Genomic DNA, 66,303 nt, shown 5'->3' on the forward strand with positions numbered 1-66,303 from the left:
TTAATGAGACAACACTTAAAGTGTATTATGAGATGCGTGTACTCTTTTTCCGTCACTAGACTTTTTACCATTGGATTTTTCCTAGTAAGATTTTAACGAAGCACATTATATATATATTTTTTTTTACCCCCCATTTTGGAGGATTTATAGTGTTTCCACACTTCTCCTCTAGTGTGACTCGAACCCAGGACCTATCGGAGGCACATTATATATTGACATCCAAGGGAGAGTGTTATAAATACATTGAATGTATGAATTGTCCATTTAATTAATACATTAACCTCATATATTCATGTATACATATTCCCTAGGTTCTATGAGCCATTTTGGATAAGAATGTATCCATTAATCAACATTTAATATAATGACTTTTGGAGTGATTTCTCAATCTATAAATATGATTGTCATTCACTATTTTATGATACTTGAATAGAAGAAAAATTCTCTCCTTCATCTCCTTAGAGCCCGTTTGGGTGGGCTTAAAAAAAGTAACATTTATGTATGAAGTGCTTTTAGAATTTTAAAGTGTTGAAAGTTATTTTTATAAATAAGCAGTTGAGTGTTTGGATAAAAGTGCTTAAATGAGGAAAATTATGTGAATTTTAGGGTTAAAAGAATAAAAAGGGTAGTTTGGGAATTTAGTTAAAATATAAGGGATATAAAAGTAATTTTCATGGTCAAAGAAAATGACTTTAAGCACTTAGAAAAAAAAAGTTAGGAATCCTAACTTTTCATTTTTGACTGACTTTAAGAACTTTCTATCTTAAAGTTAGCATTAGACAAACACGTCCAAAAGCTAAAAAGGGGATCGGGCTCTTAATCTTGTGTTATACCTTTTATAATTATATTGTTCTAAACTTGATTTACAATATAAAAATAATTTTAACATAAAAGCACTCAAAATAAGCCAATATGAACAGGTTACAAATAAAAAATCATCAATAAAAACAATTGTTAAAAGAAAACGTAATCATAATTTTTTAAAAATCAAACATACCAAAAAAAGAAAAAGTAGTTATCCAATCAAATAATCAAACAATATTATTCCCATTTAATAAATGCACAAATATAAAAATGTTCAAATAACAATAGTAGAACAATTGATCAAATTCTAGGGTTCCAAACTTCCAATTAGGTCTCATAATCTCAAAATTCACTGAGAGTCTGAGACCGAGAGATAGTTCTGAGTCGGTGCCTTCGCCTGCTCGTGTCGCGTCTTCAGGTAAGTTCCGTCTTCCTCGTCTAGTTGTCGTCACATGCTAGAAAATTACTAATAACCTTCTCTGTTCGGCTGTTATGTGATGTATTTAAAGAGCTGTCATTAGCTGTTGAAGTTCCATTTTCATGAGGAGAGAGATTTTGTGTTCCTAGCTGTAAGTTTGTTGAAATCCTTTCAGTTATCGATTTTTCCTCAAGAATAATAGATTACTCGAATCTGAATGTATTTCTGTGTTGAAGCTGGTTTGTTTTCATTATTAAGTTCTCTTTTCATTCATTTTTTCATGATGGCTGAAAATCAAACTATAGCAAGTGAGGTGGATGTGTATATATTTCTTCACCTAGATCAGGAGCTTCGGGAAATTTTGAAAAGTTTAAAGATGTTAATGGAAATGATATAGCGAGGTGCAATTAGTGTAATCATGATTATAAGGCTGATACAAAAAAGAATGGTACAACGTCATTGAAGACTAATTTAAAAAATTATCCAAAAATGCCATGGAACATCGATGTTGATACCACTCAAACAAAGTTGGGACTTTCTAAAGGATGGAAAAACAAATTGTGTGTGTGTGTGGGGGGGGGGGGGGGGCGCTTTGGCAATTTAATCATGAGACAGGTAAGAGGGCTTTAGTGAATTATAGTTATTGAAGAACCGCCTTTTAGCTTTGTACAAGAGGAGGGCTTTAGGAAATTTATGTGTAAAGCCCAACCTCTATTTTGATCTCCTTCCCTTTAGGACAATAACAAGGGATTATTATCAAGTTTACAATGAAGAGAGACTAAAGCTAAATCAATATTTCAGAGAAGTACAACCTAAAGGTTGCCTTACCACATGCACATGGACTTTTTTGTGAAGAGTTATTATATGTGTTTGACTCATTTTATTTATAGAGATTGGTTGTTGCATAAAAGAATACTAAGTTTTGTATCATCTCTAGTCATAAGGGTAGCGAGATGGCGGATGCTATTGGTAAGTACTTGCTTGATTGAAATTTGGATAGGATATTCACCGTTATTGTTGATAACGCTTCTTCAAATGATGTCATGGTTAAAGATTTGTCTAAACAATTAGATATGTGGTAAATTAATATGATAGGTGGTATACATCTTCATGTGAGACGTTTGGGTCACATGATTAATCTTAGAAGGCGTTTGACCATAGGATTTGGGTCAATTTTTGATTTGTAATTAGTATTTGTTTATGAAATTTGCATAAAATTTCAATTCAATTTCAAATTCCAAATTCTTCAAAAAGCAAAATTTCAAATTCCATTTTTTTTCAAATTGTGGCATTTCTATTTTTGTCTTTTGGTGCATTAAGGTTAAGTTGTTTTTGTTCGCCCTACACAGTTTTGAGAAGTTCCTATGAGTAAGGAAAATCGTAGTTCTTTTTAGATCCATTATTTGTTGTTCAAGTGTTTTCTTTAATGAGTCTGAATTAGTTTAAAAGAAGAGATGTCTCATTATCTCCCTTTTGTTGAAGAGATATGAATAAACAATTAAGGTGTGAGAATAGCTTTAGTTTATCCTATTACCGCCTAGTCTTATCCGATGCCCTCTTAAATGCAGACATTCAACTTGGATTTCGTAAAGACTCTATTCTTTAGTGCCTCAGGCCTTCAAACTTTTGAAGGTTTCAATTATTCCTGATTAAACACAAATTATTCTTCCATTAGCAAGTAATCCTTGATTCTCCTTAGTCCTTATTGACCAATGTGTTGGTATTCTATTTCGGAGCAAGCACATGAGCATATTGTTGCTCCCAAAGTGCACAAGTAAGTGTATGCACACAGTGGTCAAGTAATAAAGTGATTGCAAGCAATTAGATGTTGAACCCATGTGGACTTATGACCAACTATTTACTAAATTAAACTGGTTCTAATTATTTATTCAAGCTATCAAATCTCTAGGTGTGGTTGGTTGTTGATTTATACTAATTATACTAAAACAAGAAGGTAATAGAAAGTAAATATGTAGAGATAGATCGTTCACATAAGATAAAATCTAGGGCTATGGTGCTTGTATAATTCTATGATTCTATCGTATCTAATTACTTTTTTTAAGCATGATTAAGAAACTTATTGAATTGATAATATGGTGATGGTCTCTCGAGCCTGTAACCTTCTTTCCAAATTAGTCTCACACCTATATCGTTGAGTGGAGATGTGGTAAACCAATCCGAATCCATTTGTATATCTTCATGTATTTGAGCCAAGTAGGGGAAATTTGATACATCTCTCTCTTAGCCTTTTATCCGTTCGCAGACAAACCCTACTCCCCTTAACCCACGTTCTATCCCTAGATTCTGTCTCTCGAGTTCCTCTAGAAATTATCCATTTATCCTATTGGTAGTTAAGCAACCAAAAAAAAAGCATAAGATTAAGACAACAAAACATGAATGGTAGAATCCGCAATAACAATCTATAATTAAAATAAGATGTTGATACTCTGACCATAACCCTAGAAAGAGGACTTTTAGTCACTCAAGATCTTATTACAAAACTATAATTCATGTACAAGCAAGAAATAAAGCTATGTAAAGAGATAAAAAAGTGAACCCTAGAGAGTTTGGTCTTCATTCTTGCTCTGTGCCTCCACAATCTTCAATAATCATTAAAAACGACTAAGGATGGATATTTATAAATTTAAAACACCTAAAAGGGCCCTCCAAGTTGGACTAGGAAAAGGCTAGAATTCGGCTAGGTCCGTGTCACCTTGTCTTGGGAGGTCTTTTTCCTTGTTCTGAGCTTCGCCTCGCGAGGTCCTCTACTTCTCTTTGGGCTTCGCTTTGCGAGGTCCTCTGCTGCGCTTTGAGATTTTGCCTGCAGGGTCAACTTCTGTGGGCTTGATATTTAGGCCTTCTTTTCTCCATACTTGGGCCATTTTTGAGTCGTTTTCCTAAAATGCACAAAACACGTCACATAAATGCCAAAACATGGAAATATAAATCAAGAGTATTAAGCTAGATTATAACAAAGCATAAACATGGGAAAAACACACTAAAAAGAGTGTAATTCACCAGTCATCACATATACGAGAAAAAAAAATCAGAAATACAACCATCTTTGTGGCCTTGGTTTTTGACCCATTACAAACATTTTGTTTCTATGAACTTCCTTTTGTTGTACTCTAATTAGTTTTGGGTTAAGCATTCATAGGAAAACCATCAAGGACAAATTAATCAAAGAAAACTCAATCAAAAAGCTTTATATTTGCTTGCTTTGCTTGATTGAAAAAAAAATGAAGATTTGACTTTTAAGCATATCTATTGGTTTGGCTTACCTGAATAGAATGAAATTATGAAACATTTTTTGGGGTTTTCTTGCTTAAATGAAAGTTAAAATGTAAGTGATTACTTGAATGGTATGGAACTGTGAACACATTATTTTTGGGTTTTTTCTTGCTTAAACGATTTTAAAAAAAAGTAATTTGTGGTTTTGCTAGCTTGAGTGAAATGAATCTATGAGCTTACGCATTTGGCTGCTCAGCCAAAAATGTTTACCTCCGCTAGCCAATATACATATATTATACACTAATTATACACATATTATACATCTATCGGCTATTTAAGTTAGTTTCCCTTTTCTTTCCGTTTGAAATGAAATGACACTATCAACATATTGTTGATTTTCTTGCTTGAATAAGTTAAGGTATAAGTATTTTTCTGGGTTTCGATTACTTGAATGGCAACTGAAGTGGGGAGCATGTTCATGGGGTTTACCCGAAAGAAAAATAATGAAGATAGAAGCTTTTCTTTGGGGTTCTTTGTTTTCCTTCAATTATTCGTTCTCAATGCTATGTGCCACAAATGAATGAAAAGGATTTCACTGCAACTTGCAGGAATAGAAATGTTTGGCACCACAGCGATATTACCCCTTCCGGCGCCCCCGTTGGATGGGAATCTGGGACCAACACCTCCAGCTCAGGTGGTAGAGGAACCAAAGGATGATACAATGGAAGAGAATGAAGAGGACAACAACAAAGCCAACAAGATTCCAGCATCTGTTGCAACACATACGAGAACTATTGGTATCATTTATCCCCCTCCAGATATTAGGAGTATTGTTGACAAAACTTCACAGTTTGTTGCCAAGAATGGTCCGGAATTTGAGAAGAGGATTGTTCTAAATAATGCTGGCAATGCAAAATTTAACTTCCTTAATGCCTCTGATCCTTACCATGCCTATTATCAGCACCGTTTGGCTGACGCTCGCGCACAGAATCAGGCTTCTGGAGAGCAGCCTACTCAGCCAGAAGACAAAGAAGCAGCCCCTGCTCCTCCTACCGCTGATGGTGCTGAGGCAATTTCTAAACCTGATCCGTCATCTCAGTTTAGACCTGTCAGAAAGGTTCTTGAGCCACCTGAGGCAGAACAATATACTGTTAGGCTCCCTGAAGGGATCACAGGTGAAGAACTGGATATTATTAAGCTTACAGCACAATTTGTGGCGAGAAATGGGAAGTCTTTCTTAACAGGGTTAACAAGCAGGGAGATTAATAATCCCCAATTTCATTTTCTAAAGCCCACTCACAGCATGTTCATGTTTTTCACTTCACTTGCGGATGCGTATTCAAAAGTTCTGATGCCTCCTAAAGGCTTGACAGATAAGCTGCAGAAGAGTGCTGCTGACATGACAACAGTCCTAGAGCGATGTCTGCATCGGTTGGAATGGGAAAGGTCACAGGAGCAGGCTAGACAAAAAGCTGAAGATGAGATAGAACAGGAGAGGGTGCAGATGGCTATGATTGATTGGCATGATTTTGTTGTTGTTGAGACTATAGATTTTGCTGATGACGAGGATCAGGATTTACCTCCACCTATGACCCTCGAGGAGGTTATAAGGAGGAGCAAGATGCCTACATTGGAGGAAGACGAGTATGTTGAGCCTGGAAAAGAGGTGGAAATGGAGATGGATGAAGAAGAGGTGCAGCTAGTTGAAGAAGGTATGCGAGCTGCGACTCTTGAAGAGAGTGGTGGTGTCAAGAGTGCTGAAACCATGGCAATTCCAGAGGAACAGGACCCACCAATGCGAATTGTGAAGAACTGGAAGAGGCCTGAAGAGAGGATCCTGGCAGAAAGGGACCCAACTAAGTATGTTGTCTCTCCTATAACCGGTGAGCTAATTCCTATTAATGAGATGTCTGAACATATGAGGATCTCTCTCATTGATCCGAAGTACAAGGAACAGAAGGACAGGATGTTTGCGAAGATTAAAGAGACGACTCTTGCGCAGGATGATGAGATTTCTAGGAACATTGTTGGACTTGCACGAACCCGTCCGGATATATTTGGTACTACGGAAGAAGAAGTTTCAAATGCGGTCAAGGCTGAGATTGAGAAAAAGAAAGAAGAGCCGAAGCAAGTCATATGGGATGGTCACACGGGTAGCATTGGTCGCACTGCAAACCAGGCAATGTCTCAGAACAGTGCAGATGATCAGAATGATGCTGCAAATGATGCAAGAAACCTTCCTGGACCGCAGGCTCCTCCACCTCCCAAGCCCGGTTTTCCATCTATTAGGCCACTACCTCCACCTCCTGGGCTTGCACTGAATATTCCCAGGCCTCCTAATACAGTCCAGTATTCTACTCCTGGGGTTGCTGCTCCGCCTCCACCTCGACCACCTATGGTTAACATGATTCCTCAGGTTCGGCCCCCACCTCCTCCCATGCCACAGATTCCAGGTCAGCAAAATCACATGGTGAATCGTCCGCCAATGCCTCCATCGATGGCTATGAATTCTCATAGCCTTCCTATTCCACCACCTCCTGGATCACAGTTTACACCTTTGGGAGCACCTCGACCCTTTGTTCCCCACCCGATGTCCCAGCCCGGTATGTCTATGGTCCCACCACCTCCTATGCCCCAAGGAATGCCGCCTCCTCCTCCACCGGAGGAAGTCCCTCCTCTCCCTGAAGAGCCAGAACCGAAGAGGCAAAAGCTTGATGAGTCTGTTCTCATTCCTGAAGACCAGTTTTTGGCTCAGCATTTGGTATGGATAGCTCTTTTTTGTCCTTTTTCCCCCAACTTTTATATAATTGTCTGGGTCTTTTTGATTATTTTATGTAATGCCTGATGTTTTCTTACATCCATGGAAATTTGTTGCCTGCTGGGTTGTATTGCAGGGACCTGCAAGGATCAATGTATCTGTGCCAAATACTGACGAAGGGAATCTCAAAGGACAAGTTTTGGAAATCGCAGTGCAATCTCTGTCCGAAACCATTGCCAGTCTAAAAGAGAAGATTTCCGGGGAGATCCAGCTTCCTGCGAACAAACAAAAGCTGAGTGGAAAGGCTGGTTTTCTCAAGGACAACTTGTCTCTGGCATACTATAATGTTGCATCTGGAGAAACACTCGGTCTATCACTAAGAGAACGTGGTGGGAGAAAGAGATGAATGGGGAGTTATTTGGCATGGCCTTCAAAGGTTTATTTTGCAACTGTTTGGCATATTTAATCCTTGTTATAAATTTTAAGAATTCTCCATACTTCTTTCATGTTATTTTGGAGATTATACTGGTCTTGTACTTCTAGTTTTTCTTTCTTTAATTTAATCAACTTTATCTTTCAAGCTGATGGTTGTGAGTATCTACTACAGATTTTGGCATGTTGGCGATCATCCATGAGGACAACAGGAAGTTTACTAGTTCTATGTCTATAAGATGCCATGACTGTGGGTTGTGTTTATATTACTAATTTGTGTTTGTCTTACCACGTGCAGTTGCTCCACCCTAACTAGAGCTCAGTTATTTTGTTGTATCTTCCGAGTCCAAGGCCCATTCTGGGATTAGAACTTTTCTGATGTCTTCTCGGCAAAACATTCCATATCATTTTAGAGGTTTTTCTTAGCAATTAATATCTCAAATTCTTCTGTGGACTTAAGGACCTATTTCTGTAGAAGATGTGCTTGTTGTGGTGAGAGATGCTTGTCCCAAGCACACCTGCCTCTTTTGTGGTGCGTTTTTGGGGCACTTGAGTCCCTTTGTTCAAGTTACATGTAGCTTTATTCTTTTTGTTTGTTTCGGTGGAGTCTGCTGCATGGGGGAAGTGACTTAAGATTTCTCTGATGTGCCTTCTATTTTATCAACACAGCTTTTTTACCCCTGTTAGTTGATGTGATGTATGCTGAATTTGTTGGTTGTGTTGCGAGGTCCTATCTCGATAGCAAAAGCAGGTAGAGTTATTGCTCTTTTCATTGGTGTATTCATTTTATTGTTTGACGAGATCCTGTTGGAAGATATCAAATTTCAACACTTCACTTTTGCAGGCTTTCGGAGGAAGTTGCAGATGATTGATACGTGTTTCTTATGTAATCTTTAGGAATTCCTTATTTTCTGGCAGATAATGTGCCATCTTAGTATTCATCTGCTATGATTCTTGAAGGAATTGGTTGATCAGTTTATATCTGTTTATTGTAGCTTGCACCACTCCATTTTTATGGGGTCCATGATATTAGTACTAGTGAGATTTGGCAGCCAGCTAGGACAGTGGTGGACATATTTTAGGGAAGCTGCTTTCTATGAGAAATCATTCTCTGGCCATGTGTTCCTCTAACTATACAAGCTTTCTGCACATCCCACAGAAGTGATGGGATGCAGCTTAGTGAGAGGAGTTTGCTTGGGTTTACTTGAATTAGTTATCACAACAAAATGCATAATATCTTAAATATACTGGCCTTTAGAAATACAATCATAGAAGGTGATTGACATAACCAATATATTCATAAAAAACAACATTATTTATTTCACGTGCTAGCTAGAACTAGTCAATTATTCATCACCCAAACAAACATACTTTTAATGCACGCGTATATAAAACCAAAACAACATTATTTATTATTTCACATGCTAGCTAGAACTAGCAAATTATTCATCACACAAACACATATTTTTCGTGTGTGTATTTCTTGAGAAGGTGACCCTCTATATCCTTGGTCATGTCAAGGATAACACCCAAGTGAATGAGAGGCTCTTGGGGGTCTTCAGTTTTCTTTTCGTATTCAATTGTCCAAGTAGTCCATTGGTGTTCACAAGATGTAAAATTACAGTATTTATACAACTCTAATAAATCTCCTTCAATCACTTTCCATCTGATTAATTTCTTGTGAGGATCGATGGCTTCAATTAATTGCTTCATATACATTTCTTGTCCAGCTATGATCATTAAAAACAGAAAATACAAGAGATGTTATTACTAATTCAACTGTTCAATTCCTCATGAAAGATTTAAACATTTAGAAGATATTATTTTTATATAATTTAGTTTTTCCTCAATTTCATTTACACGAGAATTATCTAATGCTCATGAATATTGGATTGTCTTCCTTTTCTAACTGGAGTTATCTTTCAAAATCTCAAAAGAGAGCTAAACATTGTGGAGAATATGAGAACTATTAAGGAAAACTATAATTTTGATTATATTATATTTTGTATGACAAAAGTATTTTTATATGCAATAAGTTCTTTTTGCGAAATCATTGGATTTTTTTTTGAATTTGATTGATGGAAAGATATATTACCAAAAGCATACGCTATTAAAGATTAATAATAATATTACTAATAAATTATAAATATTTTACTCTGATGAACTCTTTTATTACTAAAGATTAGTATATAATGTTTCAAGTGATAGTTGGAGGCAAAAAAATGTAAAAGTCAAAATAATTTTAATTAAGAATTACCTTCACCCACAAGTGAAAGAAGTTACCTTCCGTTGTTGAAGCAAAAAGATTTACTTGGACTATATTTATGATAATTAAACACCATCAAATGATTTTTCATGATGATAGTTTTCTTAAAAATTAACTTTCTTATTAGTTATTATCAAATACTCCTAAATTAAAAAAATTGATGCAAGTAAATCATATTGAGAAAGAGAAAGATAGAGTATGAAAAATGTGTGCTACCTTCATTATATTTTCAACTAACAATTGAATCAATTTTTACGATTTCACCTTCATGAAATTCAAAATGGGTGATATTTCTAGGACTTATATTGGGTATGTGATGAGTATTGGTGTGAAAAATATCAAAAAACGAGTGTACTCCACACTTCACCTCCATTGAAACAATCAACTTACCTTTCACGCCCATATTTTCTACCTCTAAAGAATAGCAATAAGTTGTGTAAAGAAAGTGGTGAGAAAATGTTTAGAAATTGTTGTCTTTATATAGATTTTAATTAAATGTGAAATGCTAGCTAGTAATAAATATGACCCCCATATATCTACGAATTAAAAACATTTAGCCCCCTCAATGTATTACCATTTTAGCAATTCACACCTTAACATATTTTTTAAAAATATTTTACTACCTCACCTTTTACTTTTATGGCAAAATTACCTTCCAAAAGAACCTACGAGCTATCATACTTATTCCTCAAAAGTGTCGAATGTAAAATTTTCAGTCCTGTATGAAAATTGAAACACATGATTCCTTATGCATACAAGTATACATATTAATTTATTTTTACATCAAAATATAAATTTAAGACTCAACTGAGTTCCTTTTACTTCAACTATTCATTTATTAAAAATGAATTCTTTGATTGATGTGTATAGTTCTCTCATAATTTTATTTTTCTTCTAATTAATTTATACCGAGTAAATCTCCCCAAAATATTATCAGTAATTTCTTAAAGGTTATTTGTCCTTATCTTTTTCCTCTTCTCTTGTATTCATTATCTATTTATTGGATTCAAATTGATACAATCTTCTCTCTCTTTTGTAATCGATGAAGATGATAGAATAAACAAATATTTTTATAAGGACAAATAATTATTAATGGTGAAATCGGGATTTTTATTAAGAATAATCAAAGAATGATAAAAAAAATATCAAGGTATTATTGTCTCCTACTTCAATTGATAAATTCAATCAAAATTATTATATCACCAATTCAAAGGAGAAAAATTTGTTTTGATACAATGCTGATTTAGGCAAATTTAACTCTTAAAGACTTGACGAAGAAGGAGGTATTGATTATCGAATCTATTCGGCTGTCTGTAAAAAATAATGGACAGTTTATTATGTATCAAAACAATAATATTTCATTGGTTTATAAAAGTAAACACCAAACTAATCAAAGATACTGAAAACAAAATATGTTGATAAAATGAATTTTGACGAATTCATTCTGCAACCTCTTGACTTCTTTGCTATGATCTTCCCAGTAGTTTATATAGGAGCTATAACCGTTTCATTTCTATTCGTTATTTTGATGTTCCATATTTAATAATAACGGAGATTCACGAAGAAGTATTGCACTATTTAATATATATATATATATATATATATATATATACGTGATTTTTAACTTATATACATAATATAATTTTCTGTAAATGCAATATAATTTTTTAATAAAGGGTATGTAACTGACCACTCTTCAATCTATATAGCTACGCCACTACAAACAACTGACCTTTGCAAAAAAATAAAGGCAGGCGAAAAAACGGATTATGGCTAGAAAAATTAAAGTACAATATAGTCCTTTATTTTATTTACCTTAAATTCAAAATCATCCATATTATTTCACATATATGATACATTAATAGTCCTTCATATTTGCAATATTGGAGCACTTCGGCCCTTCCTTGAATATTTATCGCTTTTAGCGTTGTAATAAGGACAACAACACAAATTTTCCTTTTCCATTTCCAAAGCAAAATCCCCGCAACATTATTTGTCTACAATGAATTAGTATAGAATTTAAAAGCAATAAATAAATCATAAACCTCTTTTTTCACATAAAAAATTATAACAATTTAGGAGTCAACAACTTGGCCCAGCTGCCAACTGGAATATAAACCTCTTCTTTTAACTTAGTAAATTATAAGAAATATGTGTTGATAATACTTTTGTATGCAAAAAATGATTTTAATCTCATTCTGATCCTCAGTTCATAGTTATTTTGAAAATAAATTTAGTGTAATTAATGATAATATTATTTATGAAAAAGGGCTAAAAATACCTCTCAGTCTACCTTTGTGGTCTACTACTACTCTTATAACTAACAGAATTTTATTTTATAATTATTATTGGCCAATTTCAACTTGTAATATATAATATGTAATATAAACTTAAACTAAAATTTTCGTCTTTTAAAATGGAGAGGCCTCGAAAACCGACGGAGAGATTTTTTCATTGGCTAATTTCGACTTGTAATATATAATATATAATGTAAACTTAACTTGTAATATATAATATATAATGTAAACTTAAATTACAATTTCCGTCTTTTAAAATAGAGAGGTCTCGAAAACCAACGGAGAGATTTTTTCATTGGTCATGGGACCTGCAAACAGTTTTAAAAGGAAACAAACAAAATTGAGGTAAAAGAATAACATTACAGACGTCTTAATTAACTAAAAAATGTCGAACAAAATGAACTAAACAAAAATAGTAAACACAACTTAACAGAGAATCATTAATAATGACCGAGAACATGAAAACACAGAAAATAAATGGCTGGAGTTTGAACCCCTCCGTTCAGATCTGAAATGAAACAAAATATACGTGAAAATGCAACAAAACATAGCAACAAGAACAACAAAATCATAAAACAAAGTAAAGCAACATTTATGTCTAGTTAGATTTGGGAGAGAAATCTCAAACTTCACAAAAAATGAAGTGTGTTTGGCTGGAAAAGAAGAGGATTTTGGTGGGTTTGGTGGTTATTGGTTGGTTTTAATGGAGAAATGTGAAGGAGAGGGATAAATTAGTGAAGAAAAGTTAAAATTGGTGTTATTTGTAGTGAGGGTGAGGAAGAGAGTGGAGAAGAAGAATAAATATTATGGATGTGTTTTTTTTAGGAAGAATTAGAAATGAGAGAGAAAGAGTTTGAAAATGGTTGTATAGGTGTAAGAAATTGTAGTGTATAGGTGTTGGACTTTTGTTGTAGTTGTTGATGAGTGTTTTTTTAGGAAGAATAAGAGATGAGAGAGAGATAGTTTGAAAATGGTTATATAGGTGTAGAAAATTATAGTGTATAAGTGTTGGACTGTAGTTGTTGATGGGTGATGCTTGTTTTAGGAAGAATAGTAGAGGAGAGAGAGAGAGTTTGAAAATAGTGATTTGTGTGAAAATTTTTGTGTGATTAGTGGGGTAGGTAAAATTTGTGTGGAAAATTTGCGTGATTAATGGGGTAAGTATAATTGTGAAAAATTTATGTGAATAGTGGGGTAGGTATAATTGTGGAAAATTTGTGTGATTAGTGGGTAGGTATAATTGTGGAGAAAATTTAATATTTATCTATATTTTAATGTATTCTCAAACTGTGCTAAAAAAATAAAATGAATATGAACAAATATAACAGATGACAGGTAAAAAACAAATTAATGAACTGTTATAAAAAATAGCTATAATTAAAACTAAATAAAAATAAACTGATAAAAATCTTAATCTAAGGATAATTATAGATAAAATTAATTTAAAATTATAAAAATGCACTTTTGAACTATTTAATAAATAAAACACTTAAAAGTATGAATTTTGAAAATATCAGGCCAAAATTGGTGTCAACTGTTTTGATTTTCTATATCTGCGGACTGTGCTAAAAATATAATTAATGTAAAAATAATATGTATCGATACAAAAACAACAACCCAGTGAAATTCCACAATGTGGGGTCTAGGGAGGGTAAAGTGTACGTAGACCTTACTCCTACCAAGGTAGGACGGCTATTTCCGAGAGACCCCCGGCTCAATAGAAGTATAAAAAGAGGTCAAATAAGGCTAAGAAGTACAAGAAGTTCAAAGCATTATGTGAAAACAAATAAAGCAAAGCAAATAACAAAAGCGTAACAGATAAAATAGAGTAATCAAAGTACAGAGAGTAGTAGATAGTAACAGAAATCAGTGTACAAGAAATTATAGTGCGCTAATGTGCCTACTAATAAGGAAGAATAACAGAACATTGTACTAGCCTTCTACCCTAATATAAGTCCTCCACACCCTCCTATCTAAGGTCATGTCCTCGGTAAGCTGTAACTGTGCCATGTCCTGTCTAATCACCTCTCCCCAATATTTCTTTGGCCTACCCCTACCTCTTCTGAAACCATCCATGGCCAACCTCTCACATCTCTACACTGGAGCATCTGTGTCTCTTTTTTTCACATGCCCAAACCATCTCAGTCGCACTTCCCGCATCTTGTCTTCCATCGAGGCCACTCCTACCTTGTCCCAAATAACCTTAATTCTAATCTTGTCGCTCCTGGTATGTCCACACATCCATCTCAATATTCTTATCTCGGTAACTTTCATCTTTTGAACGTGAGAGACCTTAATTGGCCAACACTCCGCTCCATATAACATAGTCGGTCTAACCACCACTTTGTAGAACTTGACCTTAAGTTGTGGTGACACCTTCTTGTCACATAACACACTGGAAGCGAGCCTTCATTTTATCCACCCTGCTCCAATACGATGTGTGACATCATCGTCAATCTCTCCGCTGCCTTGCATGATAGACCAAGGTACTTGACACTATTTTTCTTTTGAATGACCTGGTTACCAAGCCTAACTTCCGCGCCAAACTCCTGAGGTGTCTCACTGAACTTGCACTCTAAGTACTCTATTTTGGTCCTAATCAGCTTAAACCTTTTAGACTCCAAGGTATGTCTCCAATCCTCCAGCTTAGCATTAACTCCACTATGAGTCTCATCGATCAGGACTATGTCGTTCGTGAAAAACATACACCATGGCACCTCACCTTGAATTTATCGCGTCAATTCATCCATCACCAAGACAAATAAAAATAGACTAAGAGCTGATCCTTGATGCAACCCCAGCACAACTGAAAAGTGCTCTGAGTCCACTCATACTGTCCTTACCCTGGTTTTGACACCTTCATACATGTCCTTGATCACCCTAATGTACGCCACAGGTACACCTTTAGCCTCCAAACATCTTCATAGTATCTCTCATGGAACTTTATCGTAAGCCTTTTCTAGGTCAATGAATACCATATGCAAGTCCCTCTTCCTTTCCCTATACTGCTCCACCAGTCTCCTCATAAGATGGATGACTTCTTTAGTTGAGCGTCCCGGCATAAATCCAAATTGGTTCTCTGAAATAGACACACCTCTCCTCACCCTCATCTCCACCACTCTTTCCCACACTTTCATAGTATGACTTAGAAGCTTGATACCTCTATAGTTGTTGCAGCTCTGGATATCCCCTTTGTTTTTGGATAGAGGGATCATTATGCTCGACCTCCATTCTTCGGGCATCTTTGCTGTCTGAAAGATGACATTAAATAACCTAGTTAGCCACTCTAAACCTACCGAGCTTGTGCTCTTCCAAAATTCCCCAGGAATCTCGTCAGGTCCGGTCGCTCTTTCCCGACGCATCCTACGCACAGAAGCCTTAACCTCTTCAAACGTAATACTCCTGCAACACCCAAAATTGTGACACCTCCCTGTATGTTCCAAATCTCCCAATACAATCTCTCTGTCCCCTTCTTCATTCAAGAGTTTATGAAAGTATGACTGTCATCTCTGTTTAATGAAGGTCTCCTATACCAATACTTTTCCATGCTCCTCCTTAATGCACTTCACTTTATTCACATCACGTTCCCTTCTCTCCCGCGCCCTGGCTAGCCTGAATAATTTCCTATCCCCGCCTTTCTCTTCTAGTTCAGCATAAAGGCGTTCAAAAGCTGCCATTTTTGCCGTCAAAATCGCTGACTTCGCCTCCTTCCTTGCTATCTTATAAAGTTCCGTATTCGTCCACTTCTCCACCTCATCCTTGCTTTCTATCAACTTCGCATATGCCATCTTCTTTGCTTCCACCTTCCCTTGTACTTCTCCATTCCACCACCAGTCCCCTCGATGCCGACTACGACTACCTGCTGAGACTCCCAACACTTCCCTTGCTACAACCCTAATACAACTAGCTGTCCTATCCCACATATTGTTCGCATCCCCACTACTATCCTAGGCCCCTATATCCTTCAATTTCTCTCCCATCTCCAGGACATTAGCAGTGGTCAAACTCTCCCATCTAATCCTAGGTCGGTCATCCCTGATCCTTTTCTTCCTCATCATCTTGATCCCTAAATCCATCACCAAGAGCTTATGTAGGGTCGTAAGGTTGATGATCAAAATGACCTTATAGTCTTTGCACATACCTTTATCATCCTTCCTAAGGAGTAAAAAATCTATCTGAGTCTTAGCCACCGAACTACGGAAGGTTACCAAGTGGTTCTCCTTCTTTGGGAAACTCGAATTGGCTATCACCAACCCAAAAGCTCTTGCGAAATCTAAAAGTGAAACTCCTTCTCCATTTTTATCCCCGTAGCCAAAGCCTCCATGCACATCATTATACCCTCCCGAAATAGACCCGATGTGCCCATTGAAATCCCCTCCCACAAAAATCTTCTCAGTAGGCAGTATGCCTCCCACTAACTCATTCAAATCCTCCCAAAAACGTCTCTTATCCTCCTCGCCTAAGCCCTCTTGTAGCGCATAAGCACTAATAATGTTCAATGTGATCCCTTCAATGACCACCTTAATCGACATCATCTTATCATTGACACTTCTAACCTCCACCACCTGATCCCTTAAATCACTGTCTACTAAAATGCCTACCCCATTCCTACACTTCAATCTACCAGAGAACCAAAGCTTATACCCGTCTACCTCCTTAGTTTTAGAACCTACCCATTTGATCTCTTAGACACAAGCTATATTAATCTTTCTCTTCTTTAGAATCTTAACTAGCTCTATGTATTTTTCCGTTAACATTCCAATGTTTCAAGAACTTACTCTCAGTCGATGCTTTCGGCTACTAGACTTTCGCCATCTAGGGCACTTACCCCTCCTTACCCTCGTCCCTATTATAACACCCCTCAAAATTTTCCCTAAGATTCGGACCCTTCTTGTATTTGGGTAGGGTCGAACTCGAATATTGTGGAGCATTTGCATGAGTTAAGATGAGTCTTTGAGAAATTGAGAAGTGTTAGAGGTGATGTGGGGTCACAAAGGACCCCTAGGACCAAATCAAATCCAAAAGATTCGTCGTGGCTAAGTTTGAGGAGGAGTTCGCATAAGGGGTTGACTTCTAACGACCCTATCTTTTGAAGGACGATAATCTGGGTGGCCCACGACCTATTAAATTAAAGGTCGTCGAGTCTTGTTTCCAATGCCACCAAGAATGTAAATTTTGGAGTTCGGAGTCAAAAGATACGACGATCCTAAGATGAACTAGCACGACAGGAATTTTATTTTTTTGGGCCTGAGTTGCAACTGCTGGGGAAATAGCCTTGGCGCTGTAAGGGAGCGACGCGCCACTATCGCGCCAGAAATATGCCTCAGTAGTTTGGTCCTTGGCGCGACGCGCCACTAAAAGTTGTGCAGGGTTTTTCAAGCCTAATTTCCAGAACCCAAGAACAATGGCCTTGGCGCTGTAAGGGCGCGACGCGCCACTATCGCGCCAGAAATATGCCTCCGTAGTTTGGTCTCAAGTGCGGTGCTCCACTATGAGGTGTGCAGGGTTTAGGCGTAATCGGCCTGGAGCTGCAATGGCGCGACGCGCCACTATGGCGCCAGGAGCATTTTTAGCCTATTTTCAGAACTTTTGAGAAGGGGCAATTTGGGAATTCACCCAAATTATATATGTATCAACCTTGGGCATTTTGGGATCACAATTTGTAGCCCCACTCTCTCTCTAGAAAAGCCCTAGAAAACTCTCTCTTTTCATCATCATCATCTTCTTCTTCCTCTCCCTTTCCAACAAATATTTATTCCAAGAGCTTCAGGATTTGAGTTCTCCATTGAAGACCCAACCACAAGGTTTCTTCAAGTCTCCACTAAGGTATGTAAGTCTATCCAAAATATGGGTTGAGTCCACCCATGTGCCCTACTCTTGCTTTGAGGTTAGAGGTCCATGAGAATGGAGTTTCTTAGTATGGTTTATGTTTGAGTGAGTTTTGTCTCCTATTAATTTGACTTTATTGGTGTTGATGTTGTTGAGCTAAGAAGTTCCTAAAATCTTCATGTTAGTATGAGTAGATGGAGATGACTTGTTATTATGTTTTGTTGATCTCTTTAACCATGTGATTGTGTTGCATAAGCCAATTTTCTTGAATGTGCTATTCTACTTGAATTGTTGAGTTAAAGCCTTAGAGTTATGATGAGTCCTAAAGAGAGGTTATAATTGCTTATCTAAATGAGGCTTGATTGAGTTGATTGGAGGATAGAATTGACGAGTGGACGAGGTCCTCAATGGGACTTGCCATTATGACTTAATTGAGTTAAAATGAGAATAGAGTTAATGAGTTGGTAATGTTCCACATGAAACTAGCCATGAGGGCTTGTTTGACATGATTGGAGGGACTTTTATTAGCATAGTGTTACATTCCGTATTTTTGCATTTTGGATTATAAATTCAAGGACTTTTAATTTTGAATTTTAAAAGGACATGATTTGTTGTAGATGCCAAGTTATATGAATAATTTATGTGTAGTAAAATATATCTCAAGAAGGACCCTTAAGCCAAATCAAAATAGAAGCCATCAAATATGTTTTTCTTAAAGTCACGTTTCGGGTAAGCTGACTTCGGGAGGCCATAACCTCTTTATAATTTGAGAATTTGGGAAAACTCTCAACATGAAAGTTGTAGATAATTGAAATATCTTTCCAACCATAGGTCGTGGGACGAAATGTGATATCGGAGTAATAAGATATAGACATTTTAAGTCTGACAGGCCAAATTAAATAGTGAATTCGGCCCAACCCAATTCTAATTCGGGTCAGGCCCAATACCCACGAAATTAATCTAATTTCTATGTCTTCCTTCATAGTTTAGACTAAGAAAATATCCAAAAAAATTTCCAGAGAGAGAGAGAGGGGAAGTTCTTGAGAGAAAAACCAAATCCGACCAAAATTCGAGTCCCGAAATCCGAATCTCATGAAGAGAAAATTGTTGTACGTCGCGTTGACTTCAATTTGAGCTAGAAATCAGCCAATAAGGAGAAGATTTTATGTGGTGCTGCAAATTTAAGGTAATATTAAAGTCTCCTTTTCATTGTTAACAAGTTTAGTTAGAGTTTTAATGGATTAGAACGGAGAAAATAGTGTTATAAACTAGTTTGGTGATTTATTGAGAGTTATGGGTTAAAGGGTTGTTTTATGTAGATTAAATAGATGGAATTATCTTAGTGATGATGTATAATAATGGTTGATATTGTTTTGATATTGTTGATGAGTTGTTGTTCTTGAATTTGGAGGAAAAAGGTGTATGAAGATTGTGAATGTTCAAACCCGTTTTTGGAATTGAGTAGCTGGTAGGAATTCTGGAATATCTCATTGTGTAGACCTTCGATTTTAGATATTAAACATGTTTTGGAAAGATAATACACGTACCTACAACTCTTATGTTTATGTCTTAGTCTATATATGCTGTTATTATATCGAAAACGGAGCATGAATAATAAGACAAATTCTGTCCAGATTCTGGATTGAAAAATCCTTCATGTATAGCTGTTCGTATTTTGGTGATATCTCTTTGTCGAAAATGAATTTTGAGTTAATTTCTTTTGAATTGGAAACTTAAGACATAGATCTAAATGTTTCATGAAGGTCATAAAGTCCAGTTTTGCCGTTTTCATTTTCAAAATTTAGATACAACGTGAGGTACTTGACTTTCCGAATTTACTGCTTTGGTAACATGAGTCGGGTGAAAATATTCTAGGCTTATTGTCAATAATAAATCTTATTTTGTGTCAATATTTTGGATTGTTGATGTTGATTGACGATTATATGGCTGGTTTGAAAGTGGGAAAAGTGAGCGGTATAGGGGAGGTGCTGTCCAATGTTTTCTTAGAAATAACTTACTAACGATAGACTACATTTTATTCTTGTCCATAGCTCAACCATAGTACTTAACGTTTTAATATAGGTTGAGACAATATTGGACAACATATACGTATAAACGCTAAAGGTATGTAAAGTTAACATTTTTTTCTTTTGGCATGATCCATATGAAACGAACGAATGACGTATGCTTAAATTCCAAAGAAACTCTTATTCGTAGATATACTCGGATGGCTACCGTTCTTGATTTTCAAAATTTATATTGTTATGTCTTGACTCATGTGTATGATTCCAGCCATCCTAGTTGGTATAACTCATGTTGTGGTATAATTCATATTTTAGTATAATCCATAATTGGTGTGATTCATAATAACTATTGTCTTGGTTTTTAAATGATGGACTGTTTTGCTTATTCTATTAAGTCTCCGATAATGATCAAATTTCACAAGGTTGCTAATGATACCTTATTCGTGCATATTGTTATGGTATTATTCACCGAGTCATATGATAGGCCGGGTATGTTATCATGTATGGATTCCACTACATTATTCACCGAATCCCTTACTAGAGGGCCGGGTACGTCATATGATAATATGATATTATGATGATATGACGATATGATTATGGCACCGAGTCCCATAATGGGCCGGGTACGGTATCAGTGTACACTACTCTATTCACCGAATCCCTTGCTAGAGGGCCGGGTATGGTATATATATACATATGACGATATATTGATATAATTGTGACACTGAGTTCCATAACGGGCCAAGTACGATATATGATGATGATATGCATGTCTTCATTTTATAAGACACAGGTGCAGTGATTTATTGATTATGATACTTGACTCCTGAATCTTTATTTCAGATGTGATCTCCTTTACGATATTTTATGCTTTATATACTCGGTACATATTTCGTACTAACCCCCTTCTTCGGGGGGCTGCGTTTCGTGCCCACAGGTACAGATACTCATTTTGGAGAGCCGCCACCTTAGGATTCTACTTAACGGGTTGAAGTGCTCCATTGTCTCGAAGCCTAAACTTTTGGTACTAATCCTTATAATGTATATATTTGTGTATTTAGGGGTACGGCGGGGCCCTGTCCCGTCATATGCTATTGTTAATCCTCTTAGAGGTCTATAGACACATGAGTGGGTTGTATGTAGATGTTGTCTGGTGTACTAGTATGGCTTATGTTTTTGGACGTTTACATTCGGAGTGGAAGCCTTGTCGGCTTACATATTCTGTTATCTTATTTTTGATAATTAAGACTCCCCAAGAAATAGTTGATTTTGGTATATATATAAGTGACCGTTTGAGACGACGTGCTACCCATAGAAATTCTATATCGTGTTTAATTGTCTGTTGACAATAGATAATATGTGTGTATACGAGTGTCCAATTCGGACATTATTCACGGCCCACGGGGCTAGGTCGTGACAAAAGTGGTATCAGAGCAGTTCATCCTCGGAGTGTCTACAGACCGTGTCTAGTAGAGTCTTGTTTATCGGTGTGTTGTGCACCACATCTATAAACAGGAGGCTACAGGACATTTAGGATGTTATCATTTCTTTTACTTTAAATCGTGCGATAGAGCTGTATTATCAGGATAATTTCTCCCTAACATACTATTATATTTACAGCGATGCCTCCAAGAAAAGCGACAGCTGCCCAAAAGGGAAAGTCAGTAGCAGGAGAGACTAGCCGGACCCCGAGGATTACTAGGGCCCGTGACCAGTCTATGCCTGAGGTTGTGCTCCAGTCGGCGAGCTCTACTACGCTGCCATATGAGGAAAGAGCAGCAGCAACTGCAACTATGGATCGGGGGATTGCTTCACCGCCAACTCCAGAGGCTCCAGTACCTGAGCCTACAGCTCCTCAGCCAGGGGCAGAGGATAGGGCTATGAGAGATGCAGTTCAGTTGCTGACCAGAATAGCGACAGGGCAGGCTCGCAGGCATGTGTTAGGGGTTGACTATGCTGATAGACATGATAGTTTAAGGGCTCGTGATTTCTTGACTTGTGATCCCCCAGAGTTCTATGGGTCAAGGCTCGGGGATGACCCGCAGGAGTTTATCCGACAGGTGCAGCGTACGTTGAGGATAATTAAGGCTTCTGAGACAGAGTCTGTTGAGTTAGCTTCCTATCGGCTGCGTGATATAGCTGTTAATTGGTATGAGTCATGGGAGTTATCTAAGGGCGAGGGTGCTCCTCCAGCGGTGTGGGGTGAATTTGTGGAGGCCTTCCTTGGCCACTTTCTACCTCCAGAGATGAGACGAGCCAGAGTAGACAGGTTTTTACAATTGAGGCAGAATGGCAGGAGCATCAGAGATTATAGCCTTGAGTTTGACTCATTGGCGAGACATGCGCCAGCTATTGTAGCTGACATGGCTGATAGAGTGCATCAGTATGTGATGGGGCTGGATTGTTATTTGATTGATAGCTATATGGTAATGGCTTCTCAGCCAGGTATGGATATTGCTCGGGTACAGGTATATGCACAGGGGGTAGAAGATCGGCACAGAGGGCGTCAGCCCGATAGAGATCATGATAGAGGCCAGCGTAAAAGAGCTAGATCGGCTAGTTATTCTAGGGAATTTCAAGGCGGGCAGCCTCAGCAGTACAGTAGATATCCTTCTCAGCCAGCCCGGAGTGCACCCCCACAATTCAAAGGTAGTAGATTCGATAGCACAGGGTATTCAGGATCCGGTCAGAGCTCCAGGGTTTCAAGTTCACAGATAAACAGGGGTTCGCGTCAGTCGAGACCACCTTTGCCTCGGTGTCCTCGTTGTGGTAGGTTACATTTTGGAGAATGTCATTTTGCTACAGGTGCATGCTTTACTTGCGGCCGTCAAGGCCATATTATGAGGGAGTGTCCATTTAGGGGTAATTTAAGTGGTGCAGCTCAGCCTACTGGGTCAGTTGTTGGCTCATCTTCTTCTATAGCTATGCGCCCTGTGGGGCAGGGTATTCAGATAACAGCAGGCCGTGGTAGAGGCCGTGGTGGATCTTTCAGTTCTAGCGGTCCTTCGAACCGCATATATGCCTTGGCTAGTAGACAGGACCAGGAGGCGTCGCCAAATGTGGTTACATGTATATTATCGATTTTCTCGCAGGATGTATATGCATTGATAGATCCATGTTCCACCTTATCATATATATCTCCCTTTGTTGCTAGTAGAATCAGAATAAAATTTGAATCAATAGAACTATTTGAGGTAGCTACACCGGTAGGAGATTCTGTTATAGCCAACCAAGTATATAGAGATTGTTCGGTGATTATATATAGTCGACACACCAAGGCAGATTTGGTAGAGTTAGCTATGACAGAATTTGATGTTATTATGGGCATGGATTGGCTAGCTTCTTATTATGCTAATGTTGATTGTAGAGAAAAAGTAGTTCGATTCCAATTCTCAGGAGAACCAGTCATAGAATGGATGGGCAATACAGCATCACCGAGGGGTAAGTTTATTTCATACCTCAAGGCAAGGAAAATGGTTAGAAAGGGTTATATTTATCATCTGGTTCGTGTCCATAACTTGGAAGCAGAGGAATCGACTCTTCAGTCAGTTCCGGTAGTTAACGAATTTACAGATGTATTCCCAGATGAACTTCTAGGTCTTCCTCCTGAGCGGGAGATAGAGTTCAATATAGATATATTGCCAGATACCCAGCCTATATCTATTCCTCCCTATAGAATGGCACCCGCAGAACTGAAGGAGTTGAAGGAGCAACTGCGAGACCTATTAGAAAAAGGCTTCATTAGGCCCAGTATATCACCTTGGGAAGCACCGGTATTATTCGTGAGAAAGAAAGATGGGTCACTACGAATGTGTATTGATTATAGGCAGTTGAACAAGGTGACAATAAAGAATAGATATCCTCTCCCCAGGATTGATGATTTATTTGACCAATTGCAGGGTGCTAAGTGTTTTTCAAAAATAGACTTGCGGTCAGGCTATCACCAGGTACGGGTAAAGGAGGCAGATATTCCAAAGACTGCGTTTAGGACCCGATACGGGCATTATGAGTTTCGGGTGATGTCTTTTGGGCTGACCAATGCCCCAGCAGTGTTTATGGATCTTATGAACCGAGTGTTCAAGCCATTCCTAGACCTGTTCGTGATTGTATTTATTGATGATATTCTGGTCTACTCACGATCGGAAGGGGAGCACGTAGATCATTTGAGGAAGGTACTTGGGGTGCTCCAGCACTAGAAGTTGTATGCTAAGTTTTCTAAATGTGAATTCTGGTTGACTTCAGTAGCATTCTTGGGGCACATTATTGGAGCTGATGGTATTCGAGTAGATACACAGAAAATCGAGGCCGTAAAGACTTGGCCTAGACCTACGACACCTACTGAGGTACGTAGTTTTCTTGGGCTAGCAGGATATTACAGGAGATTCGTTGAGAAATTTGCTTCAATTTCAGCACCTTTAACAAGGCTAACTCAGAAGGCCGTTAAGTTCTAGTGGACCGATGCCTGTGAACAAAGCTTTTAGTTGCTGAAAGACAAGTTGACTACGGCCTCAGTTCTAACCCTTCCCGAAGGACCAGATGGCTATGTTATTTATTGTGATGCTTCTGGTGTTGGGTTAGGTTGTGTATTGATGCAACATGGTAGAGTCATAGCTTATGCCTCCCGACAGTTAAGGAAGCACGAAAGAAATTATCCAACTCATGATCTGGAATTAGCAGTAGTAATTCATGCTTTGAAACTATGGAGGCATTATTTATATGATGTACATATTGATATCTATACGGACCACAAAAGTCTCCAATACATCTTTAAACAGAAGGACCTGAATTTGCGACAGAGAAGGTGGCTAGAGTTGCTGAAAGATTATGATATTGATATTCTATACCACCTAGGGAAAGCAAATGTTGTAGCAGATGCACTTAGCCGTAAATCCATGGGTAGCCTGGCAGATGTACAACCAGAACGAGAAAAGATAGTCCGTGATATTTGCCAGTTAGCTAACCTTGGAGTTCGTTTGGCTGATTCTAGTGATGGTGGAGTTTCTATTCGAGGAGTTGCTGAATCATGGAAGCGGTAAAGCAACGCCAGTATGAAGACCCTATTCTGGCACAGTACCGGGATGAAACCCTTCAAAAGGAAAGGACCCCATTCGAGGTCACACCTGACGGAGTGCTAAGATATAGAGGCAGATTATGCGTACCTGAGATTATAGGGCTACGACAACAGGTTTTGGGAGAGGCACACTATGCCCGGTATTCTGTGCATCCAGGGTCGACAAAGATGTATCATGACCTTAGATGTTTATACTGGTGGAATGGCATGAAGAAGGATATAGCAAAGTTTGTAGCTCAGTGCCTAAACTGCCAACAAGTTAAAATTGAGCATCAGAAGCCTGACGGACTATTACAAGAGATGGAAATCCCGACTTGGAAGTGGGAAGCAATCAATATGGATTTTATTACAGGCTTACCTCGCACTCCACGGAAGTATGCTTCCATATGGGTGATTGTAGATAGGCTGACAAAATCAGCCCACTTTCTTCCGGTTAGAACTACATATTCAGCGGAGGACTATGCAAGGTTATATATCAAAGAGATAGTAAGAATTCATGGGATTCCCATATCTATTATCTCAGACAGAGGGGCTCAGTTTACAGCTAGCTTCTGGAGATCATTTCAGAAGGGATTGGGAACACAAATAAATCTTAGTACAGCATTTCACCCTCAGACTGATGGGCAGGCTGAACGCACTATTCAGACGCTAGAAGATATGTTACGGGCCTGTATTATTGACTTTAGAGGTAGTTGGGATGACCATCTGCCACTTATTGAGTTTGCCTATAATAACAGCTACCATTCTAGCATTCAGATGGCACCGTATGAGGCTTTATATGGCAGGAAGTGCAGGTCACCTATTGGTTGGTTTGATGTTGGTGAGGCTAAGTTAATCGAACCCGATATGATTCAACAAGCTGTTGATAAGGTCAAGCTTATTCGGGAAAGGTTATTAGCAGCCCAGAGTCGACAGAAATCATATGCAGATAATCGACGTCGACCCTTAGAGTTTCAGGTTAGTGATTGGGTGTTTTTGAAGGTGTCACCCATGAAGGGGGTAATGAGATTCGGTAAGAAAGGAAAGCTTAGCCCGCGCTACATTGGTCCTTATCAGGTTACTCGTAGAATAGGCAAGGTTGCATATGAGTTGGACCTACCATCTGATTTGGAAGCAGTGCACCCTGTTTTTCACGTGTCGATGCTTCGCAAATGCATTGGTGATCCTTCTAAAGTATTCCCCATGGATGATATCCAGGTGACGGAGGAGATTTCTTACGAGGAAAACCCTATAGCTATACTTGATCGCCAAGTCAGAAGGTTACGTACTAAGGATGTGGCTTCCGTCAAAGTATTATGGCGAAATAACAATAGAGAAGAGATGACCTGGGAAGCCGAGGAAGAGATGAAGGATAAGTATCCTCACTTGTTTTCTACGCCTACAGGTAATCTAAACCTCTCGATTAATTATATTGATTGACATATGAAACTATTTGTTGTTGCAAAAAAAAAAGACTATTCCCCCAAATCTCTTATAAGACTTTATGAGGCGGGTTTAACAATCGAGGATGAATGTTCTAAAGGGGGGAAGAATGTTACATTCCGTATTTTTGCATTTTGGATTATTCGTAAGCTAACGATTATAAATTCAAGGACTTTTAATTTTGAATTTTAAAAGGACATGATTTGTTGTAGATGCCAAGTTATATGAATAATTTATGTGTAGTAAAATACATCTCAAGAAGGACCCTTAAGCCAAATCAAAATAGAAGCCATCAAATATGTTTTTCTTAAAGTCACTTTTCGGGTAAGCTGACTTCGGGAGGCCATAACCTCTTTATAATTTGAGAATTTGGGAAAACTCTCAACATGAAAGTTGTAGATAATTGAAATATCTTTCCAACCATAGGTCGTGGGATGAAATATGATATCGGAGTAATAAGATATAGACGTTTTAAGTCTGACAGGCCAAATTAAATAGTGAATTCGGCCCAACCCAATTCTAATTCGGGTCAGGCCCAATACCCACGAAATTAATCTAATTTCTATGTCTTCCTTCATAGTTTAGACTAAGAAAATATCCAAAAAAATTTCCAGAGAGAGAGAGAGAGGGGAAGTTCTTGAGAGAAAAACCAAATCCGACCAAAATTCGAGTCCCGAAATCCGAAGCTCATGAAGAGAAAAATGTTGTACGTCGCGTTGGCTTCAATTTGAGCTAGAAATCAGCCAATAAGGAGAAGATTTTATGTGGTGCTGCAAATTTCAGGTAATATTAAAGTCTCCTTTTCATTGTTAACAAGTTTAGTTAGAGTTTTAATGGATTAGAACGGAGAAAATAGTGTTATAAACTAGTTTGGTGATTTGTTGAGAGTTATGGGTTAAAGGGTTGTTTTATGTAGATTAAATAGATGGAATTATCTTAGTGATGATGTATAATAATGGTTGATATTGTTTTGATATTGTTGATGAGTTGTTGTTCTTGAATTTGGAGGAAAAAGGTGTATGAAGATTGTGAATGTTCAAACCCGTTTTTGGAATTGAGTAGCTGGTAGGAATTCTGGAATATCTCATTGTGTAGACCTTCGATTTTAGATATTAAACATGTTTTGGAAAGATAATACACGTACCTACAACTCTTATGTTTATGTCTTAGTCTATATCTGCTTTTATTATGTCGAAAACTGAGCATGAATAATAAGACAAATTCTGTCCAGATTCTGGATTGAAAAATCCTTCATGTATAGCTGTTCGTATTTTGATGATATCTCTTTGTAGAAAATGATTTTTGAGTTGATTTCTTTTGCATTGGAAACTTAAGACAGAGATCTTAATGTTTCATGAAGGTCATAAAGTCCAGTTTTTCCGTTTTCATTTTCAAAATTTAGATACAACGTGAGGTACTTGACTTTTCGAATTTACTGCTTTGGTAACATGAGTCGGGTGGAAATATTCTAGGCTTATTGTCAATAATAAATCTTATTTTGTGTCAATATTTTGGATTGTTGATGTTGATTGACGATTATATGGCTGGTTTAAAAGTGGGAAAAGTGAGCGGTATAGGGGAGGTGCTGTCCAATGTTTTCTTAGAAATAACCTACTAACGATAGACTACGTTTTATTCTTGTCCATAGCTTAACCATAGTGCTTAACGTTTTAATATAGGTTGAGACAATATTGGACAACATATACGTATAAACTCTAAAGGTATGTAAAGTTAACATTTTCTTCTTTTGGCATGATCCATATGAAACGAACGAATGACGTATACTTAAATTCCAAAGAAACTCTTATTCGTAGATATACTCGGATGGCTACCGTTCTTGATTTTCAAAATTTATATTGTTATGTCTTGACTCATGTGTATGATTCCAGCCATCCTAGTTGGTATAACTCATGTTGTGGTATAATTCATATTTTAGTATAATCCATAATTGGTGTGATTCATAATGACTATTGTCTTGGTTTTCAAATGATGAACTGTTTTGCTTATTCTATTAAGTCTCCGATAATGATCAAATTTCACAAGGTTTCTAATGATACCTTATTCGTGCATATTGTTATGGTATTATTCACCGAGTCCTACGATAGGCCGGGTATGTTATCATGTATGGATTCCACTACATTATTCACCGAATCCCTTACTAGAGGGTCGGGTACGTCATATGATAATATGATATTATGATGATATGACGATATGATTATGGCACCGAGTCCCATAATGGGCCGGGTACGGTATCAGTGTACACTACTCTATTCACCGAGTCCCTTGCTAGAGGGCCGGGTATGGTATATATATACATATGACGATATATTGATATAATTGTGACACCGAGTCCCATAACGGGCCAAGTACGATATATGATGATGATATGCATGTCTTCATTTTATAAGACACAGCTGCAGTGATTTATTGATTATGATACTTGACTCCTGAATCTTTATTTCAGATGTGATCTCCTTTACGATATTTTATGCTTTATATACTCGGTACATATTTCGTACTGACCCCTTTCTTCGGGGGGCTGCGTTTCGTGCCCGCAGGTACAGATACTCATTTTGGAGAGCCGCCACCTTAGGATTCTACTCAACGGGTTGAAGTGCTCCATTGTCTCGGAGCCTAAACTTTTGGTACTAATCCTTATAATGTATATATTTGTGTATTTAGGGGTACGGCGGGGCCCTGTCTCGTCATATGCTATTGTTAATCCTCTTAGAGGTCTATAGACACATGAGTGGGTTGTATGTAGATGTTGTCTGGTGTACTAGTATGGCTTATGTTTTTGGACATTTACATTCGGAGTGGAAGCCTTGTCGGCTTACATATTCTGTTATCTTATTTTTGATAATTAAGACTCCCCAAGAAATAGTTGATTTTGGTATATATATAAGTGACCGTTTGAGACGACGTGCTACCCATAGAAATTCTATATCATGTTTAATTGTCGATTGACAATAGATAATATGTGTGTATACGAGTGTCCAATTCGGACACTATTCACGGCCTACGGGGCTAGGTCATGACACATAGAGTAATGGGAGGAGTATCGAGCACCGAAGCGGGTAAGAGTATAGTCCATACTCGAACCCTAGAAACTATGCCGCCAACGTAGGTAGGGATGGAACCGTTAAAGTCGGATGCTTCCCATGGGATCAAACTGTTAAAGTCGTATGTTTCCCATTTTATTGTCTTGAAATGATAGGACTTGACTAATCGATGGTATTCATGATTAGGGAGGCGTTCATGCCCTAGCAAGGTATGGACGGACGTGGTAACAACGTCTGATTGTTGTACTATCACTGGCTCATAGGTGATGGCTGTCGGATAAGAGAAACTCCCATTTAGGTCTTGATAGTACTCCTAGTCAGTTGCGTTGAGTGGTTTGTGATGGGTCCCGTCTAAAACATTTCTTGTTAGACTTAGGACACTTGAGTGAGTTGTTATGTATATATATATATATATATGAGTTGAGATCCTGAGTTGATATTGATGTTTTATTGATGTTTGTTTCATCCGGCCATTTTACATACTTGTACATTCCACGTACTAACGCCATTTGGCCTGCATCGTTTCATGATACAGATACAAGTACTAGAGATCATCAATCGGCGCTCCGTTGAAGATCCACATACACTCCCAGCTAGTTGGTGAGTCCTCCTAGTTTTCAGAGGATGTTGAGTTTTCTTGCATAGTTTTGTTATCGTTTCCTTTATTTTGATTGTTGGTAGCCATGGACTTGTCATTGGCACCTTCTAGACTTTGATAGAGGCTTCATAGACTAGAGTGTGGGAATGTGGGACTGCTATTTTTGAGAAGTCTTATTATAATTGTTTTGATGAGTTGATAGTAATTGGCCCTCGGCCCTTATATTATGAATAATGTGTCTATGATTGAGTCTTCCTTTTAGTGAATGTGATTGAAGGATAGTGTGACTGAATCAGGTGGTTCGCTTGAAGGTCAGAAATAACTTTCGAGTGTCGGTCACGTCTAGAGTACCCTCTCGAGGCGTGACAAACATGGTATCAGAGCCCAGAGTTTAAGTATCCTAGGGAGTCTATGAAGCCGTGTCTAGTAGAGTCTTGCTTATGGGTGTGTTGTGCACCACACTTTCTAATTCATGCATTTATACGTTACAGATAATGCCTCCTAAACGTACATCTAGCCAGAGAAACGTTGACAACGCCGAGATGCCCCAATCAGAGGTACGCCCAGCTAGGGCTAGAGGCCGACCTGCAAGGTATGTGGAGGCACCCCAAGTGCATGCTACTCTGCCTGCACCCACGTCAGAGGTAGAATTTAGAGGGGTGATTGCAATGCTCACTCAGTTAGTGGCTGCCCGAAACGGTAACCAGAGTTCACCGACTCTTAGCTCTAATTCCCAAGAGCCGTCTACTGCCACTAGAATTAGAGACTTTCTGAGGATGAATCCGCCAGCATTCACGGGTTCTAAGGTTGATGAAGACCCCCAAAACTTTATTGATGAGATGTGGAAAATTCTTAAAGCTATGCATGCTACGGAAATTGAGGGGGTTGAGTTGGTGTCTTATCAACTTAAGGATGTGGCAAACATTTGGTATAACCAATGGGAACAAGGTAGAGGTGAGGATGCTGAACCTGCTATTGGGATGAATTTGAGGGAGCCTTTCTTGACCACTTTTTTCCCCGAGAATTGAGGGAAGCGAAAGTGGAGGAATTTGTGAATCTGAAACATGAGGGCATGACTGTTAAGGAGTATGGCCTGAAGTTCATTCAGCTGTCCAGGTATGCTCCAAAAATGATCCCAGATGTGAGGTCAAAGATGAGGAAGTTCGTCTCCAGATTAAGGAGGCATGTGAAGAGGGAATGCAAAGCAGCATTGTTGATCTCGGATATGGATATTTACAGATTAATGGTGTATGCTCAACAGGTGGAGGATGAGAAGAGAAAGGACAGAGAGGAGAATCTGAGCAAGAAGGTAAAATCAGCGGGCCATGAGAATGAAAAAAGGCAAAACAAGGGCAACATGTCCTTCTTCCAGAAGAGGCCTTCCAACTATGCCTCATCCACCGCCAGTGCACCTATGCCGCAGAACAGGTATGATCGGCAGGGACAGAGTCGCCAAAATCTCAGACCCCAGGGTTCTCAATCCCAGGCCAGCGTAAGTCAAGGCTTGATAGGGAAGACACCATGCGGCAAGTGTGGTAGGCTCCACTTGGGAGAATGCAGAGCGGGAAGGGTTAGTTGTTATAAATGCGGCCAAATGAACCATTTTCATAGGTAGTGTCCAACAGAAGGAAGTAGAGTCCAGCATTCTGCCACCACACCGCTGGCTAGGGGTAATCAGAGGGGCACTATTTCAGGTACGAGTGGAGGCACAAACTGCCTATATGCCATGGGTAGTCGTCAAGATCAAGAGAACTCTCCAAACGTCGTGACGGGTATGATTCGAGTCTCTTCTCTTGATTGTTATGTATTGATGGACCCGGGTGCCACCCTATCTTTTGTGACTCCTTACGTGGCTAGTAAATTCAATAAAATTCCTGAATGCCTTCTTGAGCCTTTCAGTGTAGCTACTCCGGTCGGTAATTCTGTCTTAGCTGAGAGAGTCTATAGAGATTGCACTGTGTCAATTCATCACAGGGATACCTTGGCCGACCTAGTTGAGTTAGACATGGTTGATTTTTATGTGATCCTTGGCATGGACTGGATTTATGTCTTTTATGCCTCTATTGATTGTAGAACTCAGGTTGTCAAGTTCAAATTCCCGAACGAAGCTGTCATAGAGTGGAAGGGGAGTCGTGTTGTGCCTAAGGATAAGTTTATTTCTTACCTTAGGGCCAGGAAGCTAATCTCAAAAGGGTGTGTTTATCACATTGTCCGAGTGAAAGATGACAACATTGAGTCTCCATCCCTTAAGTCGGTTCCGATTGTCAATGAGTTTCTAGATGTCTTTCCTGAAGATCTGCCTGGAGTCCCTCTGAATAGGGAGATCGACTTTGGGATTGATGTTCTTCCTGATACCCAGCCTATCTCAATTCCCCCATATAGAATGGCTCCGGCTGAGTTGAAGGAGTTGAAGGAACAGTTGAAGGACTTGTTAAATACGAGATTCATTAGGTCGAGTGTCTCACCATAGGGTGCTCTTGTCCTATTTGTGCGAAAGAAAGAAGGGTCCCTTAGAATGTGCATCGATTACAGGCAGCTAAACAAGGTCACCATAAAGAACAAATACCCTCTCCCCAGAATAGATGACTTATTTGATCAACTCCAGGGTGCCACTTGCTTCTCAAAGATAGACCTGAGATCCGGCTACCACCAGTTGAAAGTGAGGGAGTGCGATATTCTAAAGATAGCATTTCGGACCCATTATGGCCACTTTGAATTTTTGGTCATGTCCTTTGGGTTGACTAATGCCCCCGTAACTTTTATGGATCTCATGAACCGGGTATTTAAACCATATCTTAATATGTTTGTGATTGTATTCATCGATGATATTTTGGTTTACTCCAACAATGAGGAGGAGCACGCCCATCATCTTAGAGTCGTCTTGCAAACTCTGAAGGACCAGGTATTGTATGCAAAGTTCTCCAAATGTGAATATTGGCTTGCATCAGTGGCTTTCCTAGGCCACATTGTATTTGGAGATGGTATTCAGGTTGACGCTCAGAAGATTGAAGCGGTAAAGAATTGGCCCAGACCCACATCCCCGATGGAGATAAGGAGCTTCTTAGGTTTAGCTGGCTATTATCGAAGGTTTGTAAAGGGATTCTCATCCATATCATCACCATTGACTAAGCTGACCCAAAAGAAGGCTAAGTTCCAATGGTCTGATGCTTGTGAAGAGAGTTTCCAGAAATTGAAGACCAAGCTAAACACTGCTCTTGTCCTGACTTTGCCCGATGGAACATAGGGCTTTGTGATCTATTATGATGCATATAGAATTGGGTTGGGCTGTGTACTGATGCAGAGGGGAAAGGTGATAGCTTATGCTTCAAGACAGCTTAAGGTTCATGAGAGGAACTACCCAACTCATGACCTCGAGCTAGCAGCTGTGGTGTTCGCGCTTAAAATTTGGCGCCACTACTTGTATGGAGTGCATGTTGATGTATTCACCGATCACAAGAGCCTGCAATACGTCTTTAGCCAGAAGAAACTCAACCTGAGGCAAATGAGATGGCTCGAGCTACTCAAGGACTATGATATGAGCATCCTCTACCATCCAGGTAAAACTAATGTTGTTGCTGATGCTCTTAGCAGGTTGTTTATGGGTAGCACTGCCCATGTAGAGGAGGGAAGGAGGGAGTTGGCGAAGGAGGTACATAGATTAGCCCGATTAGGAGTTCGACTAGGTGAGAACAATGAAGGCGGAGTTACTATTCAGGATGGGTCTACATCCTCACTTGTGGCAGAGGTAAAGGAGAAACAAGACCGAGATCCCGTCCTTCTCCAATTGAAGGGAGTTGTTCACAAACAAGAGGTAATGGTTTATACAAAAGGGGGAGATGGTGTGTTGAGGTACCAAAATAGATTATGTGTGCCTGATGTCGATGATGTTTGAGAGAGGATTATGGCCGAAGCGCATAGTTCTAGATACTCTATTCATCCTGGCTCTACGAAAATGTACCATGATTTGAAGGAAATCTATTGGTGGAGTGGGATGAAGAGAGATATTGTGGATTTTGTTTCCAAGTGCCCAAATTGCCAATAGGTGAAGGTTGAGCATCAAAGGCCATGTGGTTTAGCCCAAAACATAGAAATTCCGGAATGGAAGTGGGAGATGATCAACATGGACTTTATCACTGGTTTGCCAAAATCCTGAAAGCAACACGATTTGATTTGGGTAATTGTGGATAGGATGACGAAATCAGCTCACTTCTTGTCGGTTAAGACTACTGACACCGCAGAAGATTATGCGAAGTTATACATTCAAGAGATCGTCAGATTGCATAGAGTCCCCTTGTCTATCATCTCGGACAGAGGAGCTCAATTCACTTCCCAATTCTGGAGATCTTTTCAGAAGGGACTGGATTCAAAGGTGAACCTTAGTACGACCTTCCATCCCCAGACAGATGGCCAAGTAGAGCGCACCATCCAGACATTGGAAGATATATTGAGATCTTGTGTGCTTGACTTCAAAGGAAATTGGGATGATCACTTACCTTTCATAGAGTTTGCATATAATAATAGCTATCATGCAAGCATTCAAATGGCTCCTTATGATGCTTTGTATGGGAGGAGGTGTAGATCACCTATTGAGTGGTTTGAGGTTGGTGAAGTCGAGTTGATTGGGCATGATTTTGTTCACAAAGCCATAGAGAAGGTGAGAGTTATTCAAGATAAGCTAAAGACAGCCCAAAGCAGCCAAAAATCTTACACCGATGTGAGAAGGAGAGACTTGGTGTTTGAGGTGGGTGATTTGGTATACTTGAAAGTGTCATCCATGAAAGGCGTCATGAGGTTTGGAAAGAAGGGGAAGCTTAGTCCTCGATATATTGGTCCTTACCAGATTTCGAGGCGGATTGGGAGTGTTGCTTATGAGTTGGAGTTACCCTCAGAGCTAACCTCTATTCATCCGGTGTTCCACATTTTGATGTTGAAAAAGTGCTTGGGCGATCCCTCGTTGGTAGTCCCCATTGATAGCGTTGGAATTAAGGATAGCTTGTCTTATAAAGAGGTTCCGTTCCAAATTCTTGATCGCCAAATTCGCAAATTGAGGAACAAAGAGGTCGCCTCAGTCAAAGTCCTGTGGAGGAACCAATTTGTTGAGAAAGACATATGGGAAGTGGAGGAATCTATGAAATCTAAATATCCACATCTATTCATGCCTACCGATGAGAATGTTGAAGGTAATATCCATTTCTTTGGCTTGAATTCAATTGTGCATGATGAGTTTGATTGATAATTTATTTGAGAAAATGATTGGTTGATTGACTGAATTCTGATTGTGATTTGTACCCCGAGTCCATTCTTGGTCACTCATCATTCGAGGACGAATGATCCCAATGGGGAGATAATGTAACACCCCTCAAAAGTTTCCCTAAGATTCAGACCCTTCTTGTATTCGGGTAGGGTCGAACTCGAATATTGTGGAGCATTTGCATGAGTTAAGATGAGTCTTTAAGAAATTGAGAAGTGTTAGAGGTGATGTGGGGTCACAAAGGACCCCTAGGACCAAATCAAATCCAAAAGATTCATCGTGGCTAAGTTTGAGGGGGAGTTCGCATAAGGGGTTGACTTCTAACGACCCTATCTTTTGAAGGACGACAATCTGGGTGGCCCACGACCTATTAAATTAAAGGTCGTCGAATCTTCTTTCCAACGCCACCAAGAATGTAAATTTTGGAGTTCGGAGTCAAATGATACGACGATCCTAAGACGAACTAGCACGACAGGAATTTCATTTTTTGGGCCTGGGTTGCAACTGCTGGGAAAATATCCTTGGCATTGTAAGGGCACGATACGCCACTATCGCGCCAGAAACATGCCTCAGTAGTTTGGTCCTTGGCGCGACGCGCCACTAAAAGTTGTGCAGGTTTTTTCAAGCCTAATTTCCAGAACCCAGGATCAATGGCCTTGGCATTGTAAGGGCGCGACGCGCCACTATCGCACCAGAAACATGCCTCAGTAGTTTTGTCTCAGGCGTAGCGCGCCACTACGAGGTGTGCAGGTTTTAGGCATAATCGGCCTTGCACTGCAATGGCGCGATGCGCCACTATCGCGCCAGGAGCATTTTTAGCCTATTTTCAGAACTTTTGAGAAGGGGAAATTTGGGAATTCACCCAAATTATATATGTATCATCCTTGGGCATTTTGGGATCACAATTTGCAGCCCCACTCTCTCTCTAGAAAAGCCCTAGAAAACTCTCTCTTTTTCATCTTCTTCTTCTTCTTCTTTCTCTCCCTTTCCAACAAAGATTTGTTTCAAGAGCTTCAAGATTTGAGTTCTCCATTGAAGACCCAACCACAAGGTTTCTTCAAGTCTCCACTAAGGTATGTAAGGCTATCCAAAACATGGGTTGAGTCCACCCATGTGCCCTACTCTTGCTTTGAGGTTAGAGGTCCATGAGAATGGAGTTTCTTAATATGGTTTATGTTTGAGTGAGTTTTGTCTCCTATTAATTTGACTTTATTGGTGTTGATGTTGTTGAGCTAAGAAGTTCCTAAAATCTTCATGTTAGTATGAGTTGATGGAGATGACTTGTTATTATGTTTTGTTGATCTCTTTAACCATGTGATTGTGTTGCATAAGTCAATTTTTCTTGAATGTGTTATTCTACTTGAATTGTTGTGTTAAAGCCTTAGAGTTGTGATGAGTCCTAAAGAGAGGTTATAATTGCTTATCTAAATGAGGCTTGATTGAGTTGATTGGAGGATAGAATTGACGAGTGAACGAGGTCCTCAATGGGACTTGCCATTTTGACTTAATTGAGTTGAAATGAGAATAGCGTTGATGAGTTGGTAATGTTCCACATGAAACTAGCCGTGAGGGCTTGTTTGAGATGATTGGAGGGACTTTTATGAGCATAGAGTAATGGGAGGAGTATCGAGCACTAAAGCGAGTAAGAGTATAGTCCATACTCGAACCCTAGAAACTACGCCGCTAACGTAGGTAGGGATGGAACCGTTAAAGTCGGATGCTTCCCATGGGATCAAACTGTTAAAGTCGTATGTTTCCCATTTTATTGTCTTGAAATGATAGGACTTGACTAATCGATGGTATTCATGATTAGGGAGGCGTTCATGCCCTAGCAAGGTATGGACGGACGTGGTAACAACGTCTGATTGTTGTACTATCACTGGCTCATAGGTGATGGCTGTCGGATAAGAGAAACTCCCATTTAGGTCTTGATAGTACTCCTAGTCAGTTGCGTTGAGTGGTTTGTGATGGGTCCCGTCTAAAACATTTCTTGTTAGACTTAGGACACTTGAGTGAGTTGTTATGTATATATATATATATATATGAGTTGAGATCCTGAGTTGATATTGATGTTTTATTGATGTTTGTTTCATCCGGCCATTTTACATACTTGTACATTCCACGTACTAACGCCATTTGGCCTGCATCGTTTCATGATACAGATACAAGTACTAGAGATCATCAATCGGCGCTCCGTTGAAGATCCACATACACTCCCAGCTAGTTGGTGAGTCCTCCTAGTTTTCAGAGGATGTTGAGTTTTCTTGCATAGTTTTGTTATCGTTTCCTTTATTTTGATTGTTGGTAGCCATGGACTTGTCATTGGCACCTTCTAGACTTTGATAGAGGCTTCATAGACTAGAGTGTGGGAATGTGGGACTGCTATTTTTGAGAAGTCTTATTATAATTGTTTTGATGAGTTGATAGTAATTGGCCCTCGGCCCTTATATTATGAATAGTGTGTCTATGATTGAGTCTTCCTTTTAGTGAATGTGATTGAATGATAGTGTGACTGAATTAGGTGGTTTGCTTGAAGGTCAGAAATAGCTTTCGAGTGCCGATCACGTCTAGGGTACCCTCCCGGGGCGTGACACCTATCCCTGTCCCTGAGCGAGAATATGACCCTAGTCTACCATCACTATCTAAAACCACGAAAATGCGTATGAGCTAATAAATTATTCAAAGGTCTAAAGTTAGCAAAATGTAACTACAACTGTATGAGCAAGGAATAGATATTGAAAGATATGAAAACCGAAGGTACCAACTCCAGTTGAAATGAACCTGATGACTACCGAAAAACAACTTTTTTTTTCTCTTAGACAATTTATCGAACAGATGGGGTGCATTAAGTTCTCTTACTCTTCTTCAAAGCATTTATTAAGTAACTCCAATCAGATCAAATCAACTTCTGAATCATCAATGTCAATAAGAAAGAGAACCTCAGGAAGATCTGAGTTCGTTAATAAAGGTTCGTGATTGTGCTCTAGACTCTTAAAAATATTGGATTTTGAGCAAAAAATTTTTTTAGAGAGAGAAAAAATAAAAAAATAAAAAATATAATCGATATTTTGAAAGATAAACTATGTTGTAAAGAATAAATTACAGTGTTATATTGTGTACGTTTTGTTGATGACTGTAAAAATAGTGTGACTATTAAAATTTATAATGACAATAAATGGATAAGTATCATATTATTTATGAAGCTAAGAAAAGTACATCCACAATTTATTAAAACAGAAAAGATGAGAAGAAATTCTTAAAAATCCTAAAATAAGGATACTTATTAATAATTTTAAAAAACTACAAAATGTGTAAAAATAATAATTTGTGTTCTTTAACGACCAAGAAGTTTGAAGACGTTAATTTTGAGCACAGAGAGCCAAAATTGAGTGTCAACAGTGACCGGTAATATAAGTCCGTATATAAGAGCATCTATCACATCTCGAGTTTCGGACGATATCGAGGTTGAAGTTGTGAAATCCTGTTTTATAAGAATGATAAAAATTATAAATAATTTAGTATATTCTGATTTTTTTGTAATTCTAACTAGTACTAAAGCTAATGAATCAGATACAAGTGTGGAAACATCACCGATACATCGGGCTTGATTTTGTCTTTATCAAATCTGCTCATCTTGTTCTTCCATTTTGTTAGTCTTATCAACAGTGTCAGTTGCATCTTTCATGTCAATATTTAGTTCTTCTGATGTATTATCTTAAATTAAATGTATCATGTCAATACTAAAATTATATATATTAAATGTATCACAAAAATTGTTTTGATACATTACCTTTAATGTATCAGAAGCATCAGCCTCTTCAAAACCTTCTGCACCATCTGATTTCATAGGATGTGGTGATAAATTCTTCATTTGTTGTGGATTCTTGGCTGATTTTGCTTCCTATAATTATAATAATAACAATTACTTTTGTAACTGACTATTAAAATGGAAAATTGTAGATCTGATACATGACTATGAAATGTATCAAGTAATTAGGTATAACAATTAAAAAATAGACTTATCAATTTATACATGATTTACGTACCTGAATATCTTCCTAGCCATGAGATTGTTCATGTGATTCAGGGGCATCCGATTTAACTTGATCATTAATGTGCTTCTTCAATATAGTAGGTGGTTAAGGTTCTTCAATCACATGGAATGGTTCCACAAAATCATCATTTTGAATTGGCGTTGATGTGTTAGTCAGGTGATGATCAGAGATCTACAATGTTATAAAAAATAAAAATTGTAACATACTAACTAATTCAAGTGTTTTATCAAAACATACTATACCTTGGAAGGTGAGTGAACTATATTCGCAATGGATTTCATGTGATCGGTATGATTTGAATCGATTTTAGTTTCGAGATGCTTGAACTTTCGGTCAACCTTAATACAATTATATGAAAAATTAGAATGTATCAACTTATTAAATGTATATTGACTAACTTGAATCTTATACTAATAAATTATGTATATCTTTAGAAACTTCTTTAAGACTTTGACATCCACTGGAGTAATTTGGTTCGATTGACCGGAAGATTCACCTCCTCCTACTGACTTTGCCACTGATTTTGATGTAGTGAAAACAAGTTTTTTTGATGGTTTTAGTGGTAGGACATCTTTATCTTTGTTAGCCATTTCTACAAAAACCATCATTTAAGATAAACCTAAATCATTAGTACTGACCAAAATAAACAAGTGCCAATCCAGATATACCACAACATAAATCTAACAAAAATAACCACAATTAGCAATCTAGATAAAAAAAACATTAAACTTAACAAAAATAAAAAGATATGATTTAATTAAATAGACTCCACTCCATACTTAGAGTTGGGCACTGTCCTCAGGAGCACAAGGTAGTAGACTTCCTTGTCTACTTATCCATCAGCCCACCAGCAGCCGGATCTTCCACCACCAAAGGGTCAAACTCTGTGGCCTCCAAATCTGACTCCACATCTGAGCCGGTCCTCCTCCTATCCTCATCTGTAGGGATGTCGTCTTCAGTACGATCATAAAAATCAAGTCCAGGTCCTAAGATAGCCACAACATGCTTGTTCAGCGGGTATTGTCTCTTTACCTCACGGAGTTCTTCTTCAGTTGAAGCTCTCCCTCCAGCGCGGTGTCGAAGTATCTCCAGACCAAATATGCGGGTTATTATTATATCATCATGCCTTGCATATTTCTGTATAGTGAGGACTGATCCGTGAGTGTAGTCTTATCCCTTAATATTTGTGACATCATAAGTATTTGAGGGAAGGGGGCCATATAATCATGTTGGTCCTCGGTGACCCCGACCCTTTGGCATATCTCTGTAATAAGGCCTCCAAATATAAATTCTCTAACTCGATGGACTCTGCACTTTCGAATAGTAGATTTGATATCAGCACTAATATTTATGTCCATCCCTTTCATAAGGGCATAGACCAAGCATACTCCATCCCGAGTTAATTCAATGTAGTGAAGGACTGGAATAAGGTTGTGCATGATAATTTTCACCCATACGCATACTTTTTTGTTAAGATGAGCATATGGGAACATGCTGTGGTAGCCTAGAAGGCCATGACGTATCCACTTTGCAGTTGACCTAGGCCTACATAATGTATGCCGGAAATCTCTGTATGATAGTTGAATATTCATATCTGTCAAGGCGGTGGCAGGCAGCTCTGGGGTTCCCAATATCTCTTTTATGGCCATTGGAGATAAAGGAACATCAAACCCTCGCACTGTGATGTAATGTGTGCGCTGATCAGGTTGATAATTTGCATAAAATTCTTGTACCACGTGTAAATTGCATGACTTTGGGTTAGCGAACAAGAAATGCATATTCAGTTCCTCTATTCTCCTTATGATTTGGAGGGTAGTCTTTGGCTAATATTTCTTTATGAATTGGCATATCGGAGAGATAACGAGACTTAATGTGTCACTTGTGCCAATTTTTCCCTATTGGATGTACCACTTTTAAGCCAAATCGATGAGATTGACCTCGAGGCATAGGTGGGGCAGGTGGCATAGAGGGTGCCTCTCTCTCTCTCTTTTCCTGCTTCCAGGGCCTGCTGGTTCCTTTCCTGGTCTTCGGCTAGATGATATTTTTGCTGCAAATAATCCATCCAAAAACAACATATAAGAACCTAAATGTGCATTCGAACTTCAAGCCAGTACCCCACACTTAAGCATTTCATTAGCACGCAAGTGATATTAAGGTACTCAGACTTCCCTTCATTTGAATACTTTGTGCATACATGCTAACAAACAAACCCACATTTCAAAAAATCAATAATGGTGACTCCAATACTATACGACTTCAAAGTAGCCTCCAGTAATCTAGCATATCCCTCAATAAGAAACATACATGATTCAATACCACAAGCCATTTCAACCCAAACTTTTTGAACACTACTACATCATCCCACACTGAACTCACCAGGTAAACTCAAGATTAACACAACATATCATTACAGTTCAAGTCGAAATTTAAATACATGATCACCACTACTACAAGCGTGTTTTCAACCCAAGATTTGAAATAATAGAATCTTCACCCCTCCCTATTTCCATAAATCAAACCAAATTCAACACAATACTTTATGCATGTTTACTCAAGAATTCAACACACATTACCCATAACAACCTCAACATCCAATTTTTTTAATCATCAAAATTAAGATTAGATTTGAAGAACTTAACCCATAATCAGTTAACCACAACAAGCAATTTCTAAGAAATTTTACACACCCATAATCATTTCAATCTAAGAACAATGAAAATTAATTATACTGAGTCAAAACTTAAGCCCAAAAACTTACTCATGTAAGATTTCAACCATTTATATCATAAAAGAAGTTCAAGAATACATACCTTGTTGGTGTGAAGTAGAAACTCAAAAAAAAAAATTGCTTGAATTTGATATGTGCGTCGCGGATTTGCCTTAGAAGAAAGGAGGTGTTGAGAATAGAAAAGAGAAAACTGTTAAATTTGAGGAGAAAAAATGAAGTTGAAAGAGTCTTTTTTGGTGTTTAAAATTGATTTAGTCGGGTACACCCATTAAAATTGGGTTAAACCCGTCTTTTTAAATGAAAGATCTCGAAAAAATGTCCCAAGTCCACGATGCGGACTTGTCGCGGACTTATTGTTTAGCATGCCAAAATTCCAAACTACTATTTGTACTGAAATAAGCCAGGTCCGCAATGCGGACCTGGCGCGGACTTTACTTGGAACTTATTTTCACCAATAATATTCAAAAGTATACCTGGGAAAAATTTGAACTGAGATGGAACAGGTCCGCGATGCGGACTTGTCGCAGACCTTCCTATGCAGGCTTCGTCCAAATTCTCTTTTTATTTTCTTTTATTTTTATTTTATACACTAAAAAAATGAAATTTTTGCAAACCAAAAAAATCCATTATAACCTCTAATTAAAAATATTTTACATCTCACAGATTGCCTCCCGTGCAATGCCTAATTTAATGTCGCGGCACAACTCAGTTGTAGCTTCATTCATTCTTGAGCTCAATTCTTTCTTCCTCGGGATCGACATCTTGTCCAAAATAGTACTTAACATGCTGGCCATTCACCACGAATGTGGTCGATTTGGCACGATTTCATAGTTCCATAGCTCTATGTGCCGACATTCACACTACCTCAAATGGTCCACTCCAGTTTGATCGAAGCTTACCAGGAAAAAGACGCAAACGTGTGTTAAAAAGCATAATTTTTGACCTGGCTCAAGGTTTGAGCGACTATATGCTTGTCGTACCATTGCTTCATCTTCTCTTTATATAGCTTTGCATTCTCATAAGCGTGGAGTATGAATTTCTCCAATTCATAAAGCTGATCCATGTGCTTTCTACCTGCCAATTTTGGGTCTAGGTTCAAATTTTTGATGTCCCAATATGCTTGGTGCTCCAGTTCTACCGGCAGGTGACATGTTTTTTTGAATACCATATGGTACGATGAAGTGCCAATTGGTATTTTTTTATGCAGTCTGATAGGCCCAGAGTGCCTCATCTAGTTTGATAGCCCAATTCTTTCTTGTAGCATTGACGATTTTCTGAAGGATCTGCTTCACCTAACGATTTGATACCTCAACCTGTCTACTATCTTAGGGTGATATGACGTCGCGACCTTGTGGTTAGCACCAAATTTAGCTAATAGATTCTTTATTGTTTGATTTATGAAATGCTTACCTCCATCGCTGATGATAGCCCTTGGAGTGCCAAACCTTATGAAATTATGCTTTTTGAGGAAGCGACTTACCACTTTAGAGTCATTAGTTGGAAATGCAATGACCTCGACCTATTTAGAAACATAATCAACTGCCACTAGTATATACTGATTCCCATATGATGATGAGAATGGACCCATAAAGTCAATTCCCCACATATCAAGATCTCTACCTCCACGGTGTTATTCAATGGCATCTCGTGCCTTCTTGATATTGTGCCTAACCTTTGGCATTGATCACAACTCTACATAAATCCTGCATCATCATTAAATAAATTAGGCCAAAAGAAACCTGATTGCGACACATTATGAGCGGTTCGTTCGCCTTCATGATGTCCACCATAAGTAGATGAATGGCAACTGTGTAGAATTTGTTGAACTTCAGACTCAGGAAGGCATCTCATTATCATCAAATCAATACCTTTTTTGAACAAATAAGGTTCATCCCATACATAGAACTTTGCTTCGTACATTAGCCTCTTCTTTTGTTGGGAGTTTGCTTCGGGGTGAAATACTCCACTCACAATATAGTTCACAATATATGTATATCATGAGAGTTCTTGTACCTCCATTACCAATAGTTTCTCAGCTAGAAACTCTTCCTTTATCGACTTTTGCTCACCTACATGGGATAAATCCTCTAATCTTGATAAGTGGTCAGCAATTTGATTTTCGCATCCCCTTATATCTTTGATTTCAACATCAAATTCTTGGAGTAGTAAGATCCATCTGATTAATCTAGGTTGATCATCCTTTTTGTTGAACAAATACCTGAGGGCTGGATGGTTAATATAAACAATCACTTTTGTACCTACCAGGTAAGAGCGAAATTTATCAAACATACAAACTAATGCTAGCATTTCCTTCTTTGTGACAGTGTAGTTGGCCTGAGCCAAGTCAAGAGTCTTTCTGGCATAATAGATGGAGTGAAACAAATTCTCCTTCCTTTTTCCCAGAACTTCTCCCACTACTGTGTTACTTTCATCCCACATCAGCACAAAAGGTAGCTCCCGGTCAGGAGCTATCAGGATGGGGGCTTCAATCAGCTTCTTCTTTAAGAGTTCACAGGCCTACAAACATTTATCATCAAAAATAAATTTCACCTCCTTTTCTAAAAAGTTGCACATATATCTGGCAATCTTTGAAATTTTTTTGATGAATCACCGTTAGAATCTAGCATGACCTAGAAAACTGCGGACATCTTTAATTGAAATCGGTGGTGGAAGCTTCTTAATCACTTTAATTTTAGCTTTTTTGTACCTCCAAACCATCTTTTGAAACTCTTTTCCCCAGCACAATACTCTCATTTACCAAGAAATGACATTTCTCCCAGTTTAAGACGAGATTTATTTCTTCACTCCTTGCTAATACTTTCTCTAGATTTTGCAAACAAAGATCAAAAGACTCTCCAAAGATTGAAAAATCATCCATAAAAATTTCTACAAACTCTTCCACCATATCATGAAATATAGTAATCATGCACCTCTGAAAAGTGGCAGGAGCATTGCAAAAGACCAAATGGCATATGCTTAAATGCATATGTCTCATACGGGCATGTGAACGTTGACTTTTCCTGGTCCTTTGGTACAATGGTGATCTGGTTATTACCCAAATACCCATCCAAGAAATAATAGTAGTCTTGGCCTGCTAGCCTGTCAAGAATTTAGTCAATAAATGTTATGGGGTTGTGATCTTTCCTTGTGGCATCATTTAACTTTCTGTATTCTGTGCATATACGCCAACCAGTTAATGTTGTTGTGGGGATTAACTCATTCTTCTCATTAGTCACTATAGTCATTCCCCCTTTTTTTGGTACATACTGAATTGGGCTTACCCACTTGCTGTCAGAGATTGGGTATATTATGCCTACATCTAGCCACTTGATCATCTATTTCTTCATCACCTCTTTCATGATAGGGTTCAACCAAGATTGTGGTTGCACACTAGCCTTAGTTCCTTCTTCCATGAAAATTCTATGCATGCACAAAGTGGGGCTGATATTATAAAGATCAGCCATTTTCCATCTAATTGCTTTCTTGTGCCTTTTTAATACCTCAAGTGCTGTTGTAACCTGCATCTCAGACAAAGTAGATAAAAGAATATAGGTAAGTTATTATTCACTTTGGGAAAAGCATACCTGAGATGTGATGGTAATTGTTTTAACTCCAAGTTAGGAGCTTCTTCCAGAGATGGCTTGGGTAAAGGACCCAATTCTCTGGTTAAAGGTTCCACATTCGTTTTCCACATGCTGACATTTGGCATATCAAGCACATTAGCTATAGCTATGTCAATAAGTGCATCGCTTGTTGCTAAGAATGGACGTCCCAAGATAAAAGAAACATCTGGGTCAAGCTCAAAATCTATTACAACAAAATCAACAAGAAAGATGAGGGATCCCACTTGAACTAATGCATCCTTAATAATACCATCAGGTCTAGCTACAAAACGATCAGGCCTTTGCTTGTTTCTCCACCTATTCCTATGCCGGATAGTTGTAACAAAATGGTGGTTGATTTAAGTTCTCCCAGACCTAATTTCTTAAGCATAGATCTAGGCATCAAATTTATACTAGCACCTAAATCACAGAGACCTCTTGCATTATTGTACTTACCAATAGTTATATTTACCATGAAACTACCTAGATCTTTTTGTTTAGATGGAAGCTTAACTTTGTTCAAGATTCTTGAACTATATTTTTCGGTGAGTGACACTTTTTCAAATTCAGCTAACTTGCTCTTGTTAGCCACAATATCTTTGACAAACTTGGCATGTTTTGGAATGCCCTACAATACATCAATCAAAGGTAAGTTAATTTGTATTTGTTTAAGTATGTCTATGAATTTTTCAAAATATTCCTCCTCTTTCTTCTTTTTGAATTTTTGTGGGAACAGGGGATGTGGTTTTATGTTTTGCTCTTGCTCCGTCTATGGTCGGATAGATTCACTAGCTTCGCTATCCACAGCTTTACCTTTTCCTTCATACCTTTTCTTTGTAGCGCTAGCTCAACTAATGCTCGTTCACTAGGTATGCTCACAACATTTACCTTCTTGGGATTTAGATTAGTGTTACTTGGAAAACCACCTTGCGGACGTGAATTCTGAGCACTTGCTAGCTGTCCCACCTGTTTCTCTAAATTTTGATTAGTGATTTGGTATTGACGCACATCTGCAGCTAGCTTATCTTGATCATTCATGAGTTTTTTAAGCATTTCTTCCACACTCATGTTTCCTGCACTGTTCGATTATTGGTTACTCTGGTTTTGCTGGTTATAGTATTGGCCTCCTCCTTGTGGTATATATAAATCGTGGCCTTGATTGTTGTACTGTTGCTCGCTTTCTCATGGTATGAATTGTGTCTTCCCTTAATGTTAGCTTTGATGATTTCCACTCATGAAAAATTCGGATGGTTTTTTTATTTTGGGTTGTAAGTATTTCCATAGTTCTGATTACCTCCCCCCTTAGGTGCATTACCCAGAAAATTCACTGACTCAAGATTAGCTCCACAATATTCTACCACATGTGTACTACTTCTACACACCTCTCACCATATGAGTTGTTATTGAACCATATTCACTGAAGATTTCTGATGTCCTTTTGCTAAAGTGTTAAAATGCGTTGTTATCATATTTTGCATTGATGCAATCTATGCAGTCAGTGCTATCACCGCATCAACTTCCAACATGTCTTCTAGTTTTTCAACCACAAGTCTAGAGTTTCCTCTATTCCACTCAGGATTTTCCTAAGATATGCGATTAAGCAATGTATAGAGTTCATCATATATTTTCTCTAGTGCATGTCCACTTGCTGTAGAGTCAAGAAAAATTTTGGAGTTGGGTTCCAACCATTATTTGATGATATGGACCAACACCTCATTAGCTTGATAATGGTGAGGACAACTAATGAGTAGAAATTTAAACCTGACAAGATTGGTACAAATTTTCTCTAAGATTTTTGTTTAAAGCTTAAAATTTTAGCCCTCAACTTAGCTATCTTACCCGAAGGGAAGAACCTGATAAGAAACTTCCAAGCCAAATCATTCCACGAAGTGATTGAATTTTGTGGTTCCGACTTTAACCACGTCTTAGCTTCCCCCAATAAAGAAAAGGGAAACAACGTTATCCTCACATAGTCAGGAGATACCCCATTAGGCGTATAAATGTTGCTAATCTCCAAGAAATTCTGGATGTGGACTTGGAGATATTCATGAGGCAAACCTGTAAATTGTCCATTAGCGTGCAACAACTTCACAAGTTCAAATCTTCCTCGAGATGGCGGTTTCTAAATGTTGGAGGTTATATTTGCTGTGAGTGGGAAAGCCACATCACGTACCGTCCTAGCTGCCATTTCCATAGGGATCTCTACCGGCACTTCATTAGTACCACCCAGATTTACCTGTGGTACGTGATATAGAGGAGCTGCTCTCCTTCTTTGCTGATGCAGAAATCTTTCAGGCTCAACTAGAAGCTCTACAATGTTTCCACTTCTATCCAGTGTTCCTTTGTGAGTTCTCCTCCCATAAATAATAGCTAAGATCAAGTTGTTAACACCAACACAAATAATAAAGAAACTTCACAAAGAAAACTATTACCAAATTAAACAATATCCTCGGCAACGACACCAAAAACTTGTTGGGTCCAAATGCACACGCAAATGTATACGGTCTCAAAAGTAATATAGTGACCCTTTTTAAGAGCCGAATATCGAACCCACAGGAAACTACAATTAGGCGTTACTTAGATTTTCAATGAATCAAATTATTCATGTGTATTTTCAAAGGGTGCAGTTTATTTACATATAAAAATAATTATACTAAAAATGATATGAGAATATAATTTGATGATATTAGAGAAATTTTATCAATTTAAAGAAGAGTCCCAGGGTTGTAGCACTCATATATTTCCATTCTAACATCCTTTACTTTGGTATCCAATGGGTTTTTCGATTACTAATTTATAGGATTGATTTTACAATTATGATCTTTCGACCTCTAATTGCCTACTCTTGTTGACAGCTTAACTATATCATTGAGTAATGATAAGCATGAATCCACAAAAATGCATTAATCATATCAGCATGTTTAGCAACCAAACATGGTGTATAGATATGTGTCACAGTCATTCTATACACGAATTATTCTAGACAATTCTAGGAAAAACATGCTTCCTATATTCTAGTGTTCTATCCCCTTTCAGTCTTCCGCCGGGTGGACAACAAATTTATTCTAATGGTGATCAAGCATTAAAATAATCAAAACAAGAATATAAGAGTAATCATATACAAAAACCCATTTTCAACCAAAGAAAATAAGATTTAAACCTTCATCTTGTGGCTACAACCCAGGAACAAGGGAATTTAGCCACTCATAGTTTGCAACTTACATAAATCATTAATAACATCAAAACTTGAATTAAATTGAAAGAAAAGAAGAAAATATCACCAAAAGAATTTGTTCCTTCGTCTTCTTCAATTATTTTCCCAACAATCTGATTTAATATTTAATAAAGTATGTAAAGGTGCTATTTAGCACCAAAACCGAGGAATTAAAATAGGCACACTAAAGTCCGCGATGTGGACTAGGATCATTTCAGTGAAATTTTTCAATTTTTATGTCAGCAGAAATCTGTATTATCCAGAACCAGGTTTGCTACATGGACCTGACGCGTACTACACTGTTGAGTCGAATAAATTTCAAGTTTTGAAATTTAATCACTAAAGCTCAAGTCCGCGACGCTGACATGCTTCTTTATAGTACATTTTCTTTAAATTTTGCTCCCAACTTTTCCTTTGAGCTCCACTTTCAATCCGATCATGATTTGAATGACCATTCTTTCTCAATTAGCCTTAAAAGTATCTAATCATGTTGGTTGGTTACAACAATATACAAATATGCAAAAATATGAACTAAATCTAGGAATTTTCTCAAAACTTGACTAATGAATTATGGGTTTTATGTGCTATTAGGCACATAAATGTACCCAAGATCAATTTGTTTTGGTGGGTTGTTTTAAAATGTTTTGATTGATGCATTTTCATTACCCTCATACATGATATCCTTGTTTTAAATGTATTTGAAGGTTGAATGAAATGAACCCACCTATTTTTATTATGTTGAAATGAAGTTGAATTGAAAGATTTGACTCCAAAATGAATGTTCATGAAAACAAATATTTATGATTAAAGGGTTTCTTATGAAATGAAAGAATGATTGAGTGATAATGAAAGGGCTTCTTAGCAAAAGAATGGATTATATGTGATAATGACAATTCTCACATATTTGAATTGAATGAAAGGTTTTAATGAGCTATTCTACCGAATGATGATTTGATGTCTAAAGTTATACAAATTCTTGTGTTATTATGATATTTAAATGCTATTCCGCGAGAATTATTCGAGCATCAAATGTAGCGTGTAGATGGGGACTCGACCTATGGGGTCCTAAAATAAAGTCTCATATTGCATTAACTATGAGCAAATATAGGAGCCCTTGGAGGCTTAGGCTAGTGGATCCACAAATAACCCTTAAAGTTAAAGTTGAAGAAATGAATGAAGTTGACGGACCTTACTCGACAAGTAGTCTCCATGTGCCAACGTAGGGGGTTATGTTGGATTCCATGTAATAGCTCGCATGGTCTTAAATATCGGTTACAGTCATCTCCTCATAATATGAATGTTTAAAGGTTATTCACATGATTTCTTATGCATGTATTTCACTATGTTTTATCTTAAGTTGATGTTCTAATGTTTCTTAAATATTTCTTCCAGCTTAGAGTTACCATTATTGTTTTCGACCCAATGTCTATTCATATGTGGCATATACACCCCACTTCTATCATTCTTGAAGTTGTCTTTGTTCTGCCAACTTCCTTGATCACTATTTCTAGTTCGGTCATAGTAGTTATCCCTTTAAAAGTACCAACCTTGGTTCACCGAGTTGTATATCCGGAAACCCCCTGGCTGTTAAGAAACTTGGCTTCCTCCTAATAATTAAAATCTAGCTCATCATATGGACTTTCTATATCCACAGCTTTCACCTTATCTAGGCCTTCACCTAACAAACGTTTGGTCAACAAATCCATTTGCTTTCTCATATGCATCATGTATTAATCATCCTTATTTTCCTTTCATCTTTGCTCTGCTAACATCTCAAACATGAATCCTGTATAGTCTGCTTCTCTAGTATACCAAACTCTGTTGTTCTTTTCGAGTTGATCCAAAATTGTTGTGGCTTCCTAAAATGTCCTTACCATAAATGAACCACCATATGTTGCATTTATGACTGGCTTGGTCACAAAGTTGCAAGACCTATAGAATACCTCCTTCAAGTACTCATCAGTCAGATTGTGATTTGGACACTACTTCAACTTCAGCCTGAATCTCTCCCAAGTCTCATGCACTTCTTTAGTAGATAGCTACTTATGAGCATTAATCTCATATTTGATTTGCAGCTTCTTGGATGGTGAAATAAACCTCTCCAAAAATGCTTCCCTCAACTCCATCCAAGTTTTTATAAAGTTATGTGGAAGCTCATTCAACGACTTCATTGACTCTCTAGACAGAGACAATGAAAAAAGACATATTCGTACAACTGATTGGCTAACCCCAGGGATTTAAGATGAGTTACAGGTGGCGATAAAGTTCATCAAGTGTTAATTAGCATCATCACTTGCGGCTCCGCTAAATAATCCTTTTAGGTTCAACATTTGCAGCATAGTACTAGTGCTAGTGAACTTCATGCCTTGAGGTAGTTGTGGAAGAACTATAGCTCCAGTAGCTCAGACGTCATCTGTATCAGCATCATCATCAACTAGGGCAAAGTTTACAAGTATCTACGCTCATCCCGTCAATAATTCAGTAAGTTCATCCCTATTGCCAGCATCATCCCTAACTTGATTTTCAACAAGCTCTCTTAGTCCTTGCGCTTGACGCTATAACACATTCATTTGTTTAATTGACTTTTGCAGTTCAGGATCATAGGGAAGTAGTGGTTCACTTTTACTATGGGTGTTTGGAATGCAATATCTATTCCCTTCAAAAACAAAAAAAAGAAGTAAAAATTAAAATTAGGAAATAGAACTACAAACTAAAATAGTAACTAATAGCCTATTTCAAAGACGTATTCCCTATCAATGGTGTCATTTTGATGATGTTCAAATATACTTCTCAAAATAAATATAGACGATCATTTATAATGTATTTACTCAACTAAGAGTCGAGGTCGATCCCACGGGGAATAGATTGAAATAATTCTATTAGCTAACCCATCTCAGTTGTAGTTACTATTTCCCGAATATAATAATGCATAAAATAAAAGTGGGGGTTTGGTGTTGATATAATAAAAATTAACAATGTAATGACAAGTAAACAAGATTTAGTTTGTAAAAAGTAAGAAGACTGGGCTAGGGTTATGCTCCCCATGACATATAACTTAATGGAAAAATCATATTTGTGATATCGTTCAATGTATTGCATGCAAAATCTAGAGAGTTAGGTAACATCTAATTCATCTCCCGATCATTCTTAGACATACTTCATTCATCTCCTCCCAGACTCAGAATGTGTGATTTACTAACCTCGCTCTAGATCTCAAAGTACTATCTACTCCCGGTCTCAAATAACTTAGACGAAGTTTTGTTTCTCTGAATTACTGTTATGATAATCTTTTCCTAATCACTACCTCCATTCTGGGAAATCAATGAATATAGGAAGGTTCTCAATGTGTGCACTCATTAAGAAAGACTTTTAGATGAAGAAACCACAATACATGTAAGACAATTCACAAAAATCAATCCTATGGTTTCCTACTTTGTTATGTTGTCATAGTTCCCACAATCCTAGTTGTGCAATTAGCCTTGCATATTTATGAAAAATAGATCAATAACAGATGAATAAATCTTATGGATAAGTCTTACAAATATGAATGAATCGAACTTACAATTGAAGAATAAAACCTTGATTCAAATCACCAAAATAAAAACCAAAGGAAACCAAGTGTTGTTTTCTTGGAAAAATTAGTTCGGTGGATTATTTAATGAAAGAAATCCCACAAAAATAATATTTATCGTGTAATGTATCCTTAACACAATATGAAAAGTGTTACCCTAAAAATATGACAAATTGTGGTATTTATAGATGTCTAAAAACTTAATCCTACTTGGACTAGAAAACCTTAAATAAGTTGGCTTTAATTGACCCCTCGACGGCACCCATCACGGCTAGTGGTGAGGCTCTTGGTGGCTTTATTATCCATTTGGTGGCTAGCCTTCCCAATACGTCACCCACCACGGCCAGTAATGGGTAGCATAACTAATAGTAGGGCCTTGTGATGGTTGTCTTAGTCTTTTGGTGGCTGGCCTTATCAGTATGGCACCCACCATGGCCAGTAATAGGCACCACGACTAGTGATTGGACCTCGTGGTGGTTGCCTTATCTATTAAAATATCCTAATGGCTAGATGACACCCACAATGGGGTGTATTGTGCACCACGGTCAGTGATGGCCATCGTAGTGTGCACACTTAGTGCAAAACTTGTTGTCGCTTTGCTCAAATTTTGTCGTTTCAACTCCATATCCCAGTACAATCTCCATGGCCAGTAGTAAGCTTCACGTATACTAGCTTTAATCCATTTCTCATCAAAACTCCATAAAAATCTCAACACATCAAGCTAAATGACACCAACTCATGCACACTTCAATTTTCATGAAAACTAAACACAAAACACATATCAAACTAACAAAATGCACTTGAGAACTTATAATAATTCTATGTTTTGAGTGTTGTAAGTGTCGTATTTTGCTGATATATCACACGATCAAACATAGCTTGTGCTATAAATAAATTGAGTGGATACACAAGTAATTCCTATCAAAATCATTGGATGGCAATGAAATGAGTTTTTTTAGGTATTTAGAACACACTCAAAACCTTTCTTTACATTACAATAAGTATCCAAAAGTTGTTAAAGGAAATAGTGATGCAAATTAGATTACTGGGTCAATTGAAACTAAGTCTACAAGTAGATACATTTTCACCATTGATGGAGGAGCAATATCTTGGAAATCATCCAAACAAATATGTATAACTCGCTTTATAATGGAGTCTGAGTTTGTAGCCTTAGACAAGGCCGGTGAAGAAGCTGAATGGATCTAGAATTTCTTAGAAGATATTCCATTTTTGCCCAAGATAATAGCTCATATAAGCATATATTGAGATAGTCAAGTTGCAATAGGAAGAGCTGGGAGCATTATGTATAATAGTAAGTGTTGTCATATACAATGAAGACATAATACCATTAGACAACTACTCTCTTGTAGAATTATCACAATTGACTATATAAAGTAAAAAGGATAATATGTTGGATCCACTTATAAATAGCCTAACTAGAGAGGGAGTAGAGAGATAATCAATGGGAATGGAATAATGCCCGAGGACTAATCATCATGCTACGTAGAATACTGGAGATCCTAAGATCTAGGTTCAAACAGATCAAACAAAGTCATTGATGATGGTTCAACATTACAAAAATATTTTTTATGGTCCACTAATGAGACAATGTTCAATAACAAGGATAAGAAATTAGGAATTTTTCAATGTTATCTATGTTTTATACAGCGTATATCAAATGGTGTATCTATAGGATAACACATTTAGAAATCACTTATGTAAGTGTGAAGTATAAGTCTCTTCAAGGAGAATATGATAAGGCTAGTTCTCTACGGACTTATGAGACGAAAAGTGTTCATGGATGAAATGAAAAAAACAATGAGAACCAAAAATAGTTAAAGGGTTAATTGTGTGACTTAGTTGTCTAGTTATACTCCAAATCTCAATGATTCAAAGATCTATCGATAGACCGAGTATATCTGATATATGTTCACTATGAAGAGTTCAAAGGGAAACCTACTTATTCAGATGTAACTAATCTTTATTTATGAATCACATAATTCTTTCATCCATATGTTTTAACAATAACTATTTCCTATTAATGTGGGGGATTGTTAGGTTTTAAAGGTGTGAACGAGAAATGAAAAATTGTGCCTTTTTTAAAGGGTTGTGACTTTTATGAGAGGTTGTGCCTTTTCTAATGGGTTTTGACTATTCTGAAAGGTTGTGCTTTATCCAAAAGGTTGTGACCTTTCTAAAAGGTTGTCCCTTTTTTAAAGAATTGTGACTTTTCTGAAAGGTGGTCCCTTTTCCAAATGGTTGTGACCTTTCCGATAAGGCACAATTAGCACTTTTTCATACTACCCTTTGTTGTCTATAATTAGAAGGGTTTTTATTCCTTAATTTTAATTATTATTGAACTTCTCCCTCTTCTTCGTATATTTTATTTCAAATAAAGCCTACTAACTCAAGAGTGTTGCTCAAGTTTGGTACACTCAATGGAAGTTGGAGACAATTGATAAAGGTCCTATTGAGTGGAAAACCTTCAAGCTTGCTTTTCTTGATCATTTATTCCCTCTTGAGCTACGAGAGGTAAAGGTGTTGGAGTTCATGAATCTTTGACAAGGCAACATAGTTATGGGGGACTATGCCCTCAAGTTTACTAAGTTATCAAAGTGTGCTCCTTTATTAGTTGTCGATCCTCTTGATAGAATGAGCCAATTCATATCTGGGGTGTCTGATTTAATATCTAAGAAATGTCGTACCGCTATGCTTGTTAAGTAAATGACACATCTCAAATCACGACTTTTGCCGAATAGATTGATTAAGAGAAACTTAAAGATATGAGGATGAGAGATTCTAAGAGGGCCCAGTATGAAGGTGGGTTATCTAATGTTAATACTAGTAATAGTGGCCATTCTCAAATAGGCCAAGGATTAAAGATAGGGTGCCATACCCTAAGTCTCAAGGAGGAGGTGTAAATACTAGTAGCCTCTTATTTCCCAAGTGTGCAAAGTGTGGAAAGAATCATGGAGGGAAATTCTTGATAGGAATGGGTGCTTGTTATGGATGTGGAAAGATGGGCCATAAGTAATTCGAGTCCCTCATGTTTCCAACAAAGATGGAGAAGGTCGTCCTCAAGGAGGCCAAGTGAAACATGGGACTCAAACTCAACCTAAGGGTGTCCAATGTAACAACTGATTCTATGTTCTTCATACTAGGCAAGATATGGATGAGTCTCCTGATGTGGTTATGGGTATGTTATGGGTCTTTAACTTTGATGTTTATGCATTGCTTGATCCGGGTACCAACTTGTATTTTGTTACTCCTTACCTTGCTATGAGATTCGATGTGTGCCCTGAAGTCTTATTAGAACCCTTTTTGATTTATACTCTCATTGGTGATTCAGTGTTAGCCAAGAGAGTTTATAGAATTTTTCCTATGTTGGTGTTGCATAAAGTTATCCCTTATGATCTTGTTGAACTTTACTTGACCAATTTCGACATCATTCTTGGTATAGATTGGTTGCATGCCTCTTATGCCTCCATTAATTGTAGAACCCGTAGGGTCAAATTTCAATTACCTAATGAACCTACTTTGAATAAAAGGGTAATGATTCAGTGGTTAAGGGTCAATTCATCTCATGTTTTAAGTCTTGGAAAATAATTTCCAAAGGGTGCATTTATCATATAGTACGAGTTAGGGATGTTGATTCCACAACTCCTACTCTTGAGTCCCCTATAGTTAATGAGTTTTCTGATGTTTTTCCCGATGACTTGCCTAGTGTTCCTCTGGAAAGACAAATTGACTTTGGCATAGATCTCCTTCCCGATACCCAACCTATTCTATTCCTTCTTACCGTATGGCCCCAGCAGAACTTAAGGAGTTGAAAGAGAAATTAAAGGATTTGTTGGATAAGTGTTTCATAAGGACAAGCATTTCACCATAGGGTGCTCCCATGTTGTTTGTTAGGAACAAAGATGGGTCACTCCAAATGTGTATAGATTACCAACAATTGAATAAGATTACCATAAAGAATAAGTATCCAATTCTGTGGATAGATGATTTGTTTGATCAATTACAAGGGAAAATTTGCTTCTCTAAGATCAATCTCCATTTCGGGTATCATCAACTAAGGGTAAGGGAGTGTAACATTCCCAAAATGGCATTTCGAATAAGGTATGGTCATTTTGAATTTGTAGTTATGTCATTTGGGTTGACCAATGCTCTTGCTATTTTCATGGATTGGATGAATCGTACTTTCAAGCCATACTTGGACATGTTTGTGGTGGTGTTCATTGATGACATTTTAATTTATTCTCAAAATGAGAAAGATCATATGGGTCATTTAAGGATTGAGTTGCAAACACTATGAGACAAGAAATTATTTGCCATATTTAGTAAGTGAGAATTTTGGCTAAGGGAAGTTGCATTTCTTGGCCATGTGGTGTGCAGTGATGGGATTAAGGTTGATTCAAAGAAAATGGAGGTGGTGAAGAATTGGCCTAGACCATTTTCTCCTTCAGATGTTAGAAGCTTTATGGGCTTGGCCAGTTACTAGAGTAGAATTGTTGAAGGGTTTTCATCTATTGCCTCACCTTTGACTAAGTTGACTCAAAAGAAAGTAAAATTTCAATGGTCAGAAGAATGTGAGAAGAGTTTTCAAATATTGAAGGATTGTCTCACATTGGCTCCTATTTTGATATTGCCCGAAGGTTGGAATGGGTTTTTTGTTTATTGTGATGCCTCACGAGTTGGTTTAGGTTCTATTTAAATGCATCATGATAAGATTATAACATATGCCTCTAGGATACTTAAAGTGCATGAACGAAACTATCCAACCCATGATCTTGAACTTACGGCGGTTATGTTTCATTTTAAAATTTGGCATCATTATCTTTATGGGGTGCATGTTGATGTGTTTACTGACCAAAAAAGCTTGCAATATGTGTTTAGCCAAAGGGAATTGAACCTTAGGAAAAAGAAGGTGGCTTGAACTCCTAAATGACTATGATATGAGTGTGTTGTACCATCCGATCAAGGCAAATGTTGTAGCTAATACTCTTGGTCAGTCGTCCATGGATAGTGTTGCACATGTTGACGATGGTAAGAAGGAGTTGGTAAAGGATTTTCATAGATTGGAACGTTTATGTGTGAGTTTGGTTGATTCCAACGATGGAGGTATTCTTATTCAAAATGGTTCAAAATCATCCCTTATGGTAGATGTCAAGGCCAAACAAGATAGTGATTCGGTGTTGTTGAATTAAAGAAGTCAGTTGCCGAAAAAGACATTGAGGCTTTCTCCTAAGGGGGAGATGGGGTACTACGTTACCAAAGTCATTTTTGTGTGCCTAATATGGATGAACTAAGGGAATTAATATTGAATGAGACCCATAGTTTTTGGTATTCCATTCATCTGAGATCCACTAAGATTTATTGTAATTTAATAGAAGTATATTGGTGGAATGGCATGAAGAAGGGCATAGCAAAATTCATGGCTAAGTGTCGTAATTGTACACAAGTGAAAGTTGAGCATCAAAAACCAGGCGGTTTAGCTCAATACATTGAAATTCCCACTTGGAAGTGGGAAGATGTGAATATGGACTTTGTGACGGGTTTGCCTCATACTATAAGGCAACATGATTCTATTTGGGTTATTGTGGACGAATGACCAAGTCAACACATTTTCTACCAGTTAAGACTACCTATGGTGCCGAAGACTATATTAAGTTGTACATTCATGAACTTGTGAAGCTTTATGGTGTACCTTTGTTGATTATATCGGATAGAGGTACTCAGTTCACTTTACATTTTTGGATGTCATGTCAAAAAGGTCTTGGTACAAGATTTAAGCTAAGTACTGCTTTTCATCCTAAAATCAATGTACAGGCTGAAAGGACGATCCAAACTTTGGATGATATGTTAACGACATGTGTGATTGATTATAAAAGAAGTTGGGATGAGCATTTTCCATTGATTGAGTTTACCTACAATAATAGTTATCACTCAAGCATCCAAATGACTCCTTTTAAAGCCTTGTATGTGAGAAGGTGTAGATCCCCGGTGGGATAGTTTGAAGTAGGTGAGATGACATTGATTGGTACCGATTTGATAGTTGATGCAATAGAGAAAGTATGACTCATAAGAGGAAGATTAAAGACGGCTCAAAGTCGTCAAAGGTCCTATTCGGACACTTGAAGAAGAGAGCTTGAATTTGATGTGAATGATTGAGTTTATTTGAAAGTTTCACCTATAAAGAGTGTAATGTATTTTGGTAAGAAAGGGAAATTAAGTCCTAGATATGTAGGACCTTATAGGTTATTGAAGCATGTTGGCAAAGTTTCATACAAGTTAGAATTATCATTTGAGTTGGATATGGTTCATCTGGTATTTCATGTGTCGATGTTGAGAAAATTTGTGGGAGATCCGAACTCTATTGTGCCATTGAAAATTATGAACATTGAATAGAATTTGACTTATGAGGAGGTGTGGGTGGAAATCTTAGACCGGCAAGTGAAGAGACTATGGAGTAAAGATGTTGTATCCTTCAAGGTGTTGTAGAGAAATCAACAAGTAGAGAGTGCTATATGGGAAGTAAACACGGACATGATAAAGCGTTATCCGTATCTCTTTCCTTCCACTCAAGCCTAAGGAACTAAGTTGTTCATGATCAAATAGATTAAACTCCTATGTTTCAGTTTCGTACATCTTTCATATGCATGCATGTTCATGAAGTTGGTTTAAAAGTCATGATTTATGTTAAGATTGAAAATCTCATGGTTTATCCTTTTATGTGTGTCATAGCATTCATGTTGGTTGCTATTCCTCATTCCGTTTCCTTTCTATGCTAAGTTAATCTCATTCGAGGACGAATGTTCCCAAAGAGGAGATATTGTAAGACCCTGAAAGTCAAAACCAAGGAAAAAAATTTCAAATTTGGGCTAACTTCAAGTCTAGGAGTCCCCTTACGACTCATAGGAATGAGTCGTAGGGTGAGTCCTTGAACTTGCTCAGGACCCTCTGAAGAAGCTTCGATGAATCGACAAGATGAGTCATCGCCAATTTGATGAGTCATAAAAATGACTCATAACAAAACATTGGAGGCTCAGAAATTAGTAGATTTTCAGACCTGCAGGACGAGTCAAATGGATGACCTATAATCGCGATGATAATTCCTAGAAATAACTCATATACACAACTTTAGAGGCTCCCTAAATTTTAGAAATTCAAGACCTACACTAAGACTCAAGTCTACAAGTGATAGACTTGAGGACGAGTCATAGAGTCCAATCCGTAAGTCAAAATTCAGTTTTAATGAAGGGTATTCATGACTTTTATAGGGTTCGGCTCAATGAACCTAGAAACTTCTATGGCCAAGTTCAAAGTCTTTATATACCCAATTCTTCAAATTCCCCTCCTACTCAATTCATTCTTCAAAATTTCCCTAAGGCAAGACTCTAAATTTTCTCTCAAGCTTCTCCTACAAATTCAAGCTAGGGTTTCAAGTTCATCAAGGTTCCTTTTCAATCCTAAATTAATTTTTCCAAAGTATGTGGGGATTGATCAATGGGTTCCTTTCACCAATGGACTCCTAAGGTTTTCTTGAAAAATCTCATGAAATTTCATTATCTTTGAACTCTAATTTTGATGAATTATGTTGGGTTGTTTCAATTACGTTAAAATTGTTATTAATGATCATTATAAGTATGATTTTACAGTAATAATATGATTTCAAGTTGAATTATGAATGTCCATGCATAAAGCTATTTTTAATGATGATTTACATAAAACATGATTTTGAAGTCTATTGATTTTCAAATTCTCATGGTTTTAAATTAAATTGATAATGTACTCAAGTTTTACCCAAAAAATTCATGAATGAATTATGATTATGGATTTCAACTATGATCAAGTTATGAATTTCATGCAAGTTATGAAAAGTCTGACTTAGGGCCCTAGGTTGGTGACCAAGGAACCTCATGATATGAATTATGTAAGTATGATATTGTGATGTTGAAAAGCTATACTCACATTGCAAGTATGTTATGAAAATGAGCTATTCTATGAACGTTACACCTATGTACGAGTTTCATGATATATGTTAAGTATGATCACTATGTTATGTATTCCATAGGATTTGACATAGAACCGAATGATGACTTGAGGTGGGGGATCGACCTACAGGGTCTTTATATAAAGTCTATTATCTCATAAGTACGTGCCACCATATGATTTTCCTTTTTGGCCTAGCTAGTGGATCCACATATAGCGAATGTACATGACCCGCCTAGCGGGGTAGAGTCTACCTTGACAAGAACATCCTCAACAATACGCATGTTGATGATCTCTAATACTTATATCTGCATCATTGCCAAATGACATATGTACATGAAATGACGATTGTGTAATATAGCTAAAAAGAAACTTACTCAAAGATACTCAACATAAAGGATTTACTCTGGATTGACTCAACTCAATAAAGCATGAACTAAAATAGTGAAATGATTTAAATTATTTACAATAAGAGATGCAACTCAATAAATAAAAATATAATATTTTTCTCTTGGAGAGTTTCTCTAACCGAGAATAATCACTTATGAGCTAGTGATGATACAACGAAGCGATTTCATTTCCACATCCATCCAATTCCTTGCCAGAGTAATGAACATCAATAATTATGGATCCAATTGTCAAGTCCTCTTTTGGGAAAAGAGAGGCGTAGCCTCTATCCTACATTGGCTATATAGTTATGGGGTTTGAGTCAATTAAACTCCTATCCAACTCGGTGCTCAATGCTACTCCCAAAACATATGCTCATATTAAAATCATCATTTACTCTCATTGGAATTTTAATTTAAACATCAAACTCATCTCAAAACATCATCATCATCATCATTACCTCTTCATCAATCATTACACTTTTAAGAAAAAAATCATCATTTACATTATCATCAAACCATCTTGCTCAAATTCCTCACCTCATCTCAACTCATCTCTTCTCATTAAAAGAGTTATAATCTCAACTCAGTGAATGCATTTAAAATAAACATATAATTTAACTTCTTAACTCAATCTCAAAATAGATGTTTAAATGTAATAATGCTCATCTCGTTTTTACTTAAAATACTCATGCTCAAGATAATAATTAAGAGATTTCTCAAACTCGTGCTCAAAATAATAATTAAGAGACTTCTCAAATTCAACTCAAGCTCAAACTCTTTCTCAATCAAGATGAAAATAGCCACTCTTTAAATTCAAAATAGTGCATAAAATAATTAATGCAAAAACGATCATAAATCATTCTTTAAAAACTCCATCAATGCATAAAAAATAAATGAAATCTCACTTAGCATTCATGTGAATACAAACACAAATCCATACTCTCAACAAGACTCAACTCAAGAAACTCATCAAGGAATATTATTATATATATACATAACAACATAATGAAATTCATATACAAAACTCAAGAATAAATAATTCAAGAACTCAATTCAAAAAACTTTGAAACTCAACTAGGGTTGATGTGAATGAAACCATGAACAGAAATGTCAAGAAGTCAAGGTGTAAAATCAATATTAATCTCAATGCATAATTAAATAAAACTCAATTAATGAAGAAATTACTCATTCAAAACTCAAGAAACTAGGTTAGACTCAACTCAACTCTTTAAAAATAGAATTTAAATATAGAGTGCATGGATGAACTCAATCCAATGTTATGATTAGCCTTACATACCTAGAAGATTAATATTACAATAAAAAATCAAAAAATAATAGCATTCTTGGAGGAAACCCTTGATCTTGGAACCTCGATGCTTGATCTCGAGAAAAGAAACTCTTTTATGAAGTTCTTAGAGTGGAAGATCTTAGAAAAACTTTGTATGAAAAGTTTCATCTTGAATTTTTGACTAGAAATCCTAAGGGTTCTTGATGAAGAAGAGGAACCCTAGGTTAGTTTAGAGAGAGTTTCTTGAGACTAGATAATTTGGATTGATGATTATGAGAGGAAAATAAGTTAGTTGAATGATATACTCAGTTAAAACACTCAAAAACAACTTAGAATAGGACTAAAAAGCTTGAAAAGGACCAAAATTGCCCTGGAGGACATGCAAGATATTTTTATGATTTGACTTCTACGAATCGTAGAAAACTCTACTGGTTGTAAATTTGACTCATAATTTTTAGTGTTCAAGCAGCCTTTAGTAAAATGGTCATAACGTTTTACTGCAAACTTGGAATGAGGAAAACTTGATGGCCTTAGAAAGAGGACTAAAAGACATTTAATTTGATAGGTAGTGGGCCACCTAATTCTTCATATTCTAGTAGATATGATTATTTGAAGTTTACCCAATTAAAATCTATTACTGAAACTCAATCAGTAAGGAAATTTTCAACTCGACTTTGTGCTAGAGGATCCTTATGACCTTAATTCATATCTAGATATATTCTTACACTGAAGAATTAACATCCACACATGCCCATAATTATGAATCTTCCACTCAACCCCATATACATATGAAGGATGGCTCGGTCTTAGCTTAAAAAATATTTCAGGGTGTTACAATATCTCCCTCTTAGGATCATTTGTCCTCAAATGATGATCAAGCTAGAAAATTGCACAAGGCATGACTGAAAATCAAGAACTCAAACACTCAAACAATCAATCCATCATTACTCAGACTCAAGAATACTCATCACATACTTAAACTTGGAAGAACATCAACTCTAAGATAGGAAAAAGGATTTTTTCCATCAATATCATCATTGGAAGGCACGAATGCAATACAAGAACTCAAAGACTCAAGTTCGTGAATAACTCACTCAATTACTCAAACTCAAGAAGGTACTATCTCAAATATAGGAATAGGAATAGGAATGTTACATTCAATATCGACACTGAAGAAAAAATGAGAGGAGGGCTATAATCTCCAACATTTTCATCAAAATTTCTCATAACTTCGACAAAGAGCTTATGATCCTGATATAAGAGTATGGCCACTATGAATAAAGTGACATGACTGATAGCTTTCGATCTTAAATACTCTTCTTTCTATGTACAACTCTTTCTCAGCTGCAACTGATAACTCTTACAAGGATACATATGACTACCTTTACCAAGGCCTAGGACTCCAAGTCTAACTGCATGCTCTTACTATGTTAAAGACTAATGCTATGTCACAGGGTACTACACATAATATAATTATGCTAATCTAGACCACAATCTTCATGTTCTATACCTCTATAGAGAGCCTCATCTTAAGAGTAATACTTATTTCCATTAAATTCAACCAACCTCGAGTCCAAATCAAGAAGCACCTAATTCACCGTGCATTCATTCACATGCCATCAATACCACATTAAAGCCTAGTTCTATAACCATTCCAATACATTTACTTAAAAACTTTACAAAAGGACATTACTAGCCTACTACAATTACTTACATAATGACTACCACACATGCAAGCCTATCATTCTAACCACTTTATGGATTTTTTGAAGTCAACATATCTTAAGAATTCTCATGCTAAATTTAGCATCTCTACACCAGCAATTGCATTAACTTCTACCAAAAGGTACACCAAAATACTCTTACCTATCTGTTTCACACAACAAGATCTTATCTCGCTCTTCCTCCATGTCTATTGCATTAAATGGAATAAGCACACCTAAAATATCACAATAAGGAACACTCTCTCTCTCCCATCTGCTACCACTCATCTACTATCATCAACATCGCTATCAAGATTGAAAAGAAAAGATCACTAGAAAGGATTAGAGTGACAGATCATAAGCATGATTCATTTAAGAAATCTGATATGAGAACATTCATAATGTAACATAATCTCACTAGCCTTTTAAGGCCTATCATGGGTTTATGAAACTGAGCATACTCCGGAACATGAAACCATATATCATGTCTTATATAACATAAGATTGGAATCACTGAAAGAAGCTACCACTTTTTACTTTAGGAACTGAGCAAGAACATGAATCTACATAAAGTCCATAGTTCTTATCCATAGGTATAGCGCTCTTACATAAGACAGGTGTAGGGTATCACCTGGAATAAAGTATAAAGAATGTAAGAGATGAAAAAACACCGATGTCTCGTTCTGGTCAACTTATCACTTCTTAAAGCTTAAGATTCAGTTTGGTTCATTATCTCATCATCTCCTTCTTAGCTCGAAGGTCACTACCCTGAGCCTGTAGTCTGATTGTCTACACTTAGCTATAAGCACACTGCTCCACACGGCATAATATTACTATTCACTTTAACACTTAAACTCTCTGATTATATTATACTTGAATATACCAAACCACTACTGGGGCCTTATTCTAAAATACTTCCCTTAACTTCCTTTTATCTTGTAGGCATGTTTCTATACTTGCTGTGCTTATTGGCATATAAATCCACTTTCTCTAACTCTTATGATCTAACCTCTTCTCTCTAGCCTGCTAACACTCATCTTTTTAGGTTCATATATTCCTAACTTAGTTGAAGGAAACTTGAACTATAATAGGTGACTCATCATAATCTATATATAACTCCCTTCAACCCAATTCTTAAGGATACTAAATAAATAAAAAGCGCACATCCAGCCTTCTCCACATTAGAAGCTAAATGATACTAACTAGTCACCCATAGCAACTCATAAAATTAGAGCCTCATACAACATTACACTATCTCAGATACACATCTTAAGCCTTTTCTTACCAAATGACTTTGCATCAATTCACTATTTATATCTAAGGGTCCATACCCCCATTCGTAACACACACTCCTCGCAAGTTAATATCTTAATATCTCGCATATGCCATGTTAAGCTTATTAAATCAAATCTTAAAACAAGCATTATCACTCTCATAATGCTATCCCCTCTTTCTTCACATCACTCATCTCAAATTTAAGCTTAGAGCTAGTACTAACATGCACATCACACACTACTTGCATACTAGACCAACTTACAACTACAAGGTAAAATTAAGAAACACGATCCTACTACAACCTTATGAAAAGAAATTGATCCTCGTCTCACTATCTGTCTAATTACAATTTATCACCACATCTCCTATCATAGCCTAAGTACTATTTACCCATTCATTACACCTTACTGCCTAGTTATATTCATATCTTTCTAAATAACATGGGGCTATCACTTCAAAATCATAAGCCTAGGTTAGATCTATCATCTCATGACTACTCCTCCCTTCCATTCAACACCTACACTAGTTCTTTACTAACACAAAGTAATTTCCACATAAAACTTCTATCCTAGTTCAAGTTTACTCTAACTCATCCTAACTAACAACTCTTCCTCTACCTCCTATCATAAAAGTTAGACAACACTTACTACTCTTTATTCAAATAAAAAATGGACTTCATTTATGAACCCATCACCTACCACATAGATACAGAAACATAGTTACATGTCTCAACCAACCACCCTTCTCACTATTTGGCTTCATTTGTACTCCTCTAACTCCATCTTTCTAGTTCTGAGATCATTCTACTAATTATAGCTCACAATGCCTCAAATAACATTCCATCGGATGGTGACATTAATCATTTAGAGATATAAATTTCCCCTCAAAGATAATATTTGAAGCAAGGTTTAAGGAAGATAGTTTGGGAGTATATCGTGCTCTGGCTCAATTCATGATTCATGTGAATAAGAATGCATTCTTTCAAATCAATAAGTTTATGCACACTAATGGGCTCCTCTCAAG

The 66,303-nt window shown here is 37.4% G+C and overlaps 1 protein-coding gene, 1 long non-coding RNA gene and 1 pseudogene across 7 annotated transcripts; 2 read left to right on the forward strand and 1 right to left on the reverse strand.

Moving 5' to 3' along the window:
- Positions 1-1,076: 1,076 nt before the first annotated feature.
- LOC129870013 (probable splicing factor 3A subunit 1) lies at positions 1,077-8,759 on the forward strand. Of its 6 annotated transcripts, none has more exons than XR_008762020.1 (6): positions 1,077-1,222; positions 5,062-7,214; positions 7,348-7,647; positions 7,819-8,394; positions 8,488-8,529; positions 8,639-8,759. XR_008762020.1 is itself a non-coding variant. In XM_055944577.1 (3 exons), exons 2-3 carry the CDS (start codon positions 5,070-5,072, stop codon positions 7,615-7,617), a joined length of 2,415 nt encoding a protein of 804 aa, XP_055800552.1. In that variant the 5' UTR covers positions 1,077-1,222; positions 5,062-5,069; the 3' UTR covers positions 7,618-7,791. The 6 variants fall into 6 exon arrangements, 1 of the variants encoding a protein (XP_055800552.1); XR_008762019.1 differs by having other exon boundaries at positions 7,819-8,175; positions 8,313-8,394; positions 8,488-8,759; XR_008762021.1 differs by having other exon boundaries at positions 7,819-7,852; positions 7,939-8,394; positions 8,488-8,759.
- Positions 8,760-9,053: 294 nt separating this feature from the next.
- Positions 9,054-10,312, reverse strand: LOC129870014 (kirola-like; annotated as a pseudogene).
- An 8,753-nt stretch (positions 10,313-19,065) lies between these two features.
- Positions 19,066-21,046, forward strand: LOC129904950 (uncharacterized). Its single transcript, XR_008770533.1, has 3 exons — positions 19,066-19,221; positions 20,118-20,159; positions 20,997-21,046. It is a non-coding gene; the product is annotated as an uncharacterized LOC129904950 (long non-coding RNA).
- Positions 21,047-66,303: the final 45,257 nt, after the last annotated feature.

The sequence above is a fragment of the Solanum dulcamara genome, chromosome 10, assembly GCF_947179165.1.
Source record: "Solanum dulcamara chromosome 10, daSolDulc1.2, whole genome shotgun sequence".
NCBI lineage: Eukaryota > Viridiplantae > Streptophyta > Magnoliopsida > Solanales > Solanaceae > Solanum > Solanum dulcamara.

What these genes read in the sequence shown, in the direction of transcription:
- LOC129870013 (XM_055944577.1), top strand. Translation starts at nt 5,070, where the DNA reads ATGTTTGGCACCACAGCGATATTACCCCTTCCGGCGCCCCCGTTGGAT. An exon ending in AGTTTTTGGCTCAGCATTTG is followed by an intron (nt 7,215 to 7,347) that starts GTATGGATAGCT and finishes GTTGTATTGCAG; the next exon opens with GGACCTGCAAGGATCAATGT.